The sequence below is a fragment of the Coloeus monedula genome, assembly GCF_965178545.1.
Source record: "Coloeus monedula genome assembly, chromosome: 3".
NCBI lineage: Eukaryota > Metazoa > Chordata > Aves > Passeriformes > Corvidae > Coloeus > Coloeus monedula.
Genome location: NC_138783.1, coordinates 17007070 through 17075527, shown reverse-complemented (window position 1 = coordinate 17075527; position 68458 = coordinate 17007070). Strand labels below are relative to the sequence as shown.

General features: G+C 57.0%; 3 protein-coding genes across 5 annotated transcripts in view; 2 read left to right on the top strand and 1 right to left on the bottom strand.

Annotated features, from left to right (window-relative positions):
• Positions 1-20856: 20856 nt before the first annotated feature.
• Positions 20857-43822, top strand: PDE2A (phosphodiesterase 2A). 2 transcript variants are annotated; one of them, XM_082277504.1, is made up of 30 exons: positions 20857-20976; positions 31843-31932; positions 32483-32571; positions 32976-33085; positions 33542-33597; positions 33679-33738; positions 33838-33997; positions 34085-34137; positions 34626-34700; positions 34811-34852; positions 34939-35007; positions 35127-35257; positions 35386-35497; positions 35582-35621; positions 36082-36145; positions 36238-36316; positions 36400-36577; positions 37398-37510; positions 37763-37840; positions 38043-38165; positions 38390-38460; positions 38852-38974; positions 39078-39165; positions 39283-39330; positions 39438-39512; positions 39670-39769; positions 40000-40112; positions 40376-40414; positions 40556-40662; positions 40872-43822. In XM_082277504.1, the coding sequence occupies exons 1-30, from the start codon at positions 20884-20886 to the stop codon at positions 41095-41097; spliced, it is 2805 nt and encodes a 934-aa protein (XP_082133630.1). In that variant the 5' UTR covers positions 20857-20883; the 3' UTR covers positions 41098-43822. The 2 variants fall into 2 exon arrangements, with proteins under 2 accessions (XP_082133630.1, XP_082133631.1); XM_082277505.1 differs by lacking the exon at positions 20857-20976 and adding an exon at positions 21811-21854.
• Positions 43823-45950: 2128 nt separating this feature from the next.
• Positions 45951-59217, top strand: ARRB1 (arrestin beta 1). Of its 2 annotated transcripts, XM_082277559.1 has the most exons (16): positions 45951-46259; positions 51327-51357; positions 51960-52020; positions 52501-52545; positions 52910-53106; positions 53697-53756; positions 53877-53944; positions 54397-54532; positions 54612-54696; positions 54794-54866; positions 55203-55340; positions 55536-55619; positions 55817-55840; positions 56706-56776; positions 57150-57201; positions 57829-59217. In XM_082277559.1, the coding sequence occupies exons 1-16, from the start codon at positions 46240-46242 to the stop codon at positions 57938-57940; spliced, it is 1257 nt and encodes a 418-aa protein (XP_082133685.1). In that variant the 5' UTR covers positions 45951-46239; the 3' UTR covers positions 57941-59217. The 2 variants fall into 2 exon arrangements, with proteins under 2 accessions (XP_082133685.1, XP_082133686.1); XM_082277560.1 differs by lacking the exon at positions 55817-55840.
• A 3644-nt stretch (positions 59218-62861) lies between these two features.
• Positions 62862-68458, bottom strand: part of WDR73 (WD repeat domain 73) — a gene marked incomplete at its 5' end in the record, with an annotated part of 5783 nt that continues 186 nt past the window's right edge. The window contains 6 exons of the mRNA XM_082277762.1: positions 62862-63171; positions 63739-64113; positions 65241-65405; positions 66086-66153; positions 67242-67330; positions 68006-68094. Of these exons, the coding sequence (XP_082133888.1) occupies positions 62933-63171; positions 63739-64113; positions 65241-65405; positions 66086-66153; positions 67242-67330; positions 68006-68094 (1025 nt within the window). The 3' untranslated portion in view covers positions 62862-62932. The remainder of the gene's footprint in view (positions 63172-63738; positions 64114-65240; positions 65406-66085; positions 66154-67241; positions 67331-68005; positions 68095-68458) is intronic.

Below are 68458 nucleotides of genomic sequence, written 5' to 3'. Positions count from 1 at the left end.
AAGGTCCATGGCTCCCTGTTGCCAGTGGCCCAGAGATGCCTAGGGTGAGGGCAAGAGCAGGGCGAAGACATGCATCTTTGTTAGCAGCACAGGCAGTGGGATTCAGGGTACTCCTGGCATGTTTACTGGCAACACCAAGCTCTGTGGTATGGTCACCATGCTGTAGGGAAGGGATGGCACTGAGGGGGACCTGGACAGGCCGAAGAGGGGGGACTGTGCCAGCCTCATGAAGTTCAACAAGATTAAGTGCAAGGTCTTGTACCTGGGTCAGGATAATCCCAAGCACAAACACAGGATGGGTGGAGAATGGATTGAGAGCAGCCCTCGGAAGAAACACTTGAGGGTGTTGATGGATGAAAAGTTCAGCATGCCCTGGCCATGTGCACTGACAGCCCAGATACCCACTGTGTCCTGGGCTGATCCCCAGGAGTATGGGCAGCAGGTAAGGAAGGGATTCTTCTGCTCTGCTCTGCTCTTCCCTGGTGAGACCTCTCCTGCAGTGCTGCTTCCAGGTCTGTGGCCCCAGCATCAGAAGGACATGGAGCTGCTGGAGGGAGTCCAGAGTAGACCATAGAGATGCTCTGAGGACTGGAGCACATCTGCTGTGGGCATCCCTGCTATGGCTGAGAGAGGTGGGGATGTTCAGCCTGGAGAAGAGAAGGCTTCGGGGAAACATTAAAGCCCCTTCCATTGCCTAAAGGAGCTCCAAGAGAGCTGGAGAGGGACGTTGGATAAGGGTCTGGAGTGACAGGACAACAGGGAATGGCTTTAGTCCGACAGACAGCAGGGTTAGATTGGATATTGGGCAGAAATTCTTGGCTGTGAGGGTAGTGAGGCCCTGGCACAGGTTGCCCAGAGAAGCTGTGGCTGCCCCATCCCTGGAAATGTTCAAGGCCAGGTTGGATGGAGCTTGGAGAACCCTGGTCTAGTGGAAAAATATCCCTGCCCATGGCAGTGGAGTGGAACTGGAGGATCTTCAAATGTCCCTTCCAAGCCAAAAAATTCCATGATTCTATGATCCTGAGCCAAGACCTTCATCAGCTGGATGACCTCCTCCCAGTCTTTGTCCAGGACCTGGTCCCTAGTAGCTTCACCTTTTGTCTCTAATGCTTGTGCTGGAAGAAGTTGAAATGCTTAAATATCTTTGAAAGTTCAAGTTGCTGTTGCTCCTTCTTTATTCGTTCCCCTTGTGCCAGGAGGTGTGAGGTTTGATAGAAACCTCTGACCTGGGTTCAGTGTAGGATGGATGTCCTTCCCCACGGTCCCTCTTGGAAGTGCAGCTCCAATGCATCGGGTCTTTGGCTGGAGAGCATAGGCAGCACTGGCGCTGCAGCAACTTTTACCCTTCTCCAGCTACTCTCTGACACTGTCCCACCCTGCCGACAGCTCAGTCTGCCAGACTCCAGACCATGTGGCCCAGGACAGGAGATCAGCAAGTTCAAGCTGGGGATCGCCCATGTAGCTGGGACCGTTTGCAGGGCCTCCATTCTCTGGCAGGAACCTGTTTGTGGGCCAGTGTTGTCCAATATTATAGAATCACAGAACCGTGATTTGGAAAAGCTGTCTGAGATCACTGAGTCCAACCATTCCCCCCAGCACTGCCAAGCCCACCACTAACCCACGTCCCCAAGTGCCACATTTACATGGCTTTTAAATTCCCCCAGGCATGGTGCCTGCAGCACTTGACAACTGTATTGGGGAAGAAATTGTCCCTTATATCCAATCTAAACCTCTTCTGACAAACTTGAGGCCATTTCCTCTTACAGAAGAGGAAATACATTACCAATGCTGCTCAGTGCCCTTGGGAAAGCAACCTGCCTGTGGATCGAGTGTTGCCTAGCGCAGCTCAGTACCCCTGGGACAGGAACCTGTGGGACCAGTGCTGCTCAGTACCCCTGGGACATGGACAAGTGGGAACAGTGCTGCCCAGTAGTGCTGTGTGCTGCCGACGCCACCAGGGCAGTAGCCGAGTAGACGGGGCTTGCGGTCCCAGCCAAAGGCGCCGGGTGGGACGGCTGCCCCCGCGGGGAGCACGGTGAGGGCAGAGCCCGTGGCCACTCTCTAGACAAAGGCGGCTGCTCCCCGGCGCGGCGCGGCGCACGAGCGAGGCCGGGCGCGGCCCGGGGTGGGCGGTGGCGGGCGGCAGGTGCGGCCCCTTCAGCCCCTCCGCTGAGCGGCTCGGCCCCCGCCCAGCCCCGCGGAGCCGCAGCAGCGCCGTCAATCAGCGTCGCCCCCCCTCCGTCCTCCCCTCCCGCACGCCTCGGCGCGCTGCATCGGGCTCGGTGACAGCAGCGAGCTGAGCGCGGCGGGAGTCTCCGCTCCCAGCCAGCACCGAGAGTCGGGCGCGGCGGCGGCGGGGCTGGGAGGGCTGCCGAAGCATGCGGAGCCATGGGCCAGGGCTGCGGACACTCCATCCTCTGCCGGACCCAGCCATACCAGGCGGCCGCATCTGACATGTGAGTTCCCTCCCGCCGGCGCCGGGGATGGGGGACCACGCCGGGAGGGAGGGATGCTCTGGGAGTGATGCTGGGCAAAGGAGCGAAGGAGACGTCAGGGACCCAGGAAAAAGTTCCTCCTGCCTGACAGCTGTCAGCGAGGGGGTGACAGGGAAATGACAAGAGGCTGCGACCCCTCCCTGTTTTCCACTTGCCACCTATGTTAGCCCTGGGGCAGGTCATCACTGGTGTTTCTGTGCCAGAGGGCTGGTGTGAAAAGAATCCCCCTGTTTCCCCATCACCCTCCTCCCATGATGATTTCCTGCAAGGGTGGAAGGCTCCTGGCCCAGTGGTGGGCTGCAGGGGGGGCCCGGGTGACTTTGTGAAATTCAGGTCAGGCCTCTGAATTGTGGTTTTGGCAGCTTCAAACAGGGCAAGAGAAGCCACCCCCTGCACCCACCCACTTACCAAACAGATTTGGGGGTCCCGGTGTCACAGTGCCTGTCTGTATATGGTGAGGTGGGAATGGGGCTCCATGGGTCATGGTGGTCTCATGCTGCAGCAGACACAAGGGACTTTGTGTAAGAGCATGGAGTGACCTTGCTGAGGGATGACAGTGCTCCCTGGAAGCAGGGAAGGGTGATGTTCTGAAGAGCCCACGTGGGAAGAGGGGCTGAGCTGGCTAACGGGAAGCTTGCAGTGTCTCAATTCCCATCACCCACAGGCTTAACTGGGGCTGGCGGAGACCCCCTTCTCTGTGTGCACGCATGTGCAGCACTCACGAGGCTCCACAGCTGCTGGGGAGCAGGCTATGCATGGGCGGTTCACAGTATGTGGGTGCTCTGACTCCTGGGTACCAAGAGATCTGGGGTGCTCCCAATCCCTTCTCCCCCTACTCCAGCGGGATCAGATCCCACATTGTCAAAGGGTGAGCTGAACCACAGGAAAGAGATACAGGTTTCAGGGCAAAAAGGCTTCTCAGTGCTTGTATTCCTTTGTCTGGCAGTGCCAGCTCCACATGCTCAGGCTCTGGCTGAGCTGCCTGGCTCAGCAGCCCACACCAAGACGACCAGAACCAGGGGGCACATCGCTGCACTGGGATGTGCCCAGAGCAGCCTTGGGTCTCCTGGAGCAGGTGCTTTAGGTGATGACAGGAGTATTGGGGTGCAGGGAATCTTCCATCCACTCCTGCCCCAGTGCTACACATTTCCCTCACCGGGTTTTCGCACCTTCATGAGTTGACCTTCGGATGAGGACTTTGTCCCTCTCCATAGAAAATACCCTCCAGCATCTCCATTGCCTACATGCAATGTGTGGCTTGGATCTGTCTTCTCAAGGCCCCAGTAGGTGCCGATCCTCCTACACTTCCGTGGGTGCTGGGTCTGTCTCTGCAGGCAGCATCCTTCCCTCAGTTCTCCTGTCTCACTCCCTGGTGCTGTGTGTGCTTTGTTTCCTGCAGAGATCCTTCCCTGGTGCTGCCTGAACATGTGCATGTGTCCTTTTCTTTAAGCAAAACACACAAAGGTCTTGAAATGCCATGCGATCCCCATGTTCCCTCCTGTCTCTGCTGCTGTTTAAAGGCTTTTAAAAGAAGTAGGTGACAGAAAAGATTGGTGTAGCTGTGTTGGCTGTGCCCCTCAAGCTGCCCCAGGCAGGCAAGGTAGGAACAGTGAGTCCAGCTGCTTTCCCCTTTTACCCAGGATACGTCCTTCATAGATATTTGTCCGTATTCCTGTAAACCCCAAGGGGTATATAGAAGTGGCAAAGCTTGCAAAGAGCTGTCAGAGAATGATGCCCTTAGCCCTGCAGTGCTCCCTGGAGGGGTTGCAGTAGTGAGATTAGTGCTGTGGGGAGGGCTGCTGCCTGCTCCCTGCCTCCACTCCAGCCCTGCGGTGTTTGATGCTGGCTGGCAATGATGCGTGAGACTGGGATCCAGTGGCCCAGCTCTCCCATGTGCATGGTGCATTTTTTGCAAGGGGATGCAGGTGCAGCATTATCCAGGTCACATTTTAACCCATTTCCTCCTTTTCTCCCACTGGGAAGTGTGTTCCTGGGCGGGTGGACGCTGACCTGGTTAGCGGTGGGTGGGATGTCAGGGTGCCTGGAGCTGCTGCTGTCACAGCATCTGACAGCAGCTGGGGCTGGGGAAGAAGCTACTGAGCTCTGGGGATGGAAAACACAGAGGAGGAGATGCTGCTCTGAGCACCCCTGTGGAAGGCCCCAGGTCAGGGCTTCCTTCAGGGCAGAACACTGGCTGGGATGCAGGGGGTGTGAGCTGGGCCTTGGCCTTGGAGCATCTGCAAAGGTGAGGGCAGGCTGTCAAACCACCTGGAGAACCCCCCAGACCCTTCATGGTTATAGCTGGTCCCCAGGCTGCATGTGTAAAGTGCCATGGAAAATACCCACTCCATTGTCCTGTCAGTTTGGCCAGGATGGCTCTGCTCCTCCCCAGGCCCTCACTTGCCAGGGAAAGGGGTTCAGTGGAATGAGCTTAACCTGGTCCCCCATTGTTTGGGTTCTTAGGTGATGTTCTCCAGGTTTTTTGAAGCCTGGGGCTCTTCCTACCCTTGTAACTGGGGCTCTTCAGGATCACCCACCTGTCTGGGCACCCAGCCCTGGAGCCTGGAGGTGCCTGGCAGGGAAAATGGAGGGGAAGCTCCTGGTCGCAAGCTTCCTGCATTCTGCATATGCCAGGAGCTTCCCAGCACCCTGCACCTGTCCATGGGAGATCTCCAGGGTGAGTGAGAAATTTCCCCTCCATCACCCCAGGGCATCTCCCTGAGCATCTTCAGCTTTAGAATAGGCAGTTGTTTGGAAGTGTTGGGAATTGGGCCAGATTCTGGCTCTGTTAGTGAGGACCCTCACCAAGTGTGCCCTGGCCATCATCTCCAGCAGAGCCCTGCACATTCCCTGTGAGCTGTGCTGCTTTGGGAGCTCTGGGAGGCTGAGCATCCATCTAGGGCTGAATTCAGGATTCCCTGGGGGCAACGGTGGATGCAGCAGCAGTTTCTGGGAATCCCTCTTTCCTCCTGCTCCCCTCTGACCCTGGTCCTTGCTTTTTGCTTTTGTCTCATTCCCTGCTCCCACGTGGCTCAGCGGGAGCTGCGCTGGGCTGCAGACAGAAATGCCAGCAGGGCCCGAAGCTGCGTGGGACTTTCGGCCTGTCCAGCTTTATCCTGTCCTCCTTAATGGATGGGCCTGTCTGGAGGGGGGAGTGAGTGGGATGGAGAGTGTTGGGAGATGCTTTGTCTGCTACCATGGCTTCATCTGCACAGCAGCAGCAGCAGCAGTGGGGTCAGGCAGTGGACAGGCTGCTGAGTGTGGGCAACAGGCAGCCTGGAGCTCAGATCCCCCGGCCAGGGTGCCAGGGGTGGGTGGAAAGTCTCATCCGCCTTGCAGCAATGGGCGATGACAGCAAGATTTGATGTTTGAGGAGTTGGAGCCTGAGCTGTGGGATGATTGATTTGGGTTGGACAGAACCTTAAAGCCCATCCAGTTCCAATGTCCCTGCCATGGGGAGGGACACCTTCTACTACACCAGGTTGTTCCCCATCCAATCCGGCCTTGTAGGAAGGTCTACAAAGGTGTAGGAAGATGTTTAGAAACACCTTGTAGGCTGTCCCCAAACCTTGTCATCCACACAGCATCCTCGGGGAATGGACCAGTATAGCAGCCTATGGGACTTGCTGTCAGGAATGTCCCCGAGGCTGGTTATTTGGCAGCAGCAGCCCTTGATCCGCTCCTGTCCCAGATCCTGCTCCCAGTACCAAATCCTGCTCCTGGACCCATGTTCTGAGCCCTGCCTGCATCACTGGTGTGTGGAGTCAGAGGGGAGGAAGGACTTCGGAGAATCTTGAGTGGGTTCAAGCCTTCTGGGTCTTTGTCAGTTTGTATTTTCTATGATAAATCAAATAGAACAAGGAGGGGCATTTGGAAGTGGGGTGGGGTGCATTTCCCACTGAAAATATTAAACCCTGACTTTTTTGGCTGGGGCTGGAGCTGGGTTAGGGCTTAGCCTGAGCATTGCGGCCATCGAGGACAGCTTCACTATGTGTCTCGGCATCCCCAGAACCCTCTGCTCTCCACCCAAGGAGGGAAAAGCAGCCAGCAGCTGCCAGTGCAGCCCTGGGACAAAGTGCTGACTTAGCCAAAAGCCTCCCCTGGCTCCCAGTTGCTTTTCAGCCCCTTCCCAGGCTGTTAGTAACTTGCACGTTTCAGCTGGGTGACTCAGAAGACAGCGAGAAGATATTTATAAGGAGCATTTGAAAGGCAGAGACTGGTGAAGGGTTTACTTCCTCCTCTTCTCTTGAGCTGTTGCCAGCTGAATGTGGCTGTGCTTTGCTCGGATGTGGAGTGGGGTCTGGTAGGTAACCTGTCCATGCTCCCTGAAGTTCAGTGTCTGCTTGCTATGGCGTGAGGATGCTGATGCTCCAATGAAAGCCTCCGTGCAAACCCCTTGTTGTTGACAGGCACACTAAATCTCACCCCATTGCAGCAGAGCCCTAATGCTCCTGCCTGCGAGGAGAGCCAGAATTTGGGAATACAGGGATTTTCAGCCCCAGCGTGTCTGATGGTCCCCAGGCTGGCTCTGAGGCATGGAGCCCTGCCAAGCGGGGGCATCGATCAGCCTGGTGAGAATGGTGGTGATGCTCTCGGATGTGTGTGCAGCTTCTTGGTGGTTTGGGGTTTCTCCTCACACCAGAACTGTCCTGTGTACCTACTCCTGCAGCGAGGATGTCTCCACAGCCCTGTCCTCAAGCCAATACTTGGCTTGAGCCTGGGTGGAAGGACACAGGCCATGTGTATTGCTGTGTTTTCCCTTGCTCTCCCCAAAATGGGGTCTTTCCCCACGTTTTTTACTAGTGTGATCACAGACGGCTGGATCTGTGAATGGAAAAAGCAGGTGGAAACCATGAAGGTTTTAAGTAAGAAATTGGGGTCGGGGAAGGTGGTGCTAGTGATGGGGAACAGTGCCAGTGCCAGAGTCCCTAATCTCCTGACTCAAGCAGGGTGATGGCAATTTTCAAGAATTTGATTGTCAGCTGCTCAAGCCAGGAACTCCTGCGGGTGCTGGGAGGAGGGTCTTGGATCCTGAGCATGAACATCCTGGGGAGCTGCAGGATGTGGGGACCCCCTTGGTCCTTCTGCAGCACCTCAGGGGTGGAGCTTGGCCTCCCTTTGGCTGATGAGGGGCTCGGACTGGGCCTGAGGTTAGGATTAGGGTTAGGGTCAGAGCTAAGGTTAGGGGTAGAGCTAAGATTAGGGTTAGGGTCAGAGCTAGTGCTAAAGTCAGGGCTAAATTTAGGTCTGGGTTTAGGGCTACAATCAAGTTTAGGGCGAGCGATTGGGTTAAGGATAGGTTTAATGTTAAGGCTAAGGCTAAGTTTAGCATTAAAGTTAGGTCTAGGGCTAAGATAAAAAATTTAGGGTCAGGTTAGATCAAAGATTAGTGTTAGAGCTGGGGTTAAGTCTAGGACTGGTGTTAGTTCTTTGGCCTGGTTTAAGGCTCAGGTTAGTATCAGGACTAGGACTAATTTTAGGTTTAAGTTTAGGTTTAAGCTTAAGTTTAGTGTTAATGTTAGCCTAGGGTTAGATTTAGGGCTGGGGTTAGACCTGTGCTGAAGGTTAGTGTTACCATTTGTGTTCGATTTAAGGCTTAGTTTAGTGTTAAGGTTATAGTTAGGTTTAGATTTAGAGCTAGGCTGGGTCTAAGTTTAGGGTTAGAGCTATGGCTAGGTGTAGGTTTATGGTTAGGTCTATGACTAGCGTTAGGGTTAATGCTAGACTAGACTTAGCGTTGAGTCTTCCAGGACAAAGGCATACAGTGCCCTCCATGCTCCCTCAGCAGAATATGCTCCATTTTCCCCATCAGCACAGCCTTGTGGCCTTCCCATCCATGTTTTTCCCCCTTCAGCTGAGCCAGAGCCTGTCTGGGACTGGTCATGTGGTTTGATTTTGTCTCCCAACTGTCCTGGTCTCACTGGGGAGTGGGACAGATGCTGAGTCAGCAACACTGCTGGATGAAACCCCCAAAACTGGAATGTTTTGCTAAAGCTCAAGCAAGGAAAAATGGTGCTGGGTGTGGACAGAGCAGGTCTTGAGGCTTGAGAAGTGTCTATGTGGAAATGCCAGCCAAACTGCTGAGGGCCAAACATTCCCCAAAATCAGCCTGAGGGCACTAAGGTGCCTTTTGGGTGCTGGTTTCCTTTGATCAGACCCGAGATGCAGGCAGATGCAGCAGCAGAGTTGGGTGAGCATTCACTCCAGAGGATGCCGCAGGAAATGAGTTGCTCATGGTGGGTGCTGGGTATAACGAACCCCGTGAGCCTTAGGAAGAGGTTGAGGGGGCCTGCTGTTGAGTCTGACTGTCTCCAGTCAGAAATTATGCTCCTGGGAATGGCCGTCGGCCCCTGTCAGGCACCTGTCTCTGATCCTGCACCTACCAGATCAACAAGACACACCTGGAACTTCTTGGGGTAGGATTTGTGCTGTGTTGTGCCATGCTGCAGACCAGGTGGAGGGGCCATGAGTGCCAGTAGCTCCACATGGTTTGGGAACTCAGGGTTCAGGGTAACGCCAGAGACATGTCCTTGGGGCCCCCCATGTCCAGCTGTGACCATCTCCCCCTCTTCAAGGACACAAAGCAACCTGTCCCACTGTGCTGCTCCTGTGAGAATGCATGGATGGAAAGAAGGTCTCATCCCCCCAGCAATACCGTGGGAGCTGGCTTCTGGGGTGTGTGGGTATGCTGTTTTGGTGAAGATGGAGGGCTTTGTGAAGGTGGGGGCTTGGCGCTGCTGGAGAACCCCCTCTCCCCTGCTGCGCAGGCAGGGGCAGGGACAGCAGGTCCGTGGGCTGGCGAGAAGTGCAGAGTCAGGCACGGTGTGCGCTGCCATGCACAGAGCCTGGAGGGAGCTTTGTGTGCCAGCCGAGAGTACAGAGAGCCGTAGCGTGGGCAGGGGGACCCCAGTTACGTTCCCCAATCCCCTTCCTCCTGAAACTCCAAATCTGCAGGCACTGCAGAGAGCCCAGGTGCTCCCAAGAGGGACCGTGTTGACACTCTGGGAACCCTGTTTCTGTCCTTACCTGTGCAGCTCAGTTGGATCCTGGCTCCTGAACCAGTCCCTGTCTGTCACCAGGGACTGTGACACAGGGAAGAGGACAAGGCTAGGGACTCTTCTCAGGTGGCACCTGGCTGCCAACCCTCCCGTCAGCACTCTGTCCAGGCACAGTGTGGCAGGGAAGCTGGAGCCAGCAGTTCAACCACAGAAAAGCCATTAATTAATGGAAAGCGTGGTCCAGGATTAAAAGCCCGACATGCTCCGGCGCTGGTCCCAGTACCAGTGGGATCTTGGCTGTGCCAGGGACCAACCCAGAAGGATGCACCAGGGGAGGCTTAGTTTGGATATTAGGGAAAATTCGTTCCCTGAAGGGGTGCAGTGCAGGCTGCACAGGGCAGTGGTGCAGGCCCCATCCCTGGAGAGATTTAAAAGCTGTGTGGATGGGTTAACATGGGTTAGTGGTGTCCTTGGCAGTGCTGGGGGAATGGTTGGACTTGATGGTCTCAGAGGTCTTTTCCAACCTAAACGATTCTGTTTCCATGCTTCCACATGGCATCTCCATGCCCATGCCAGGGCTGAGCTGCATCTCTCTGCCGGTTCCATCTCTCCCCCAGTACCCACACCAGCCCCATCATTGGAAGTCCTCACAGCCAATCCCCATCCCCAGTTGCCCCCTCCCCTCCTCTCAGGGAAAGCTGAGGCTTTGGAAGTTAAAAACTCAACTCAGCTCTGGGAAACAGGTTGAAGGTGTCAGACAGAGCCACTCTCACCCTGATGAGCCTCCAAGGCATGAGTGGCTTTGAGCTGTGTCCTCCTTTGTCTCTCCACAGATGGTCCCCACTCCCTGCACTAACTCTGGCTCATGGGAATATTGGGATCATTTGGGAGGAGGTTCTGGCCCAGTGAGTGGCTCCCACTTGTGCCATGTTCACAGATGGAGGATCCAGTGAGAAATCTGTGGTGTTGCTTGGGAGACCATCCCTGCTTCTGGGGGGCTGTACTTCCCAGAAAGCATGGGGCATGGAAAGCAGAGGCAGGATCCTGGCTCCTGCTCTATTAATACTATTTTAAAAGGAAAAAAAAGCAGGAAAAGAAAAAAAAAAAAAAAAAAAAAAAAAAAAAAAAAAAGCAAAGGGTAGATGATGAACACATGCTGAACCACCATCAACGGCAGCTTTTTTTCCCCCTCTAGTTATCAACTAAATGTACTAATTGAAAGATGAGTTGGCAGCATCTGTAGTGCTGCATTTATCCAAGGACAATTCCCCAGGGATTCAGGGTAACTGTGTGTTTTTTCTCTTGCCTTGCTGTGCTCCTGCCTGGTTGGCTCCCTTGGGGTGCTGGTGGCTTTGCTTGGAGGTCCCCATGGTGGTGGGATTTGCAGGGATGCCATGCAACAGGGATGAAGATTTGCAGGGCTGCCATGCAATGGGGACAGGGATTTGCAGGCTTGCAGGGCTGCCAGGCTTTCCAGCCCTATCACTGAGGCCAGCTGCATTCCTGTGGCTCCTGGCAGCCCTGGGAGCTGCTCTCCCAGCCTGGCAGCAGGGGCAGCTGGCTGCATAGGACCTGATGCTCCAGGGTGGAGCACCCGGAGCAGTGTGTTTGCCAAGTAAACAGGGCTCAGCCTTCTGCAGCCGGATCAACAGCCTTCACACGTTTGCTCAGCAAATAAATCCCACCCGGCAAAGCTTTGGTGCCACTGGTCCCCTTCCCGCCATGCTCCTGCCAGCTGGTCTGTCAGTGCCCAGCATCCTGCAGCACCTGCCCATTATTATGCAGGTCTGGAATTACGAAGGACTCATGATGGCTTCAAATTAAACATGGCAGCTCAGCAGCCATCCCTTGCCTGGAGATGCCAGGGTGATGCTTAACTGTGTGTGCCCATACTGGGATCTGTCCTGTGGATGTGCAGGGTGAAGTCCTTCAGCTCCAGTGAAATATTTTGGTTCTGGACTGAGCAATTGCAGGAAACAGGCAATTTTCTGTCACTTCTGGAGGCTGGGGAAGATGGAAACTGCATTGGCAGGTGTTGGTCTGGGAGGCTGGCTGCTCTGGTGATGGAAGAAAGATGTCTGGGTGTGTGGGGATCCTGGAGTGCCCTATCCATGCCAGAGCACCATACCCTGCCATTTCTGCTTCCCTTGCTCCAGGCTCTCCTGTGCCCCTCCTCTGCCCCAGACCATGTTCCCTCTGGGGTCCTTATCCCCCCATAACACACTGCCCACAATGAGGGTTCTATTGAGGTGGGGACAGATGCCACCTCCCCTCTTCCCTTTGCCTTGCGACTGTGGGATGTGATCCCAGCCATTTCATGGGCTGGTTGGCTGCTGCTCCACCTGTCATCTTTCTCTGCTTCCCATTTATTTTCCCCTCACAGATATACTCTCGAGCCCCTGCCACCTGCAGAACTGGGACAACCCCCTTTGCCCAGGCACTACTGTCCACCTCAGGGACCCATTTTCTTCCTGTTCCCTCATCCCTGAGGGGCTGGAGGCATATCCTTCCTTTTACCTTCACTCCCAGAGCAGCAGGACTGTGGCTTGGTCAGGATGTGCCTGTGGGTAGTGAGCATCCCGTCTCGCTGCGCCATCCCTGGCAGAATGGACAGGCACCGGGGTCACCACTGTCACCCCATGGGGACACTGCTACTTGCCCTGCCACAGAGCTCTCTGGTGCCGGGGCCAAGCCACCCTCCAGCCTTCCAGCTTCTCCAAAGTCACCAGAGTCACTTGTGCACTTCTAGGCCACTAAGTGCTGTAATTACAGATATGCTTTAATTAACATAATTGCGTTTCTACACAAATAAAACATTTGGCGCAGTTAATTCCAAGGCTGCAGCTCCAAACACGAGGTTTCCTGGCCCCCCTGTGGAGATGGCAGGGGGTCTAGCAGAGAGTGGGGTTCTTACCTCCCTGCCAGAAGATCATCCCAGTCCCAGCCAGGGCCTGAGCCAGAACCCCCCATACCCCACTGGAGTGCCCTGCCCTGGTTTGGTGGGGACAGCTGTGCTGGCAGACACTAGGATTGCTGGGATATGGCGCTGGGATTGCTGGGACACGCCACCAGGTTTGCTGGGATATGGCACTGGGATTGCTGGGGCACTGTACTGGCCTTGCTGGGACACAGTTCTGGGTTTAAACACAGCATTTGTTTTGTTGGGAAGTAGCAGTGGAATTGCTGGAGCATGGTACTGGACTTCCTGGGATGCAGCAAGGGGATTGCTGGGATGCAGTACTTGCTAGGCCATGCCACTGGACTTGCTGGGAGATGGCGCTGGGCTTGCTGGAACACCATATTGGGCTCAGTGGAACAGAGCACTGGGATTTCTGGGATGCAGCAAACCCAGTGGTTTGCTGGGACACAGAACTGGACTTGCTGGGATGCAGCCCCAGGATTGCTAAGACACAGCACTGGGTTTGCTGGGATATGACACTGGGATTGCTGGGCCATGGTGCTCAAATTGTTGCAGCACCATATTGGGCTTGCTGGGATGCAGCACTAGGGTTGCTAAAACATAGATCAGGGTTTGCTGGGACACAGCTGGAGCCCAGTGGGTGTTCACCCTGGCTGGGCAATGGGCATAATGGGTGGATCTGGCCCCTCCATCCCATCCCAGAACCTCCCACTGAACTGCCCCCAGGGTGCTCCCAGCACCCAGAGGCCCCTCACCCCCCATTCCCTCTTTAGTGGACCCCAGTGCCCACCACAGTCTTGGGAGTCTTTGGATGAAGGCTGGAGCCAGTGGCAGCATCCCAACCCTTTGCCAGGAAGATGCCAGGAAGAACTGAGAAAATGGCTGTTGCTCATGTGCTAAAATGCCCTTTTCATTTAAAAAAAAAAACAGAAGAAAAGGGAAAAAAAAATTCCATTTCTCTCTGGCTGAAAATGAAAGTGATTATGTAACGAGCAATAAATTACGGAAAGGAATGAGTCATTGGAGCAAATCCCAAGAAAGGCACAGTATTTTTAGCTCCAACACCCTGTGCTGTACTGTGCATTAACCCTTGCAGGACTTGGCCCCCCACTTCACCCTGCCCCCAGGCTGACCCCCCCCAGAGGCACCATATTGGTTTCTGTGAGGATTTTGTCCCTGTGACATTCCCAAGTGAAGATGGAAATGATGTAAGCTGTAGGTCCCTCATCCCATGGCCCTTCTTTGTATGGGATGCTTATGGGTAGTCCAGGGAATACTGCTCACCCCAGATCCATGTCCCCATCCTGGGCTAAGCCCCTGCTTTGCTTCCCCTCTGCTCATTCCCACTGGGATAATTAATCCTGATCCCTTCCTGAGACCCTGGGCACCACTGTTGTTTCCTTGCCAAAGAGCCTGAAGAATTAATTAGGAAATAAAAGCAAGGAACAAATTAATTGGAAGAGAAGTAGCGAGGGAGCGAGTGAGCAATCCTGCTTTAATCCAGGTTAAATTGGGGAGTGATTGCTTTGTTAACAGAAGAGATGATGAGAGAGAATTGGAGCAGGCAGGTGCCAGGAGAGACAGTGGCAGCAAGCATCCAGATGCCAAGGGATGCCCATGGAGAGCTGTCCTGAGTGCGGAGGAAAATCCTGGCGACACGAGTGGGAAGCTGGAAGAGGAATTTGGAAGAGAGGCTCAGAGCATCTTGGGGTCAGGGCTCAGAGTGTCCCAGGATCAGCACTCAGACCATCCTCGGGGACCCAGAGCTTGGAGCACCCCTAAGAAGAGGGCTCAGAACATCCTTGGGATTGAGGCATGGAGCACCCCTGGGATCAGGGCTCAGAGCACCCCTGGGCTTTGGGCTTGGAGCACCCATTGGAACAGGGCTTAGAACATCCCTGGAGTCAGGGCTTGGAATATCCCTTTCTTGAGTGACATTATCATTCATGCCCACTTTTGGGAATCCTGTGGGATTCTCAAAATCCCCAGCGCAGGGACAGGGACCCTCTTCCTTGTGTGCCACACTTCTTTGGGGTCTCCAAGCTGGTGGGAACCAGGCCTGCTTCTCTGTCCCTGAACAGATCCCTGGGTGCTCATGGTGGCACTACACTCCATTGTCACCTGGCAGCAACCCCACCCCTAAACAAGGGGCCAAGGAGAGTGGCAAGGATGAGTGAGAGCTGGTGGCCAAGTCCTCGTGTCCTGCAGCTGGAGTGGGGTCAGCTCAGAGCGACACAGCCAGTGCCAGAGGATAACATCTCCTCATCTTTTATTTAATCTGGCAGTAAATTCCTGTCTTCCATATGCTTGGGCTGGGCTGGGATTTTCCTTAATGCTGCTGGGCCACCTGGAATAGTGGTGTGGCACTGTATGTCCAGGGGCTGCTGTACCCCCCAGCACATGCTGTCCCACAGGCACCTGCTGTCCCTTCTCCTGCTGCATGCTCTCACGCTGGCACGTGCTTTCCCCAAAATCCATGTGTCCCTCCAGAGACATTCTATCCCTCCAGGCAATCCTTGTCCTTATGGACAAGTGCTGTCCCTTGTCAAGCATGCTGTCCCTCTGCGCACGTGCTGTCCTTTCAGGCACCTGCTCTCCCTCAAGACACATGCTGTCCCCAGGTGTGCAGTGTCCTTCCAGACACAGGGTGTCCCCCAGATGCACGCTGTCCTCTTGGATGTCACCTGTATGGACACATGCTGGTCCCATGAATGCAGGCTGTCCCTATGGATACATGCTGTCACCCTGGATGTGGGTTGTCCCTCTGGACACATGCTGTCCCTCTGGGTTCAGGCTGTCTCGCACGGACATATGCCGTCCTCTGGGATTCAGGCTGTTTCCATGGACACACTTGTCCCTGTGGATGCAGGCTGTCCCCATGGATACATGCTGTCCCTTTGGACACACGCTGTCCCCATGGATACACTCTCTCCTCCTGGATTCAGTTTGTCCCCATGGACACATGCTGTCCCTCTGGGTACACACTGTCCCCCTGGATGCATGCTCTCGCCATGGCATATGCTAATCCCCCGGATGCAGGCTGTCCCCATGGATGTCCCCTCTCCCTCACCCCTCTAAGGGCACAGTGGGGATGTGTTCGGTCCCTACCCACACAGGATGCTCTCATGAGACAGGCTGTGTGTGACTCAGGAGATGAAATCCCACTAGCCAGGGCTGGTGAAGATGCTGGTGGCCACCATGGCTAAAGCTTGTCCATGAGGACTGTCTGAGCCAGCTGGGAAAGCAGCCAAAGAATGGGGAGAGAGGTATGGAAACAGAGCCAAGAGCCATCTCAGCCCCACAGGGACCCGACCACCATAGTGGGACCAGCAGGGCTCTGCCATCATATTCATCCCCCTAATTAGCCCTGTGGTGTGTGTGGGCTGCTGGTGGCCCCCCAGCCCCTGCCATGCTCTGAACTGTCTCCATAGAGACCCTCTAAGGGCTCCATCCTTTACTCATCAGCGGTATCACTTAATCAGCTGGGCCCTTCCTTATCCCTTTGTCATCCCTCCACAGAATCTGCTTGGAAGGAACCTACGAGGAGCATCAACTCCTGGCCCTGCACAGCACCATCCCCAAGAGTCACACCCTGTGCCCAAAAGTACTGTCCAAATGCTGCTTGAACTCTGTCAGGCTGGTGCTGTGACCACTTCCCTGGGGAGCCTGTTCCAGTGTCCAGTCACCCTCTGGGTAAAGAATCTTTTCCTAATATCCAACTTAAACCTCTCCTGACACAACTTCAGACCATTCCCTCAGGTCCTGTCACTAGTCACCACAGAGGAGAGATCAGTGCCTGCCCCTTCTCTTCCCCTCACAAGGAAGTTGTAACTGCAATGAGGTCTCCCCTCAGTCTCCTCCAGGCTGAACAGACCAAGTAACCTCAGCCACTCCTCACACAGCTTCCCCTCAAGGCCCTTCACCACCCTCATTGTCCTCCTTCAGACGCTCTCTAGTGGCTTAATGTCTTTTTTATCTCATGATGCCCAAAACTGCCCCAAGCACTCGAGGTGAAGCTGTCCCCGTGCAGAGCAGAGCAGGACAATCCCCTCCCTCGCTCAGCTGGCAATGCAGGGCCTGATGCCCCCCAGGGACACGGGTGTGACTCATGTGACTCATGTTCAACTTACTGTCGACCAGCACCCCCAGGTCTGTTTCCACGACACTGCTTTCCAGCATCTCATTCCCCAGTCTGTACATACATTGGGGTTGCCCCATCCTAGGTGCAGGATCTTTGATGAACTTCACACACTTGGTGATTGTCCAACTCTCCAATTTGTCAACAGCCCTGCCCCATTTTTTATTGTCTGTGAACTTGCTTAGTCTGAACTTCCAGTCCTGTGTCCAAGTCATTTATAAAGATGTTGAAGAGCACAGGACTTCCTCATCCCTTCCTCATCCCTTTGTTATCCCGCTTTGAACCCAATAATAGCCCAAGCCCCAGACCTGATGTATCCAGGTCCCTGCAGTTGGCACCTCTGGGGGCCATCCCCACAGAAGGGCTGGTGCCAGGGCACCCCCTTCCTTGCCCAGCCTGAGATCATTCTGGGCTGTGGCTCCTGTGGTAGATCAAGGATCCACCTGGATCCTGGATCCCACCCTGCCAGGGTGCTGGAGATTTCTGGGGGTGACAGTGGTGCACACACACACACACACACACATGCACACCTATCAACAGCTGCAGGCACAGCTCTTCTTTGCTTCCACACATTCCCAACTCTCCTGCTGCTCCCAGCAGGTCCATGCCATGAACCCACCTGGTACCTCCGAGCACCCCCAGCATTATGCCTGGCATTGCTCAGGCAGTGGATGCCCCAGCATTCTCTGTCCCACTGCATTCCCTGCCCTGCAGCATTCCCTGCCCCGCTTGGGCACTGCAGCTGCGTTCTGGGCACTGGGTGGGATTTATCCATGGGGAAACCACAGAGCAGTAAATGGGATATCGATCAGGTGCCATTGTGGGGACTAGTGCAGAGTGGAAGAGCAGATGAATTGATTTCTGATGGGATTTAGAGCTGTCAGTGTACCTTGGACTAGCAGCTCCAGAGTAATAACACCCCAGTTCATTCACAGATCAGCAGGTCCATTAGTGGCCTTGTCAGTTCAGCCTCAGTCGTCTCTGTTCCATGGGCAGGACCCCAGCCCCATGTGCCACCTGCATTGGCCACTGTGTGTCCCCTCCTTCCCCGGAGGACAGGGATGCTGCAGCCTGTGCCTCCCCAGAGCCAGGATCTGGCCCTGGGTCCATCCTGGTGCCACAGTTTAATGGAGCACTGCTGATCCTACATGACTCACAGCAGTGCTGGCACAGCTGGGAACAACCTGCCATGCTGCCTCCTGTCCCACTCTCCTCCCATCCCAGTGCTCCCAGTATATCCAGCATCCCCACAGATGCTGCTCTGGGGGCAGGTTGCTGCAGTTGCTAGGGATGGGGAGAAACAGGATTTCAGGGTTACACAGAGTGTGAAGGCTCATCTTGGTGCCTTAACCCCCCAAAATCCTTCAACTTTGGACATTTGATGCAATTTGCTGCCAGCACCTCCCAGGGGAAAGCTGGAGTGGGGTTTATCTCAGTGTCTTTGGTGTGGAACATTCCATTACCATGGAATAAGGGTTAATATTTACTCGCCTGCATGAACTTTGCTCCCATTGATATAATCAGACACCCTCCAGATGGGATGCGGGGTGTCTGCTCCCCAAGTTCCCAGGAAGAGACAGGATGCACAGCACCAATTGATCCACCCCAGGTTGGGAACAAGGGAAAACTACAGAGTGGATGGAAATATGGGAAGCCTGTCTGGGAAGCCCACACTGCTGCCTCTCCTCAGCACCTACAGTTATTCCCCAGCAGCTCCAGGGCCTGGTTCTGAGGCTGTGTGTGTCCATCTGACTGCTGCGATGTTCCCATCCAAGGGATGCCATTCCTGGGGTGCACAGAAGAGCCAGGGAGCAGCTCATAATTACCCCGGGTCATTAACAACCTGACTGGGAGATGAGCAGTGATGCATGGATGCAATGGCAGTACTGCAGCTCAAGTCCCTGCACCCGTGTGTCCCTGCACCCGTGTCCCACTCCCCTGTCTCCACGTGCTCCTGTGTCCCTGCACCCGTGTCCCACTCCCCTTTCTCCATGTGCTCCTGTGTCCCTGCTCCCTTGTCCCTCCACCCCCATGTCCCTGCACCCGTGTCCCTTTTCCCTGTGTCCCTGTACCTGTGTCTCACTGTCTGTCACCAGGCCTTTGTGCCTATACCCCTGTGTGCCACCACCTGCTCCCAGCCCCCTCCATGTCCCTGCAGCTCTTGTATCCCTGCACCCCTTTGTCCCACTCCCTGCCCCCAGGCACCCCTGGGGCGAGCACTGGGGACAGCTCCGTGCTGTGTCCTTGTGCCCAGCAATGGCTTTGTGTTCCCTGGGCAGCTGTGCTGGCTGTGAGCTGCTCCGTGGGTGGCTCTGGTGACAGGAATGTGCCAGGTTTGTCATGGATCCTGCCAACACTCGGCTCCTTGGGGTCTTCCCACTGCCGGCCCCACTGGGAATCTGCTATTCCTACCGGGCATCTACTTTATTCATGGACCCCCGGACCTGCATCCGTGCCAGCAGGACCTGTCCAGGCTGGGGTGACACTTGGTCCCTGCAGCAGGGTGAACCCATAGCGGGGGATTCCATGCCCTGATCTTGGGGATCTGGCTGCTCTGGTGGTGTTCTAGTCAGGACGATGGGCACTGTGAGACGCTGCCCTGGGGGGGCTGCATTGGTTTGAGGTATTCATGATCCTGTGCCACGCCGGGGAGAGATGCCCGTCGCCCTATGTCACCCCCAGGGGCAGGACCACCCTGACGCCGGGGCTGCTGTGGCAGGGTGCCCGGCACAAGCCACCGGGGGGCCCCGGTGGCTCTGGCCACTAGATGGCCCCGCGGCTCCACTGGCCACCGTGACCTCCGAGACGCCCGGTCCAGCATCCGGGGGGTTGGGATTCAGGGAGCGAGATGGAGGGCGCAGCATGCAGAGTGTCTCTAAACCCTCCCCTGCTTGGCCCCCGCCTCGAGGTGGCATTTCCTTGTCACGACTTGTCCTAACGAGGGTTTCGAGACAATGCAAGAAGGTCGAGTCCTTACGAGCCACCAGCCAAACCCTAGAGCATCCTGTCCCTGAAGAGCACCCTGAGGACAGGGACACAGAGGTACAGGGACACGGTAGTGCCTGGGTACAGGGGAGTGGGACACAGGGACATGGAGGAGCAAGGATACAGGGGTGCAGGGACACAGGAGTGCCTGGGGACAGGCGAGTCCTGGGATATGGAGGAAGAGCAGGCCATCTTCCCCCAGACCAGAATTTCCTCCTCTGCCCAGAGGAGGAGGAGGAGGGGGAGGGATGGAGATTGTCGCGCTGCCGGTGTCCCTCTCACCGCGTGACATGTGGCCATCGTGTGACGGCTGAGCACGTCGATCCTCCATGCGGATTCCCTGGGGCCTCTGGGGTATGGGCAGCATCCCCAAATCCTGGTACTTGCCTCTGGTGGGGGGGAAGGGGGGAGAAGGGGGGGAAAGGGAGGAGGTGTCACTCCTCACTGAGGGCAGTGGGGGCTTATAGGAGGGTAGGGGCGAACAGACCCTGTCAGGGGTCCCCGAGATGGGCGTCCCTCGCTATTCAAGAGGGGAATGTTGGGTAGGACCCCTTCAGTATCCTACGGGATGGGGGCAGGGAAGAGTTTCTGTACTGAGCCCTGCATCAGAATTACCCACGGGCAAGGGACGGGGTGAGATTTCGGCCCCCCCCATCAGGGAGGATGAGGGGAAGACCGTCCCAACCCAAACGTGAGGCGCAGCCTTTAAGGGGGCAGACGTCGCTTTATCTGGAGACTGCACGGGGTGGGAGAGCGGACTGGGAGGTGAGACACGCCCCAGAAGGGAGAAGGGGCAAGGGGGCAACTCCTGGCCCGATCCCCACGAGGGGAGGGTTTAACAAGGAGGGGGATTGTTGTCCCCCAGATGCCAGACCCGTGAGGGCACACCCGGTACCTGCCCCATAGGAGAGCACTGCCAGCCCCGCGCCCCAGAGCGAGGCCACCCAAACTGGGGAGCGATGCCCTGATCCTTTCCCCACATGGGCACCCCCTCCCCACCCCGGGTTCCCCCTTCACCACCCCACACTGGGACTCCCACCCCGACCCCATACCGGGGAGTGATATCCCAACTCACTTCCCACATCGAGACCACCCTCTCGACCCCTGCCCCACGCCGGGGACCCCCACCTCATATTGGAGAGTGATGTCCGACCCCCTCGCCACCCCACACTCCCCCGCCCATCCTCGCTTCTTAGAACCCCGCGGAGCCGCTGCCCCGCACAGCAGGTGCGGGGCGTGTCATGATCGGACGTATCGTGACGGGGCGTGTCGCGACGGGGGCGTGCACGCAGCCCGCGGGCGGTGCGGGGGTGCGCGGGACCGGGATGGTGCCGGGATGGTGCCGGGATGGTGCCACGGCTCCTCATCGCGCTCCTTCGCTTTTTCAGCCGCGGGTTCCTGCGGGCGGGGGACGCCGCTCCCGGCCCCGAGGCGCTACAGGTAGGGACGTCGGGACCTCCACCCCGAGGGGTCCCCCGCACCCCCCTCTCACTCGGGACCCTTCTCTTCTCAACCCGGATTTCCAGCCCCAACCGCGTCCCCTCCCATTCGGGACCCCCATCCCAGCTATATCCCGTTCCACCTGGGACCCTCAACCCACCTCCCCTCCCTCCCGGGAACTCAGGCTCGCCTCCGCTCCTACCCGGGACCCCCGACCTACGTCCGCTGCACCTGGGACACCCGATTCACGTGCCCTGCTTCTGGGGACCCCCACCCCAAGCCATCTCCTCCCACCCGGGACCCTCAACCCTCCTCCCCTCCCAAACCACGACACGCGACCCACCTCCTCTCCCACGCGGGACCCCCATTCCCACGGCCTCCCTTCCCACTCGGTCCCGGGGGTGGTGGGGGTCCCCGTGTTTATGCTGTGGGGCAGGGTTGGGAGCCGGCGCTCCCGACTCGCCGTGCTCGGCGCTGTAAGGGGTAGGGGGCGATGGGACCGGGGGTTGCTGGACTCCCCATCCCTTCCCGCACCAGGGGTGGAGGGGGCTTTCCCGAGCACGTTTGCACCCGCTTGTCTCCCCCTTTTCGGTGGGGGGCTCTGAACCTCACGGGGAGAACCCGACAGGGAAACTGAGGCACGAATGGGGCTCCCGGGGTGGCGACGACGGTGCCCCCCCACCCGAGGCTTGAGGACACGCTGGGTTTCACGTAGGAAGGAGGCAGCGGGTTGGGGGCGTGCAGATCCCGGCGGGATCCCGGGAGGAAATGGGCTGGACCGGGAGGGAGGGGGGTCGGCCCGGTCCCGGGGGGACCCCCACGCCCTCCCGCAGCCGCCCCAGGAGCCGGGCCGCGCTATGGGGACTCTCCAGGACACTGTGAGCGACCCCGGGGAAAGGGGTACCCAGGGGGTCCCGGGGGACCGGTGGCCTCGGGCTGGGGGTCCATTCTGTCCTGGGGTGTTTGGGGGTGCGGTGTGCTTGGGAGTGTCTGGGGTTCTGTTTGTCTGGGGCGGTTGGAGTTCCCCCTTCCCTGTGTCCCCTTGCCCCGCTGGCAGTGGGACCCCCAAGAGCTCGGCTGTGTATTCCATCCTGAGGCCAGACCTCGGGGTGGGGGTGCTGGGAAGGAGGGAGCCCCCAGCAGGACCCAGCTCTGAGCCCCCCACCCTCCTTGCACCAACTGCACATTTTAGGGAGATGGAAGCTGCATCCCAGTATGTGGGTGGGAAAACACTTGGTCCTTCCTGCTCCTGCGCCTTCGAGCACACCCAAATTTGGGGAGGGGACGACTTGAGGGGGGTTCTTCCCCTCTTGCGACTGTCTGTTCGCCTGGATGGATCTCTGACTGGTGTGCTGATGGTTCTGGGTGTGAGAAGCGTGGCCTTGGTCCCCCTGGGGGTACAGCTACTTGGGGGGCTTGGGGAGCTCCAGGGGGCGGCGGCTTCAAGACAGGAGCGAGGACCCGGAGATTCAAGCTGGGAAATGAAGGGAAGGAAACGCTGTCTGGGAAATTGCCGAAAGCTGCTGACGGAGAGAAAGGAGCTGAGCAGGGCCAGCGTGCCCCGGGTGGGGGGGGGGGGGGAAATGAGCCCCCCCTCCCCTTCCGGATGGGAAGGTGGTGGCTTGAGGACATCAGAACTATCATTCAGCTTGGGGCTGGGATGTGAGACTCCTCACTGCCCAATGCAGTGATATGGGGCTCCCTGTGATCCCTCTCAGTCCCAGCCCCCAGAACCCAGCTGGGCCTGACCTAGGTGCTGGCAGCTGGGCAAGCTCTGAACCCTGGACACAACCCCCCGAGGGGATCTGGGGGTGTGGGGGCAAGGGAGCCGCAACTTCCAGCCTGGGGAGTACAAAACCCACACAGATGGGGTGGTGGTGGGCAGACTGGTTTTAACCCAGTGGCACCGAGGAGGAGGAATGGATCACAGGGTGGGGCAGAGATGCATTCCTAGCTGTCCCTGGTGTGTGAGGCCACAGTGGCAGTGAGATATGACCCAGGATGTATGAGAAGTGAGTGGTGGGTATGGATCCTGTCCCTTCTCCAGCACAGGGTGAGTGAGGAACAGCTTATCCCCCACAAAATACCACTGGACCCCAGTCCCCATTGGTGTCCTGAGCGCTGACTGCATCTGGAACTCCCATCCCTGAGCCTGGGAGGGCATATAGGATATATACAGGGCTTGGGGCATTATTACCTCCCAACACCCCGTAGTGGGGTGAGACTGAGAATGTCTGTTCCTCCTCTCCCTCCCTGCCACCAGCTCCAATGCAATTACCTGCAGACTGGATCATGAATCAAACCCTAATTGATACATGTTCACAGCCTGGAGAAGCAGGAGGGGTTGGGGGCCGCCGCTGTCCCTAGGGGTTGCGAGGGGGCTGTGAGGGACTACACTCGGACACCTTTAGTGACCTGCCATGGATCAGGGAGCCTCAGCCAGCATCGTGGGGCTGCTCCTGCTTCAGTTTCCCCCCGTGTGGGACCGGCCATGTTCAGTGGGCCGAGGACCCGTTGAGGGCAGTGAGGGGACATGCGTATGCGGGCGTTTGTCCTTGTGTTTCCTCTGGCGGACACAAACATATCAGCAGGGCAATAAAGGGGAGGAAAGGGCTGTGGCGGCTTCTTTCCATTACATGCGGCAGGGCTGGCTTCCTCCCACCCTCAGCAGGGCTGGGGGGTAGAGCAAGACCCCCAAACTGGGATGGGTGGGAGGAAAACACCCCAGTGTTTCCCAGCCAGGTGGTCCCCACAGGCCATAGGTGTGGGTGTCTCAAGGAGTGACTGCTTGCGGGTGTGGAATCAGCCTGTGCTGGCACTGCAGTGCTCTGGTGCTGATTTTTGAGGGGCAGTGGGGTTTGGGATATAGGTTCCAGAGCTCTCATGCCCCATGACATCACCCAGGAAGGGACGTCTGAGGTGGAAGTGCCCTGCTGCACCCCAGGCAGGGGAGCTGGGATAGAGGTGTTCCTGCTGCACCCCAAGCAGAAGGAATTGGAGGGGGTTAGTCCTGCTGCACCCTGGGCAGTGAAAAGCTGGGATCAGGATGCTCCTGTTACAGGATGACATGGTGGCATCTTCCCTCTGACTGGGATAGGCCCCTTGGGTGACCTTGGCTTTTTGGAGTCGAGCTGTGATATTTGGCAGGGAGGTGATGGACTGGGATCCCCTGCAAGCCTGGGTCTGAAGGGTGACCCTCTGGGAGCTGAGTCCATGGATCTGGGGACTGGCCTGGGACCTTTGCAGCTAAATCCCACTGCATCCCCACCTTGGCCACTCCATGGATGTGGGGGGGAGGATGGTGGGGACCTGCCCAAGGGAGCTGTGGGGTGGAAAATGCCAGGGAGCAGAGCTAGCTCCCGGGTCTCCCTCCTCGTGGTGCAGGAGAGATCACTGCTCCTGGCCCGGCTCTGGCAGATGCAGGTTGTTCGGCACCTTTGGATGCCCTGGCCACAGCTTTGGGACCCCTGATAGACAAGGGGGGGTTGGAGGCCAGACCCCTGGCTGGGTGCTGACCCATTAAACACCAGCACTGTGATCCTTTCCTACATGTCATGGGCTTTGGGCTTTTCCTGGCTGTGCCTCAATTTCCCCATCTGAGTAGCGAGACCCCCACAATTCCTAGACCCCTTCACAGCAATTAAGAGCTGCATCCCACCACCGAACCCTCTTAGACATGGAAAATAAAAGCAGTCCCTGAATAGACAGAGTGGAACCCCCTGGGGAGTGGGGGGGGGCAGCTCTGCCAGCCTTCAGCCCCCCACACCCTGCTCCGGAGCTCTGCCCCAAATCGAATTCCTCCCCAGCTGCAGATGGCCAGGAATTCAATTTTCCCAGATCCCATCAGAGGCTGATAAATGAGGTCCCTAATCACTGTGCAGATCCCATTAGTGCCAGCCATACCAGGAGGGGATGCAGGAATGGATGTGGGAACGCTGCATCTCCCTTCCCATCCCACTGATTCCTATCTCCCCATGGAACCTAGATGTCCCCGAGACCCTCTCTGGCTCCATCCCCAGAGCTTTGACATGATGCTCCCAAGTAGAGCCAGGCACGGAGACTCCTGCATGGCTAATCCACCAGAAAACATCTAGGAAAGTCCTGGAAACCCAGCCAGGTGGCCAGTGTGGATGGGAAGGGGCCTGTGTGCCAGGGAAATTTTTGCGCCAATGCCATGTCCCAGGAATGCACATCATACCAGCTCCCTCCCAGCACTGCCAGTGTCAGCACCCAAGGCTTAGTGCCAGCTGGGTGCCAGGATGTCTCTGTCCTTTGGGGTGAAGGCACCCACATACCAGGGATTCTCCTAAACATTGAGCAGTTTCCCTGCAGCTGCTGTAGGAGGGTCCATATGTCCCCTCTCTGACATGGGTTAGAGACAAGTGACAGTGAGACGCCCAGTCCTCACCATCTTCTTTCTTAGAACAGTGAACTAATTAGTGACAAATTAGTGACAGATCATTAGGCTAGTGGCCGAGCCGGCTGTTCCAAGAAGGCCACGATGTTCTGGGGACGGAAATCCTTGAGGAGTGTGGCTGCTGTCCCGATTTGTCCTGCCCAACAAAGGGACATCAACAGGAAGCAACCTTGACTCTGGCCCTGTTCTCTTGGCCCCAGGAGGCCAGGCCAGGATGTGGGGGGACAGACAAGGAGCACCCCAAGGGCTTGTGAGCTGCCAGAGTTTGGGAAATTTGCTTGGTGCAGCAAAACATCCCACTCAGAATGTGCGGGGTCCTCAGGGAGTGGCATCTGCCTGGTTCCGGGCTGTAGAAACTCCACGTGCAAAGGGTCTGTGCAAATGCCCTGTGCAGTGTGAGCATGCCAGGCTCCAGTGAGGCTGATGTATGGGTGAGGAGGAGGAGGATGGGGTGAGGGATGCACAGAGCTCTGGGGAGACACTGGGCTCAGCATGGCTCTTTCTACCTGGACTAAACTCTAGTGCCATCCTAAGCAGATCTTGCACAACCATGTCCCTTTGCAGGTGGGAAAACTGAGGTAAGGAACCTCCACAGAAAGGGAAACTGAGGTAGGCACAGGCATACAGGGCTCCTTGCGTGCTTTTTTGGGATGGCTGATTCCACAGACTTGCATCCTCCAGCCCTTGGAAGCCTCAGCCTGGATCGCTGGGTGCCAGGGTGTCTCCATGACGGAGTCCTGCACCCCAGCCCTTGCTTCCCATCCATACGTTGCAACAGAACCCCAGGCAAACGACCATGAGGAGACAAGAAATATCCCAGAAGTGTTTCCTTCCCGTTTGCCCTCATTATCCCCCTGGAAAAGATGAGGTAATTAAGGAGCTACCGTGTTACAGGTTGTTGCTGCCTGATTAGATTAAAGCAATGTAATTTGGGACTGAGAGCGGTGCTGGGAGGAAATGGATGGATGGCTTCCCGGCTGGAGTTGGGCAGAGCTGCCAGCTCTACCCTCCATCTATCCCTCCATCCTCTGTTGCCCTGGACCTTGCTCCAGGGACACTGCTGGAGGGTTATCAGGGGTGCTGCTTTGGGGGATTAGGGATACTTCCTCTGTTTTCTCACCCCTACGGAGAGGATTCCCTGGGGAATTGTGGCTGCGGGGCAGAGGGAAGGAGCTGGGAGCAGTGTGAGGGGCAACAAGGACAGGGTGACGGGGTGTCAGTGTCACTCAGCCCATGGCAGAGCTGAAGGGTATCAGGGATCTCCTGCGGGGGTGGGAACAGGGGTGCTGCCTCTATTTCCCCAGCTCTAGGGAGAGGATTCCCTGCGAAATGGTGGCTTTGGGCCTGGGGGAAGGAGCAGTGCCAGGGACAGGGACAGGGTGACAGGGCTTTAGCAGTGTCACTCTGCCCATAGTACAGCTGGTGACAGCAAAGCTGTAACCTGCTGCCTTCAGGAGTCACTTCCCTGCTCTGTAACTCAGTTTCCCCCCTCACACCCCAGTGTCAGAAGCTGGTGATCTCCTGCCTGGCCCTGCCTGGTCCTGCCTGGCCCTGCCCGCTTGTTGTCAGCCCTGCGTTGCCAACACACCGCCAGAGCTTGGCTATATTTAACCACCACGGCCGGAGCATGAGGCCGAGCTGCCGGGGGGAGCAGCCCCCCAGGAGGGGAGTGGGGCTGGGGGGGGCTCGGCTTTGCCGGAGGTGGGAGAGGAGGATGAATCACGGCTCAGGGATATTTTGGGATATTTTTAACGCTGCCAGATTGCTCGGCAAATGCTTGGGCAGGGCGGTGCGGGCGCAGGCTGGGTGTTTGCTGGCAGCTGTGGCTCAGCTTGGGGGGCCTAGGGGGATCAGCTGCTCCCCGTGGTGCTGTCACCCTGCAGCCATGCATTGGAGAGGTGACAAAGGCAGGGACATCTGTCCCCATGCACTTGGAAACAACTCTGGGTGCGATGGGTGGGGGCAAAAGGGGGTCCGGGAGCAGCATCTTCCACCTTGAAGGGGAGGCCAGAGGGGAGAAAGTTACCCCATCACCTCCCCTGGAAAGGGGAAAGGGCTAGGAAAAGGCAGAGCTGGGGCATGGGAGAGGGGGTGGGTGTCTCTGCCTGCAGGGTTGGGGCAGGCAGGGAACCCTTGGACAGTGACACATACCCAGGCACCCCTGTGGGTGGGACACAGGGAGTGGTGAGGGGCTGTGAGGTAGGCTGCCTCCCAGGAATCCAAATGGGATTTTGCTTTTCGCCCGTCAGATGTAACAAGATCCAGAGGCTAGTGGCTAAAAATGCATCCTATCTGAAGAGTCCACAGTGGGAGGGAGCCCTAAGCCCCCAGCCCTGGCTCTCAGCCTTGCAATGAGGTGACCACATGGTCACCCTCCTCATCCAGGGCTCTGCTCCGTAGGGAATTCCCTGGGGAGCAGCTCCTCTGTCCTTGAAGTCTGTAAACCCCCTGTGAGAGATATAGGGGCTGGTGAGATGGGCTGCAGGGGGGTCCTTTGCTCTGCTCCAGACCCCTCCTTGATGTGTTCTGCACTCCCAAGCATCCCAATCCCTTTGCAACCTGAGCCTGGAAAATCCATTGGGAAGGATCTGCATGGGATTTGGGTACTGGGATGTGCTGCCCACAGGCACCGAGACCTGCGCACTCAGCATCTCAAATGCTCTAATTTGATTTGGGGCCCACAACTGGGGGTGAAGTTGTCCAGACGGAGCGATGTCCAGCTCCATCCTAAAGGTGATTGCTCAGGCAGGGGCTAATAGACTAATCCACTGCCGAAATTAATTGGGCTCATTTTCCTTGCATTCCCAGATGGATAAAGTCCCATTGGAGGGCAAGAGCCGAGTGAGCTCTGAGGGCTCACTGCATCATGGATGCCTCAAGCTCAAGGGGTCACCTCTGGCAGATCATTTACTTGGAATTTTTACAGCAAAGCTGGGATGGAAGCTCGGCAGGGAGATGATTCATTTCCTCGAGGTTCCTTGGGGAGGGTTGTGGCAGGAGTCTGCCACAGAAGCCTGGGCTGCTGCCAGCATCCCTCTGCAGAATCAGCACCCATGGGTGCTCTGGCAGCACCGGCAAGATCCATCTGGGGCCTCCCCAGCCCAGCATCCCCTTGCAAGGCAGGGTGACGGTCCTGCAGCCCTGCTCAGCGCTCCTCCGGGAGCAGGATGCTCCCAGGCACCAGGTATTGCTGCCTGGCTCTCTGTGCCTGTTTTCCCATGGTTAAAGAGGAATCCAGTGGGTGGCAGGTCCTGATTTTGAGCTCTGCCTAATGCAAACTCTACTTGCCAAGTGCCTAGGTGTGTCCCCACCCAGAGAGAGACCCCAAGTTCCAGGTACCCTCAACAGGGCTGAGCATCCCAGTGGGTGCTTCACTGCACTGGATCCAGCCTCTGCCTTCTGCCAGGGCCTCCTCCTCACCCTTGGGGGGCCTCCATTCATCTCCCAGGAGCAAGGCCAGGAGAAGGGGTGCAAGCTCAGAGACCTGAGACCCTGTGAGGTCAGTGTCCTCCCCCTCCAGGCCCCCACCCTCCACATGGCAGGTGTAAAATGAACCTTTCTGGAGAGGAAGCTGGCCAGGATGGGATTTCTCTATTTCATAAACATCCAGAGAACTGAGGGTGCCAAGGGGGACAAACCAAGCTTCCACAGCTGGTGAGGGGGAGGCAGGGGACAGATGTGGCTGATCCTCTTGAAAAAAGTCATGTTTTCACTGCTGGTCAATTTCCTCTGGTAGAAAAAGCTGCTTTTACATCCCAGCAGGATCTGTGGAAGCCTGGGATGGGGGCTGGGGAGCCTGTGCTGGGGGTCCTCACCACCACATGTCTGGGGACAGGATGCTGCTGCAGCTATCCAAAGGAGAAATGAGGGGAAAAAATAGCAGGGAAAAATAAAAGGGCCATTTTCCATGAGGGAGAGAGCAGGCAGTACTCTGGAGGCTGGCCTGTGGCAGGATTTGGCTTTGCTAGAGTGGGGGGGTCCATGTTGGAGCAGAGACAAATCCTTACTCTGAGAAGATGAATGGCGTCATTAATCTTCCACCAGCTTCAGTGGGAATATTGTGGCAGATACGGCTCTGGTGTTGCACTGCACCGTGGGGTGCTGGCCAGCATTGAGGTCCCATGAGTCACCCTGTCAGCTCAGGAGTCTGGCAGGGTGAGACCAGTATCCCTGTCCTCTCAGGCCAGAGAAAAGGTGACAACAGTCCCCGGGTGGGAGTCCCACAGGGCCATGTGTGCGCACCATGGGGACAGGACAGGGACAGGGTGCTGTTCACCTGCTCTGCAGGAGCAGCATCCTCAGCTCCTGGGGCTGTCAGTGATGCCATGCTGTATCCCCTGCCCACACCCTGTCCTTGGATCTGTCCCCAAAGCCTTCTCTCCATGCCCATCTCCAGGCAGCATTTCCCTCCAGAGCTGCTGGGTGTGCAGCACCTGGGATGAGGGTGTTGGACTTTGCTCCAGGAGCTGGGAATTGCAATCCCTCAGTGTTTCCTCCTGTTTCAGCGAAGTTAATTAACCCGCTGTGCCCACTTGGGAAGTGTTACCATAGCTCTGCCCTCCATGGAAGCTGGGATGCAGAGCAGGTGGCTGATTGTTTCATCTCTCCGCTGGTGCTGGGGATGCATGTGCCAATGCAGCCTCATCCAAACACCCCAACATCTGCGGAGTAGAGATGGATCTGGAGGAGCCCCCACCCAAACTGAGGTAGTGCCTGGATGGTGTGGATTGCTGGGAGTAGGACACTGGTGACTCCACAGAAAAGGGAAAGGCTGTTTATGGCAATAACTGGGATATAGCTATGGTGGTGGCTCTGGCTGTGCTGGCTCTGGGCCCTGGCTGTGTCCCAGCAGAGCCCCTAGAGTGGGTCTGCAGCATCCCCAGGGCTGAGGGACAGAGGGTGACAGGGAGTGAGGGTGTTGGGGTAAACCTCTGCTCTGGGCTGGAGGATCTGGACTGTGTGTGGGACGAGTGAGACAAATGGAATTAGTGGGATGAGCAAGTGGGCTATGCAGCATGGGTGGGACAAGTGGAAGGAGTGGGACAAGCCATTGAATGGGATGAGCCATTGAGTGGGATGAGTGGGCTGAGCTGGATGAATGGAACAAGCAAGGTGAGTGGGATGAGTGGGATGTGCAGGATGAGTGGGACAAGCAGCTGAGTGGAATGAGCCATCAAATGGGATGAGTTGGATGAACTGGATTAATATAGTGAATAGGCTGAGTGGGATGAGCAGGATGAGTGGGAGAAGCAGTTTAGTGGGATGAGCGGGACAAGTGGAATGAGTGTGATGTCCTTCCCAGCCCACCCTCACTCTCCCTACCTTCTTCCTAGGCTGCAAACCATCCTGCCAGCTTCTGCTGCTGTGTCCTTGTCTTGGGAATGTCTTCTTTTAGCTCCTGCAGATTTCCCCTCACTGTGTCAGGGATGGAGCCGTATTCCCAGCCCTATTAAAGCCTCCACCCATGTCCAGCTGCCACCTGACTGTCCCCACACCAAGAATGCCACTGGCATTTGATGCCCCAAGCAGACCCAAGTGACCCGTTCAGGCTCTGCCCCATCTTCCCCTACCCCAGGGGGGCCACTGTGGAGGATCTGGTGGGACAGAGGGATGGCAGGACAGCCACCTGGCTGAGGCCTGGCTGTATTCTACAGTGCATGTGTCTCCAGTGTGAGTAAGTGACTGGAGATGCGGCCCTGTTGGAATAACATTCAGTGCCGATGTCTTCAGCTGGAAGCACCCTCACCGCCAGCCACACTCCCAGTGCCACTTGGATCTGGCCCCATGGCTGAGTATGCTCCCTGGGTGGGTAGGTGGCATGGCCCTGCATGGGGCTGCTGTCCTGGATGGGGTCTTGGGGTGCATGACAGCCCCCAGGTCTGGTTATCAGGAATGGAGCCTGGAGCCACCTGGCAAAGCTGGGACCAGAAGAAGAGCAAATCCCAACGCCATTATGCAGTGTCTGATTCGGAGCATCTACTATTTCTGTCATAACATCATCCTTATCCCACTCTCCCAGACAAGGGCTGGAGGCAGGAGCAGAGCTGGGAGAGTTGCACCACAGAGCCCACTGTGCCCCCGGATTTTCCATGTGTCCATCCCAACACCTCTGTCCCACCATGGGGCTGTAATCCTCAGATAAGCTTTTATCCATCTCCTTGCCTCATTTCTCTTCCCACTGGTGCTTTATGGCATGAGGGCAGTGTGGCACAGTGCCAAAGCCTCCTCTCCCTTTCTGGGGGCCTTCCACCTCCCCACATGATGGATGCTGACCAAAACAGGAGGGTTTGGCCCCAAAAAAGGCACCAGGCAGTCTGGAGGCCACTGCAAGGGGTCTGGTGGCAGGAGGACCTGTGCTGTGGCAGGGGTAAGGGAGAGTGGTGCCACAGTGCCCCTCCACATGGTATTGGCCCCCAGAGACCTCCTGTTCTGCTCTTCTCACTCTGCAGGATGCTCTGCTGAGCCTGGGTGCTGCGCTTGATGCCACCACCCTGCGTGATGCCCTCCGCCATGCCCTTGTCACCCTGCTGCCTGCTGTGGTAGGTGGGGGTGCATCTGCATCCCCCAGGGGGCTGGGAGGAATGGGGAGCAGAACATCCTCCTGGGCGGGTGGGAGTTGTGGGGTTGCTGAGACCCCCTGGGTTGGGGGGAACTGGAGGGGTGGATTCTCTGCTGGTTGATGCTGGGGTTCTGTCTGGGGTGGGGTCTCCTTATCCCCAACCCACTGCAGAATTCTCCCCCTATATGGGCCACCTGTCACCACCAGGGTGCTGTGGTGGCCCTGGTGCTCATGGTGGCCCCAGGGTGCTGGTGGCCCTGGGGGTGCTGGTGGCCCTGATCCTGGTGACCCTGGTGCTGGTGGTGGCTGGACATTGTGCCAGTGCCATTCCATGGGGCCCCTGGCCATGGCTGGGTGTGAGTGGCGCACACTTGTGTAGGTGAGCGTGCACATCTGTGCGTGACTCTGTGTGTGCGCAGGGGTGTATTTGTGAATGTGTGCATGTGCAAATGTGGGTGTGCAGGTGTTTATGCACATGTGTGGCTGTGCACGCATGTCTGCACACACGCATGTGCTGCCCCCTCCTCCAGGAGCACGTCTATATCTACCTGCTGGATGGGGACACACGGCTGCTCTGCGATGACCCCCCCCATGAGCTGCCGTCCAACGGGAAGCTCAGGTGAGCTTGGCCACCTCCCCAGCCCTGGGCGTGGGCACATGCGTGTGGCTTGGCTGGTGTGCGTGAACAGACATGTACATGGAAGGCAGGAGGCTTCCCATCCCTCTCCACATCTCCATCCTCATTCCATGTCCATCCATGTGCCAGTCCCCTTTCCCTTCCCATCCTCATCTTCATCCTGGATGTGCACACAATGTGCACAGGGGCTGTGTGTATGTACAGGGACACACATGTGAATAGGGGCTCTGCCTGTGCAGGGACACAAGTATGCACATGTGCTGCACAGTCCTTGAGCCTGTCCTCATCCCGTGGGTGTCTCCGCCGAGGGGGCTGCCCCTTCCTGGGGGTTTTCCTTCCCAGGTGCCCTCCCCAACGGATGCTCAAAAGTATCCCTGTCCCCACAGGGATGCTGTGCAGAAGCAGAAGCGGCTGGAATGTGGGGGGCTGCTCCCTGCTGAGCTCCCTGGCCAGCACCTGGGACCCCTGGCAGCGCCCCTGGCCCCTGGCACACAAGGTGGGAGCTGTGGGAAGGGTGGTCTTGGGGGACTTATATGGGGGTATGGGCATAGGGCTGGGTGGTAGGTAGGTGGAGGGATAGAGGTGGGAATGGAGGTGTGAGAAGATGGATGAGTGGAAGGATGGATGGATGGATGGATGGATGGTTCATGGGTGGTCAGAGGCAGTGGCTGAGACAACAGCATGTAGGTGAGTGATGGATGCACATACAGGTGGGTGGAAGCAGGATGGAGGCATGAGGGACAGGTGGGCACTGGGACTGAGGGTTGTTCTCAGGAACAAGTAAGCATGGAGGTGGGCAGGTGGATAATGGATGGATGGGAAGATGGATAGATGGCTGGGTGGGTGGGTCATGACACGTCAGGACATAATAGACATGCACCCCAAGAGCTGAGTTCCACAGCTCCGGGCTGCCCCTGGGGCCCACCTGGGACTGACACTCTCTCGCTTGCAGTGCTCATCATCCCGCTGGTGGACAAGAACAGTGGGGCCGTGGTATGCGTCATCCTGGTGAGTGCAGGAACATGGGCAAGGCTCTGGGGCCAGGGAGAGGGCCTGGACTTGGGGGTCCTAACATCACTCCTGCTCCAGGTACACTGTGGCCAGCTGAGCGACTCTGACGAGCAGAGCCTGCGTGCATTAGAGAGACATGTGAGTGAGTCCTTCTGAACTGTGGGACCTGCCACCTGGGGACCTACCACCCTTTCCCCAAGCCCTGCTGTTCCTTGTCCCTTCTGCTCCATCTTGCAGGCCCTGGTGGCATTCCGACGCCTGCAAGCCCTGCAGAAGTTGCAGCCTTGGCCCCAGGTCAGCCTCTCCACCAGCTCCTCCCAGACCTCCCTGGCCAAGCCCGAGAAGGCACCTGACAGCAGCTATAGTGACCTGGACTGCAAGATCCTACAGCTCTGTGGTGAGTGGAGGGACACTGGGAAGGGTGGGGGGTGTGGACAGGGTGAAACCATGCTCAGCCCCTCACAGCACTGCCACCCTTGTACAGGTGAGCTGTATGACCTGGATGCCGCCTCGCTGCAGCTCAAGGTCATCAACTATGTGAGTAGTTGCTCCACCAGCCCCCTGCCCCCATCTGCCCCCAGCCCCAGGACACACCAGAGAGCCCCATTTTATTTCAAAACAAGAAAATCCCCCAAAACTGAGTAAAGCCTCAAGCATCGGCTGTGCAGTCATCTGTAGTGACCAGAGTGAGCAGCCTTGTAACAACCATCAATAGTCTCCAGAGTTAACCCTCACCCTCACCACAAAAACTCTGTGAGAGAATGTACAGGTTTCTCTCCTGCTCTCTATCATTCTGTACCTCAGTACGACCCTCAGTAGTGTCCAGAGTGAACAGCCTTGCCCTTGCCATCAGTAGCCTCCAGACTGAACCTGCTCGGTCACAGGAAGGAGGTTCTGGGGAGGGGCGCCTGGTTCCCTGTGGCATGTGTGGGTGCCCTGGACACAGGGAAGCAGAGGAGGGGCTGGATCCTACCTGGGGAGTGCTTGGGGCAGGCTGTGGTGCTGACCATCCCCTTACTCCTCAGCTGAAGCAGGAAACTCAGTCTCTGTGCTGCTGCCTCCTGCTCGTCTCTGAGGACAACCACCAGCTCTTCTGCCAGGTAGGTGCCACCAGGCTAGTCCCCCAAGCCTGACCCCCACAGAGGATTACATGACACCCCCTGACATGGCGTCATCCTCATGGGCACCCCCTTCTCCCCATCTCTTCCAGGTGGTGGGGGACCGTGTCCTGGATGAGGAAATCAGCTTTTCCGTGAGCAGGGGGGAATGGCGAGGGGTTGGGATGTCAGGGGGGTGGGCAATGGGTGCCACACGCTAACATGTCCCCTCTCCCCACAGCTCACCTTTGGGCGCCTGGGGCAGGTGGTGGAGGATAAGAAGCCCATCACCTTGAAGGACATCAGTGAGGTGGGTACCAGCTGTGTCCCTCCCACAACTGGGGACATGGGTGTCACCCCAATGTCCCATGGGGCTTCCTGGGGAGGCCAGGCGTGCTGGTTCCAGCCCCATCTCACCTCTCCCTGCAGGAGGAGCACAAGCAGCTGAGCAGCATGTTGGGCTGCGAGGTCACCTCCATGCTCTGTGTCCCTGTCATTAGCCGGGCCACCTCCCAGGTGGTGGCACTGGCCTGCGCCTTCAACAAACTGAGTGGGGAGAGGTGAGCAGCATTTTGGCTGGGACTCTCTGTGGGGCTGCACTTCCTCACTTTTGGGGTGCTGGAGCATTGTCGCTGTGGAGAAAGGGGGGGACCAATAGGGACAGAGAACTGAGGTGTGCCCCCGCCAGCTACACAGACACGGATGAGCACAAGATCCAGCACTGCTTCTGCTACACCTCCACGGTGCTCACTAGCACCCTGGCCTTCCAGAAGGAGCAGAAGCTCAAGTGTGAGTGCCAGGTGAGCATGTGTAGGGCTGTGTCACATGCATGTGTGTGCCCCATCTTGCACCAGTCACTGATGACATCCTCTCTGTCCCCTCAGGCCCTGCTGCAGGTGGCCAAGAACCTCTTCACGCACTTGGGTAGGTGCATGGGAGAGCACCCATGGTGAGGGAGTGGAATGGGGAATGGATGACCAACCCCTGCCCCAGCCCCAGAGGGTGGTGGCACTGGGGTCTCTGTCCCCAGCCAGGGAGAACCTTGTCCCTTTGTTGGGGAATGGTCACAGAAGGGTGATATGAGCTGGCACAGAACCTGGCACACACTGATGCTGCATGGCTGCATGCAGGCATGCATGTGGCATGACCACAGAGCTCTTAGAAACGTGTGTGCACACGTGCAGCTGCGTGTGTGCACTGCTGAACGCACGTATGTGCTGCTCACACGTGCACATGCCCCACACAGCCCCCATCCCTCTGTGCCACCCAGACCTCCTGCCAGGGCCCTGAGCTAAAGCTCCCCCCCTTTCGTTGCATGAGTGGGGGATGAGGGAGCAGTGCTGCCCGGCTGGGGGTCCCTGACCCTTCACTGCTTCCCCTGCAGATGATGTCTCCGTTCTGCTGCAGGAGATCATTACGGAGGCCCGGAACCTCAGCAATGCTGAGATGTGAGTGGTGGTGGTGGGGCACACAGGTGAGGGGGCACGGGGGGGACACTGAGCTGGCCTGTGGGTGTGAATGGCAGTGGTGTGTCTTGCAGATGCTCTGTGTTCCTGCTGGACCGGCTCAGCCATGAGCTGGTGGCCAAGGTGTTCGATGGTGGAGTGGTGGATGACGAGGTGAGCACAGGATGGAGTTGGGGGGCCTGGGGTTGTGTCCCTCCCCCCAGGCCTTGCTGGTGATCTTCTTCCCCTGCCCGCAGAGCTATGAGATCCGCATTCCGGCAGACCAGGGCATTGCCGGGCACGTGGCCACCACCGGCAAGATCCTGAACATCAAGGATGCCTACTCACACCCGCTCTTCTACCGTGGGGTGGATGACAGCACCGGCTTCCGCACCCGCAACATCCTTTGCTTCCCCATCAAGAATGAGAGCCAGGGTGAGGGGGTGAGGGAGGCACACTGGGAAGAGGGGGGCACAGGTCTGGCCCAGGAGGTGCCTCAGTCAGCATGTGGTGGTTTGGTCACTCATCATGTGGACATGACACTGTCCCCAGCATGCAGTCACAGGCACAGCATCATCCCTCACCCGTGGGCACGAATCCTGTTCAAGGAGCACAGTCCTGGCTCAGTCTGTGGGCACAACACTGTCCCCAGCATGTGAACACCATTCTGTCCCCAGCCCGCAGGCACTGTTCTGTCCCCAGCCCATGGGCACCATTCTGTCCCCAGCCTGTAGGCAGAACACTGCTGCAGCACATGGGAATGACCCTGACCCAATCCCATGGTCACAGTCCTGTCCCCAGCATCAGGGCACCATTCTGTCCCATGAATGTGGGCATGGTCCTGTCCTAGCCCTTGGGCTCAGTGCTGTCTCCTGGCACAAGGGCACAGTTCCTGGGTGTGATCATATCCCCCCGCAGACACTCAGCACTGTCTCCCAGCCCATGGCCATGATTCTGTCCCAGCCCATGCGCACATGGGCATGATCATGTACCCTGCATCTGGGCATGATCCTGTCTGCCAACACCTGAGCACAATACTGTCCCTGGGCATGAGCCTGTCCCAGCCCCTGGGCACAACACTGCCCCCAGAATGTGGCTGTCATCCTGTCCCCAGCCCACAGGAACAGCACTGTCCCTGCTACTTGGGCACAACCCTGCCCTAAGCCCATGGACACTGTGCTGTCCTCAGCACACAGACATGACCCTGTACCCAAAACAAGGGCCTGATACCCCTGCTGTCCCTCTTCTGCTCCAGAGGTCATTGGGGTGGCGGAGCTGGTCAACAAGATCAATGGCCCTTGGTTCAGCAAGTTTGACGAGGACCTGGCCACTGCCTTCTCCATCTACTGCGGCATCAGCATCGCCCATGTATGTGCTGGGGGATCCTCTACTTGGAGGGGGTCACACACAAGGTGGGGTCCCAACTCTGCCACAGCACAGAGGAATGGGGATGGGGGGATGTGTGTGTGGGGTCCCCATTCCTTGGGGACAAGTGGTGGCCATAGGATGGGAAGGGAATTCATGGGCATAAGAATGTGCTGTGGTGCCAGGGTGAGCTTGGGGCTGCTGGAGAGTGTCTGCCCACCCCCAGCACTTCCATAACCTGATCCTGCCCCACAGTCCCTGCTGTACAAGAAGGTGAATGAGGCACAGTACCGAAGCCACCTGGCCAACGAGATGATGATGTACCACATGAAGGTGAGGTAGCGTGAGGACAGGGATGGGGACAGGGGTGGGACCCTCACTGCCAGCATGGTGCACCCACACTTTACCCTGAGGTGGTTGCACAGTTGGGTGGTGGTGATACCCCAGGGCTCTTTGCTCTCACTGTGGTTCATGTGGCCTTTGGAACACCTGGGGACCTGGTCACAGTGTGGGCCACTGGCTACGGCTCCTGCAGGTGTCAGATGATGAGTACACCAAACTGCTGAGTGAGGGCATCCAGCCCGTGTCCACCATTGACCCCAACTTTGCCAGCTTCACCTACACGCCACGCTCGCTGCCCGAGGATGACACCTCTATGGTGAGGACCATGGGGACAACTGTCAACAGCAGTGGGCAACTGCCACCATCCCCTGCCTGGCCTTGGTCAGGTCATATACCCCAGTGCTGGGGTGCTGGGGTGTTGGGGTGAAGGGATGTGGCTGCACCCCTGAGCATCGTCCTGCTGGGCAGGGGCAGGGGTGTCTCGCGGAGAAACTTACTGGGCATTGTCACTCCCTGCCACCCACTCTGTCCCCTCTGCAGGCCATCCTGAGCATGCTGCAGGACATGAATTTCATCAACAACTACAAGATGGACCGTCAGACGCTCACTAGGTGAGTTCCCATCCCTGTCCACTATCCCTGTCCCCATCTTTATCTCCATCCCCTTCCACATCACTATCCACCTTCCCCATTTCCTTCTTCTTCCCCATTTCCTTCTTCTTCCCCATCCCCTCCGTCTCCTTCCCTGTCCCCATCCACATCCTCATCACTATCCACCTTCTCTGTCCCCTGTCCATATCCTCATCCCTGTCTCTATCCTCATCCCCATCCAGATGACTGTCCACCTTCCGTGTCCCCATCCCTCTCCCCTAGCTCATTCCCAACCCTTCCCCATCCCACCCTCATCTTCATCTCCATCCCCGTGGCTGCCTGGTGGACACCTGGCCAGGTGGAGGTCCCTGTGGGGTGAGACCTCCCTGCATGGCTTTGCCCCTCTGTCCAGGTTCTGCCTGATGGTGAAGAAGGGGTACCGTGACCCTCCCTACCACAACTGGATGCACGCCTTCTCTGTCTCCCACTTCTGCTACCTGCTCTACAAGAACCTGGAGCTCGTTAACTACCTGGAGTAAGGCCAGGCACTATCCCTGTCCCTGTTCTCCATCCTCTGTCCTGGCTGGGGTGCTCCCTGCTCTCCTGCCTGCCTCAGTTTCCCTCCTCCCCCTCCGCAGAGACATCGAGATCTTTGCCCTCTTCATCTCCTGCATGTGCCACGACCTGGACCACAGAGGCACCAATAACTCCTTTCAGGTGGCCTCGGTGAGCCGAGCCCAGAGCTGGGATGGGCAAGGGGGAAGGGGGGGTATGGGGACAGGGACAGAGCTGTGGGGGTCTTCACCCCCACAGCTCCATCATTCCGGCTTCTCTACCTTGCAGAAATCGGTCCTGGCTGCACTCTACAGTTCAGAGGGCTCTGTCATGGAGGTAAGATCCCCCAGATCTCTCACTGCCCATCTCTCCTGGGTTCTGGCTGCATGGCAGCATCCCTGCCTGCTCCCTGCCTGCTTTCATGGTCCTGGCTTCTCCCACAGAGGCATCACTTTGCCCAAGCCATTGCTATCCTCAACAGCCAAGGCTGCAACATCTTTGACCACTTCTCCCGAAAGGTGAGCCCCCCACCTTTAACACCCCTCTCAGGCTACCCCCTGCCCATGCTGAGCCCCTGCATTCTTCCCAGACCCCCTGCTCCCCATCCCTGGATCCTAGGGGATGTGGGAGCTGGCAGGGGCACAGAGCTGGTCATGGCAGCTGACTTGCCCACAGGACTACCAGCGCATGCTGGACTTGATGAGGGACATCATCTTGGCCACTGACCTGGCCCACCACCTCCGCATCTTCAAGGATCTCCAGAAGATGGCAGAAGGTGAAGCTCCTGGGATGGAGATGGGGATTGGGATTTGAGGGGTGGTAGGAACTCATCCCACCAAGGCTGGGAGGTGGCACAGGTGGTTCCAATGTTGGGGGTGATAAGGGCTGGGACATGACACAGCAGGTCCTGGCTGTCCCCAGAGTCCTCATGTGTGGCATGATGGGGGCTATGGAGCTCTGTCCTGAGCTCCCCATCCCAACCTCTGCCCCACACTCTGCCCACAGTGGGATATGACCCCAAGAACAAACAGCACCGCAGCCTGCTGCTCTGTCTGCTCATGACCTCCTGTGACCTCTCTGACCAGACCAAGGGCTGGAAGACCACCAGGAAGATTGCAGTGAGTGCCACACCATGGAGCTAAACCCCCTGAATGCCATCTCACAACCTGCCCAGGCTACCTGCATGTCCCCAGGCACTAGGGACACACCAGATCCTCATGGAGGAGGTCCCTCCATGCAGGACCCTGGACCATGCAGCAGTCCCTCCATGCCAGGACCATGTCCCTGCTTGACTCAGAGCCATAGGGAGGGGTCTGGAGGGCAGGAGGGAGGGGGGGTCATCCCAGGCTGCACTGCCCTTGCTGATGCCTGTCTCTTGCAGGAGCTGATCTACAAAGAATTCTTCTCCCAGGGTGACCTGGTAGGTACCAGCTGGCAGGGTTGGGCTTGGCCAATGCTCAAGGCACCAATGGAATGGGGGGCATGGGCAGTGAGCAGAGAGGTCTTGCCTGGGAATGGGAGGAAGTGCTACTGGCAGTGACCCCCCTCACCATCCATACAGGAGAAAGCCATGGGGAACAGCCCGCTGGAGATGATGGACCGGGAGAAAGCCTACATCCCTGAGCTGCAGATCAGCTTCATGGAGCACATTGCCATGCCCATCTACAAGTGAGCCCCAGTGCTGGTGCTGGGGTGGGGAGGACCCCCTGCCACCCCCACCTCTGTTAGGGTGGGATGGGGGTGCTGTGTGTGGGGGGGTCTTGCAGGTGTTGGGAGGATTCCAAGCAGTGGGGATGGGGTTGCACTCAACTAAGGGGGTTGCACTGAAGTAAGGGTGTGCAGCCCTGTGCTGATGGAGTGCATCCCCCACTCCCCAGATTGCTGCAGGACCTCTTCCCCAAGGCGGCGGAGCTCTACGAGCGGGTGGCCAGCAACCGGGAGCAGTGGACCAAGGTCTCCCACAAATTCACCATCCGGGGGTTGCCCAGTAACAACTCCCTGGACTTTCTGGATGAGGAATATGACCCACAGGCCCCTGACCCCCAGCTCAATGGCTGCCTGGAACCTGAGGCAGGGCAGCCCCCTGAGGCTGAGGCCGAGTGACGGAGGCGATGGGGGGGGCCACAGCCATGGCTGGGCCGGGAGCATCCCCAAGCCTCATCCCCCAGCCAATGGGAGGAGGTTTGGGGGAATATCAGTGACTCTGGACTACCACGGCAAGGGCTGTGTGCTGCCAGCACCCACCACCAGTCCTTCCCCACCACTGGGTGACTGTCTCCGCCCTCCGGGGCAGGTGTTCAGGTGTCCTGTCCACCCAGTGGGACACTGCCTTCGTGGCTGGGAGCACCAAGGGACATAGTGGGGCTGGGGGATGGATGTGCTTTAAGCTGCCTTAAGACTGCAGGTCCTGTCCCCATGGGGTGACAATAGGAATGATGTCCTTGGTGGAAGCACCCCTAGAGGGGTCGGTCACCATGACATGGGTGTGCGTGGGTGGGCAGGACAGAGGGGGATGGTGTGGGCAGTGGATGGCGAGGGTCAGTGGGAGAACTGGGGGGTGGCTGTAGAGCATATGGGGGGTGTTGCCATGGGCCATGGATCGGGTCCATGGAAGAAGGTTGGCTCCAGCTGGAGGAGGGAAGAGACACCAGAGTGGGATGGCCATGGCCTGCATCCCCTGCTAGGTTCCACATTAGAGAACCAGCTCCAGCCTCTTCCCAGCAGCTGCTGAGCATCTGTTGGCTAAAAGCCCCACCTCCCTAGGACCCCTGGACCCACTCACCCATGGAAGGGCTCATATCTCTCACACAGCCCAGTCTCATGCAACCACACAACCACGACCCCTGCAAGGGCTACACATGCCAAGGCTGTGGGGTCCTGCTGGTGGTTTGCATGCACAGGGGAGGCTGTGCTCCAGAGGGGGTCCATCTGGTCCCATTTGTGTCCTTGCTGTGTCCTCACTATGTAGGTGTTCCTCTGACGTGTCCACCTGGGAGCCTCCTCACTGCAAACAGCTTCCCTGGTGACCGTGTTGTGAACATTCCTAGCTCACAGTGGCTTCACAACTCCTGCCACACCAACTTCTGTGCATGGATCCTGCCAACATTTTGGGATCCCTCTGGTCCTGCAGACCACCATGCATGGACCCTGCCATTTTCCCGTGGTCCCTCCGGTCCTACTTGGCACCATGCATGGATGCTGTTGGTCTACCATGGTTGATCTGGTCATGCATGGATCCTGGTGGTCTTCCACCACTCCCTTCTTGTCCTGACTGCCACGCATGCACCCCACCATCTCCTGTGGTTTTTCTGGTCATGCAGACCACCATGCATGGACCCCGATGCTCTCCTCTGGTTCCTCCTGTCCTACAGACCACTGTGCATGGACCCTGCTGGCCTTCCTGTGGTCTCTCCAGTCCCACAACCCAACCCATATGGACCCCCTCAGTCCCAGGGGCTCCACCAGCCTCCAGGGTCCGACCACCTGTGTGTAACCCAGGGCTCTGTCACCCCAACCAAAGCCACTTGAAACACCCATGAGCAGGGGAACTGCGGTGAGCAGCTCACCCTGCTGGGGCAGAGCTGAAGAGGGAGCTGGGGCTGAGGGTGGATGCTCAGCCTTGAGGGATTAGGGTGCACTGAGCCCCCAGGCTGCATCATCCAGCTTATGGGAGCTGAATGAGTCCACCACCACAGCAGGAAAAGGCGATGGGAGCAGCATGGGAAAATTCTGGCACTGCTGGCATTGGTGTTGGTCACATTGGGATCAAGAGTGGACATGGGGCCATTTGCTGCCCCATCCCCACTCCTCTGCAGTATCCCATGGCACTATCCCAAATGGTGCCACAGCAGGTCCCTCCTGGATTTGGGCTACACAGTGGCTGCTTCACTCCTTGGCTAGTCTGTTAGCATGACTTGCCTATGTTCTTAGGATACCTGGAGCATGTCTCAGCAGGAGCAATGGGAGACCCCAATGCTGAGCTGCTCCACGTGGATGAAGTGACCTGAATTCCTTCTGCCTTACCTACTCGGAGATGCCTTTAGTGAGATGCTTTGCCTGAACCCTGGTGGGACCCACCTGGTGACCGAGTCTGTCTGCTGGCCCATGGCTTTTCCTCCAAGACCCCCTTAAGCCTTTTTCCCCCTCCCCACACTGCCATAGGGGGTAGGGATGGTCCCAGAAGGCAGCAAACCCCCAAGCTGCAAGAGGACAGCAGCTCCATCCCTGTTGTGATGCTGGCACAGCGCTGGCACCAACATGCCAGTAGGTACAACTGTTCAAAGAGAGTCCCTGCATCCCAGGGATGCCTGACAATGCAGGGATCTCTCCATCTGATAGATGCGGGGGTGTCCTGCACTTGGGTTCTGCATCCTGGGTACTACACCATGATGGGGGCACACAGGGATGCCCATTTCCCAGCCGTATCCCACTTTTCCAGCCCCTGCTGCTGGTGTGTGTAGGTAGTCAATGCTTTCCTAGCTCCTGCCCCTGTATATACCCCTCTGGATACTGGGGAGTGCAGCTGGCACCCAGCCCAGCTCACCCACAAGTGTGCACAGGCGTGTGTGGGTGTCCAAACCTCCTCCAGCTTTTCTGTCCTTCTGTCTTGCGGCACTGGTTGTTCTGGACTCCAATGGAGCCTGAGGAGGAGATGACTTCTCTTTCTTCCTTTCCTCCTCCAGCTTTTCTTATTCTCCTTCTCCTCTTCCTCCTCCTTCTCCTCTTCCTCTTCCTCCTCCTTCCCCTACTGTTTCTCCTCCTCCTCCTTTATTATTATTTCTCTTTTTTTGGTGGGTTTTGGTTTTCCTAAATAAATTTCATATGTCAACCTCCCTGTGACAGGTTGGTGGGTGGCCTTGTTGGGGACTGGGGAGATCCAATTAAGACTTAGGAACCCACAAATCACCCTCGGGGAGGGGGGGGGGGTGGAATCCAGCTTGGGCTGTGTAGCTGTGACCCCTCAGGAAGTTCCAGCCTCTCCCTGGATGTTCCACTCCCATGGAATGCTCCAATGCCCCAGGATTCACTGATCCCCTCTGAGTGCTCCAGCTCCTCCAGCTGCTCTGGTCCCCTCCCTGTGCCCTGTTCCATCCTGAAGTGGTCCAGAATCCCAGGATGCTCCAATACCCTGGGATGCTCTTTCCATCCCCATCTGCCAAGTTGGGACCCCCCATGCCTGGACAGGAACCATGCTGGGACCCATCCAGCCTGGCAGCAGGGGGAGCTAGGCCTGGGGCAGGATCCAGCTTGGGCTGGGACTGCAGCGGGGTCCTGGGCTGGGATGCAGGATGAGGCCTGTGTTGGGACCCCTCTGTGCCTGCGCTGGGACTGGGGAAGAATCCAGCTGCTCCTCTGGCTCCCATGGCCATCCTTGCGCAGCCCCAGAGGGTACCCTGTAGTCTGCCCATCATCCTTGCATCAGGGCCGTGGTTTTTCATTCCTGCCGTCCTGCTAGGGAGCAATTTATTATCCGAGATCAATGCAGCACTTTTATCCCAGCCCAATCTGACAGCTTCATCCTGGGCTGTGGTGTTTGATACCCAGAGGAAGAGTCCCCAGAGGCTTTGGTGCTGGCACATGCTGGAGCTCCACGAGCTGCCAAAATTGGGGTGAAAAACTGCCCAAACTACCAAATGTCCCTATCCTGCTCCAAGCGCCAGTTCAAATCCTGGGATTAAATCCTTTAATCCTCTGAAGTAGTCCCAGAGCAGGGTTTATGGTCCCCAGCCAGGAGCTGCCCCCCTTCTGCCTCTGCCACCGATGGCTCCATGCCCTTGGGTGACATCCCTTCCCGGATACGTTAGGGTATCACAGCCACCCCTCCAGACCCTCACCGCAGCCTCTGCCCATTATTGCTTTCTTTCCTTTTGTCCCAGTTCATCCCTAAGGTGGGGTGCAGGTGTTCCCAAGGATGGGATAAAGATGCCCCGTGGGTGAGGTGCAGGTGTCCCCACGCTGGGGTAGACGTGTCCACCCTTGGTCCCCTCCATCTGCCCCACAGTGGCCGTGGGGGCGGGATAGGGAGGAGATGTTTCAGCTGGGGATGGAGGTACCAGTGGAACCACCTGAAGCCCGTTAATGATGGGCTGCTCTGTAGCAGGAGGCGGGCGGGAGGGGGACGCAGCCAACTGGGGTGGGTGGGAGGGGTACCGACGTATTCCTGCAGGGAGTGCTTGATTCCATTGGAGGAGCGGATGGACACCCCGGGGGCGGCGTGCGCGCAAGTGTGTGTGTATACCTGGGGTGTGTGCGCACACGTGTACGGATGTGTATGCACATGGGGTGTGTGTGTGCACAGATGTGCACGTATGTGTGTGCATGTGTGTTTGTGTGCGCACACGGATGCGTGCACACACGTCTGTGCATGCATGTATGTGCACGTGTGCGTGTGCACATCTGTGTGTGTGCCTGTGTGAGTTCACGTGTGTGCGCACGTGTGTGCGCATGTATGTGCAAGTTACGTCTCTGTGTTCACAGACACCTATCTCTGTATTCACACTGGTGTGTCTGTGTCCACACACGTGTCTCCGTGTGCACACACGCGTGTCTCCGCTCACACGCAGGTCTCTCTTCACACACACGTGTCTCTGTATGATCACACACGGGGCTCCCCCCGCCCCTGTATGTCCACATGCAGCCGCTGGGGGGCGCCCTGAGCCGCGCGCGTGCTCCCGCCTCTGTGTGTGGGCGCGTGCTCGTGTGTCCCCGCGCGCGCACTGCCCCACACTCTCCTATCCCTCCCCGCCTTCCCACCTTCCCACCTCGCCGCCTCCCCCGCCGCCGCACCCCCTGTCCGCCCCGTGCCCCCTCCCCGTATTCTTTCCCCGTGTCTTCTCCCCGCCCGTGCGGCCCGCGCGCCCCGCCGCCCCCCCGGGCCGCGCCGCTCAGAGGCGGGCGGAGGCGGCGGCGGCGGCGGCGGCGGCGGCAGCGTCCGCACCGGAACCGGGCCCTGCCGAGCACCTCCGAGCGTGTCCGAACGACTCCGAGCGGCTCCGAGCGGTTCCGAACCTGCCCGAGCGGTTCCGAGCGGCCCCGAACCGGCCGGCGTGGCGTCCGCCCGGGCCAAGCCGAGCGGTTCCGAGTGTTTCCGAGCCTGCTCGAGCGTTTCGAGCGGTTCCGAGCGGGCCCGAGCAGGGCCGCACCGGGCCCCGCGCCCGCCCCGCCACTGCTGCCTCCACCATCCAGCCAGTAATTTTCCAAGCCCAGCCGGCGCTTCCCGGCTGAGCCCGCAGGATCGGCGGGGCCATGGGAGACAAAGGCACCCGGTGAGTGAGGACCGGGACAGAGCGGAGCATCCCGGGGGGTTCCCCGGGCATGGGGGGTGGGTGGGACAGGCGCTGCCCGTGCTCTCCGCTGGAGCTGCCGGGGGTCCCCTGGGGTCGCCCCGCTGCTGGGATACGGTGCTACCCCGGGGGGTAGTGAGGATCCGGCGACTGGGAGTGGTAGGGGGGTGTTTGGCGGGTCCCACCGAAGGTCCGTGGAGTTATCGGGGGCGTCGCTGCTCCCTCCCCATGAGATTTGGAGCCTGGATGGATTTGGTTTGGGGGAGGCTGTTGTCACCCCGGTGACCCCAGGGGACCCAGGCCCTGATGTCACTCCCGGCATGCGGCACATCTGGGGGTGTCAGGGAGCACGTGCCAGTCCTGGAGCTCGGGCGTGCGACGCCTTCATCCCATGGGAATGCTGCCATGGGGATGCTGTCTTTTGGGGACCCCCCCTGTGCTCCCCAGGGCTCCAGGTGCAGAACGTGGCAGGACCCGCTGGGCTGCACATCCTGCAAGGTGCTGTTGGGATTTGAGGGAGAGGCTAGTGACTCCTGCCAGCCCTTGCAGGGAGGCCTGGGGGGGTCTCCTCGCCGGCTGGCTCTGGCTGTGGCAGTGGAGTGGTCAAGGGGTTGACACTCCCATTCTTCACCCCACTCCCTTTCTGTCCTCTTGGCCATTAATAGTGGCCATTAATCAGGGATTACAGGGTGCTCCTGCTCACCTCACAACACCACCGCCCTCCCCTTGCTCATCTCCATGTCCCCTGGGCATCAGGGTGAGAGGCCCTCGGTGCAGCCGCTGTGCCCGCCATGGCCACAGCAGGAGAGAAGGATGAGGGGGTCTGGCCCTGCCTGGGCAGAACCTTCCAGAAACATTGCAGTGTTTTGGGGTGGCAGGATGGGAGTTGTGGGTTCATGTTGGACTCACCCAGCATTTTGGGAAGGGGATGTTGCTGCTGCCAGCCTGCCCAGGTGTTGGTGCCCCAGCTGTGGCTGACAGCATCCGCTTCCCCCCGACTCAATGTCCTGCATTCTTCAGAATTCATGTTGCACTCCTGGAGCAGGTGGACAGCCCCACAGATCAGGGGGCTGGGGCACCCACTGAGTTTCCCCCAACTGCTGGGTGCAGTCCTTGGGATGCAGCTGATTTGGCCTCCAGAGGTTTTCGGGTGCTGGGGGGAGCTTGGTGAGCGGCATTCCCATCAGCAGGCATGCTGACAGGAGAGGCATGAGCTGATCTCCCTGCCTACGCAGCGTGTACGGAGGGAGCCAGGAGGGAGAAGAATTAGGCTGACAAATCCCTCTTCCTCTCCAGTTTGGATCTCCAAACCCAAATCTACTTGGTTTGATCAGGAGGTTCAGCTGTGGGAGCTGATTTACTATCTGATACCCCAAAAGCCCATTTCTGCTGATTCCTGCAGTGGCACCCCACTTTTCTTGGGAGTCACCAAGCCCTGCAGTGGGAAGAGCTGGAATAAACAGCTGAGTTGATGGCTACTGGCACCATCGATCACCTTTCCCTGCTCTTCCCACTCAGCACCTAGCTAGGGCAGCTGCAACCCCCACACAGGATGCACAGCTACTGGAATTCCTGGCTGCTGGGATTCCTAGCCTGTGGCTTGAGGGTGGTTTCCTGGTGTCTGGGAAGTGCTGCAGTGGTCCTGGTACACCAGAGCCTACACCTTGGCATTAAGCTCCCCTTGCACCCTTCCTCTGACCCCATAGTCCCATCCAGCCCCTCTGTAGCATTCCACCATAGCATCTTGCTGCCAGGGGGGTGACCTTCACCTACCACCGGATCTGCTGCTCAGTCCCTCTACCATCCCATTCATCCTTCTGGATGAAGCCATAGGATCTGGGAGCAGGACAGGGATCTCCACTGGGAAGAGAAAGAGCCCTGGAAGGTGGCCCAGGAGAGAGACTCCTGCTTCCTGGATGTTGTTTGAAGAGCAAACTCTGGTAATAACAGCAGGATCCAGACACATCCCAGATCCCACAGCTGAGGTATTTCCTTGCCAAGAAAGTCTGTGGAGTTCTGACCTGGCTGGGGGATGCTGCTGCTGAGCCTGGCAGGGGTAGATGGATGGATGCAGCAGGAATGCAAGATGCAGCACTGGGCCTGTGGGATGCTCTTGCTTTGGGATCAGCTGGCATGGTGCTCCAGGCTCATCCCGGCACAGCTGGCAGGGAGCCTCTGGCCGCCACCACGGGGTTGTGTTGAAGTGTATGATGTGGTTGCTGGCGGTTCCATTATCCCCGGAGGTCCCTTCTAACGTGGCTCTAGCTAATTAGATCCGCCATCCAGCCTTGTTAGTGTGAGAGCTGGCAAAACCCCTGGATTCTCTGCCCTGGGTTCAAAGGCAATCAATGGCATTGCTGTCAGATCCTGTTCCAATGCCCAGAGGAATCAAATCCTCATAAATCTTCCCAACCAAGATCCAGTGGACCCCATTCAATTATTGGCCACCCAATAAAGCCATCATTAGCCCTGGCTGGGTGCCTAACAAGTTCATTAAGGGATAGGATCCCTGGCAGGGAGAGGGCAGGAGAAATGGGATCCGGCTGTGCAGCAGCATGACAGGGGCTCGGGGGGCACTGGGGCTGCCAGCCCACGGCATGAGGCCCCAAGCTCCTGATGGGCAGCAGCGGAGGCCACTTCCTGCCTTGTGTCTCCTGTGTTTCGACACCAGGAAGGGCTGGAGGGGGAGGGAAGGCTTCACACTTCCTCCTTTCCTCCCTCTAGATCCGGTGGCGGGCGAGGGTCACCCCACTGGCAGCAACAGGCTACCGTGTCCCCATGTGCCCCTTCCCTTCCCCCACTGGTGCTTCCGGAGAGAGCTGGCCCCCAGCACGTACATCTGGGGAGATGTGAGCTCCTGCACCCATGGTGTGGGGCCAGGCAGGGCTGCTGCACCCACAGGATGAGGGGGCACCCTGTGCTCATGCATACACAGTGTGGAGCCAGCCTGGGCTCCTGCATGCACAGTGTGGGGATGTGTGGGTCTCGAATTCTGTGGAGCTTCTGCACCCATAACGTCGGGCTTCTGCACCTGCAGTGTGGGGCTGGGCAGGTCTCAGGCCCTGTGGGGCTCCTGCCCCAGTGTGGGGCCAGCATGAGTGTGTGCCAGGCAGAGTGGTGAGAAATGGCTTCCCACAGTGCCTGCCATTGCCTGCCATCGATCTCGCTTGCACTGGGTTCATTAACGGCTCTGTTAGTGTCCCCAGGGCTGGGCAGGAACATCACCGCCTTGGCTGCCTTGCCTGAGGCGTGCTGGGGCTTCCCAGCCCGCCTCAGGTTGTGATCCAGCATGCTGGACCCTCTTTGGGGTCTCCCTTGGGAGCTGGTCTGTGGGATGAGGGGTGACAAGGGGGTGACAGGCTGGCAGGGGATGCTCCTCATCCTGCTTTTATGTAACACTTCAATAATTACCCATGAAAATCCTGCTGTTAGTTGCTCTGGGCTCTCAGGAGGATGCATCCATTGCCTCTCCATTCCTGACTCTGGAGACTGATCCTGCCATGGCTTTCAAACCCCAAAAATTGTGGCATGCTGATGCCCTTCCATGGCACGTTGAGGCCTTTATTTCCCCCAGTTATTTAATTGGAGCAGCATTCCCATTAATTCCATCTTTCCTTGCACCAGTGCAGGATCACACCCTCACCAGCAAACCCTCATGACAAACATCCACCTGCAGAAGTGCTTTCCCATTTTGACTGGGAAAAATCAATCCCGCAACCCCCACAGGGAAAAGCCACCCAGGAAGGGTCAGCAGGATGTTCCTGATGTTCCCAGTGGCTTGGGACACCCAGAAGGATGTCCCAAATATTTTATGTGCCTGGCAGAGGGTTCCTGGGGCTTGTCTGGGGACGAGGGAATGAGGGGCTTCAGCCCCTTATCCAGACTATATCCTGCTTCCTGGGCAGAGCTTGGCCAGGCTGTGCTGGTCCCCATGGCTTGCAAGAGAGTGGGATGTGGAGACTTCGGGGTGCAGGAACACACATATGCAGGGATATGGAGATGCAGGGACACAGGGAGGTGGGGACACAGGATTTCAGGGATATGGGAATGAGGGGTGTGCCCACACATCTCCTGATGCATCTTACCCCATTGCCAGGGTGGTGGTCACCCCCAAGCTGGCACTCACTGGCTGCTGCCTTCCCTGCCTGCCCCTTGGCTGGGTGTGGGCAGCTGCAGGCACCAAGGTGGCTGAGGGCTACTCCTAGTGTGGCTGAGGGTCCATCACCCTGTAGCAGCCCGGGGCATTTTGGCAGAGCCAAGCAGCTGCCCTGGGAAATTGTTTTTTTTTTTTCCAGCTGAAACCACTACTAATCTTCCCGGATGGTTTTAATGGAATTTAAAGGCAAGGAGGGATTATCTGAGGAGAACCCATTATGGGTGGCTTTGTGCCAGGGCAGGCTCCAAAAAATCTGGCAGCGCCAGGCACCCTACTTGCCTCTGCTTGCTCCCTGCCTGCAGCAGACATGCATTTCCCAGCAGTGGCATGTTGGACCCACACCCTTTCTCCCATTCTTCTGTGGAGTCTTCCAGAGGGATTTTGGGAGCTGAGAGTGGTGTCTGGGGGCTAGTCCCATGTTTTGGAATGGGAATGAAAAGCTCTGGGGACAGGAGCACCCCAGACTTTTCTTGCCTCTCCAGTGGCTTTGGGATGCATCAATGTGAGGTGATGTTAAGGTGGGTTCACCCCAGGGGATGCTCCCATCCTGTGTGCCTTGACCCCATGGTCCCACACTCTGGTCCCCAGGGCAAGCTGGGTGCTGGGGTGCTGCTGCCCTTCACAGTAGTCTCTGGGCACCATCCTCATGTGAAGGGGTGGGCTGGGGTCCCGATGCCTCCCTTATCCAAAGCTGGGTCCTGGCACTGGGTGCTGAGGGTTGGATGCACCTGTCACCCAACAGGACTGTGCCAGTGGGTGCTTCTTCCCCCAGGGATCCTTCCTGGGGGGAAGCTGGACAGCTCCATGGGCAGGGAGCCAGGAGTGGAGTGGGGGGTTCAGGAGTGGAGGGTGCCCCCTGCTCCAGCACTCACCCCCCCTTTGCTGTTTTGCAGGGTGTTTAAGAAAGCCAGTCCTAATGGGAAGGTAAGGGGGACATGGTGGTGGAAACCATGGGGTCACAAGCATGGCCGGGAGTGGGGGATGGGCATGTCCCTGAACCCCAGATCCACCCTGTGCACTGCTGCCTGCCTCAGCATCCTGCCACAGCAGCGGGAAGGGAAACTGAGGCACAGTGGGGCTGGGTGGGGCTTTCCCAAGGTCAGGGGTCAAGCAGACAGGTTTTGGAGTGCTGGGGTGCAGGTGACCCTGCCTGGGGGGGTTTTGGGTCTGGCAGCAGGAGCTGAGGCAGAAAACCTTCTGCCAGGCAGCTGCCTGCCCCGTGCCTCAGTTTCCCCATCAGGAGAGAGATGAGAGGGTGACACTGGGGGGCTCATCCCTGCTCCACAGTGGGGTACAAACCCCTGGGGCGACACCCAAGGGTCCCCAGATGTTAAGTGCCTCCAGGTCTGGGGACATCTGAAAAGGTTCCAGGCTTTGCCTGGAATGGGGTGGGGTTGACTTTTGGGTACCACAGGTACAGGGTGACACTGGGGATGATGAGGAATATGGACCTCACTGGGTGGTGACAACATGGGGGCCCTGGGGTTCTGCTCTGTGCACCCCTGACACACTGTTCCTCCCTGCAGCTCACTGTCTACCTTGGGAAGAGGGATTTCGTGGACCACATCGATGTAGTGGACCCCGTGGGTATGTGGTGGCAGGAGGGGGACGCAGGGAGACGCATGCCAGGGTGGGCTGGGCTGTCTGGGAAGAAAGATTTTGGGGAGCAGAAAACTGCCAATTTGGGATAATATTCATGTCTCACTGTGGCTTTGCATATGCCCTGGGTGTGGTAGGTGCAGACTGTCCCCTGCTGGCAGTGTGTTCCTGCTAGGCCCTGGCTGGCAGCTTGGAGGTGATGACTCTCACTGTAAAGGGGGAACATGTCCCCCCCTCAGCTGTGCTGGTGTCACCCCAAACCCTGCCTGTACATTCCCCCCTAACCCTACCAGCACATCCTCTGACCCTGACAGTGTGTGTCCCCCTGCCAGTGGTGTCCCCCCATCCCAGTAGCATGTCCCCTGACCCTGCCATTGTGTCCCCTAACCTTGCCATTGCATTCCCTGATCCTGCCAGTGCGTCACCCTATCCCTGTGACGCATTTCTGTCCCGGCCATTCCCTTGCAGATGGAGTAGTGCTGGTGGATCCTGAATACCTGAAGGAGAGAAAAGGTAATGTCTACCTTTGGGATCCCTGGGGCCACAGAAGTGGCACTGCCACAGGGCGATGCTGGCATCTCCATGTAGTCCTACCCAGGCATTGGCATCTCTGGGCCCTTTGGTGACATTTTCCAGCCCCCCTGTCCCCACGGCAGGTTCCCTGTCCTGTGGAGAATGGGGGTGCTGTGATGGGCATCCCAAGGCACAGCTGGCTGCTGAATCCCCATATTCTCAACATGGCATGTCCTCAAGCCACCACTACTTCCCAGTGCTGGTGGGACTGGCATGAGCCAGAATGCCACCTTGCCTTTGTGTCCCCATGGTCCCTTCCATGACCCACAGCCTGCTACCAACTTCCCCTTGTTACCCTCTCCAGTCTTTGTGACATTGACCTGCGCCTTCCGCTATGGCCGTGAGGACTTGGATGTTCTGGGGCTGACCTTCCGCAAGGACCTGTTTGTGGCCAACTCCCAGGCCTTCCCCCCGGTCCCCGAGGACAAAAAGCCCCTGACGCGGCTGCAGGAGCGGCTTATCAAGAAGCTGGGCGAGCACGCCTACCCCTTCACCTTTGAGGTAGGGTGACAGCAGGTGCTCTGGCGTGCTTGAAGGGACAGTGAACCCTGCGATGGGGACATCAGGGTCCCATCTAGCCCTGTGGGGTTGTGGTTGGGGGTGAGATGCTGCTATCTGTGATCAAGACACAACTTTTGGTGGTGGATCTTCAAACTGGTGAGCAGAGAGCAGCCATCAGTAGGGAAGCTGCCAGTCCATGTCAGCACTGGGGGGTTCATGCTGGCACTGGGGATCCATGCCAGCACTGGACAGCTCTGGCAGGGAATGGCTGGGGGGTAGACCCCCTGCTTCATGCACCTGCTCCTTCGATTTCCCCGGCGCAGCTTTGGCAGTAGTGACCACCCACTCTGGAGCTCTATGACATTTTACAGGGCTCAATCCTATGGCCTCAAAAATGGCCCTGATTTCTCAAAATTCCCCTGATTAATTAAAGCCCTCTAAAATAAGGTATTTTTGTAACACTTTGGGATTTGGGAAATGCAATAGTAAAATGAGGAAATCCTTCCTGGATTTACTTGTTTTCGTTGTGGACAGGAAAGGGAAGTGCTGGTAGCCTCTCAAAAAGCTCCTCACCCCCCTTTCCCCTCCAGATCCCCCCCAACTTGCCTTGCTCCGTCACACTGCAGCCAGGCCCAGAGGACACGGGGAAGGTAAGATCCCTCCATGTTCCCGTGCCACCAGGCTGTGATGAGTGGGCACTGCTGGGGTCACCTCTATGGGGAGTGCAAAGAGGTTTCCCTGCCTCCTTCTCCTCCCTTCCTGGTTTTCAGGCCTGTGGGGTGGACTACGAGGTCAAAGCTTTCTGTGCCGAGAACCTGGAGGAGAAGATCCACAAGAGGTAAGCAGAGAGGATCCATCCAGCCTGGATGGAACCGGCATGCTCCTGGGGCTGGCAGCAGGAAAGGGGCACCCCAGTTTGCTACCCAGCTTGGATGAGAATGTTTTCCAGGATGAGATAGAGTTGTCTTCCAGGTTGGGGCTGGAATGGGGGTGCTCTCCAGGATGGGGCTGGGATGGAAGTGTTCTTCAGGGTAGGGATGGGTCAGAGAACATCTTGGGGCTGGGATGGAGATAAACACCACTGTGCAAGGAGCCCAACACTTGCTGTGGGCAACCTGGCCCAGCCATTGGGCTTCCCACTTGTAGCCCTGGTGGACATCCAGACGAGACCTTCCATGGCATCCTTCTGACCCAGCAGACCAGAAAAAAAGAAGGATTTGACCCAGAATGGGCCAAGAAAGAGGGTAGCCTGTGGGCAGCCTGAGTTCTCCTCTCACTGTCTTCCCCCAGGAACTCAGTGCGCCTGGTGATCCGTAAGGTCCAGTACGCACCAGAGAGACCCGGCCCCCAGCCCATGGCAGAGACCACCCGGCAGTTCCTCATGTCAGATAAGCCACTGCACCTTGAGGCATCCCTGGACAAGGAGGTGGGCAAGGACTGGGGGGGGCACACTGGTGGGGTGACCCTGGGGATCTCACCATCCCCCCTGCCCTGCTCCCCTGCAGATCTACTACCATGGGGAGCCCATCAGTGTCAACGTGCATGTCACCAACAACACCAACAAGACCGTGAAGAAGATCAAGATCTCAGGTGAGGAGCAGGGCCATGTCCCCCACTCCATTGGTGTCCCTGTCCCCATCCCTGTGGGGGCCCACCCTGATCCCTATCTCTCTGTGTCTCACCCCAGTGCGCCAGTATGCCGACATCTGCCTCTTCAACACTGCCCAGTACAAGTGCCCTGTGGCTGTGGAGGATGCTGAGTGAGTACTCCTTGGGGACATCATGAGGAGCCCTGGAGACCTCGGGGGGGGTGGTCTTGGAGGAACCTTGGAGGTCTCCTGCCCCGGTGCAGCCCCAGTGGGATATTGCACTTGGCAAGCAGGGAATGGTGGGAGGAACAGGGAGATGGAGACCTTTTTTCTGGTGGCATCTTGGGGATGCCACCCTCTGCGTCCCCTGGGAAGGAGATGTTCATCAGGTTGGGGCAGGGATGGGAATACGTGGAGAAGTTCACCAGGCTAAGATCGAGATGTCTGGGGTGACCTGTGGGGCTGTGGGTAGCTGGGGCTCTGGCTGATGGTGGCTGTCATCTCTAGTGACATGGTGGCCCCGAGCTCGACATTCTGCAAAGTCTACACCCTGACCCCCTTCCTTGCCAACAACCGGGAGAAGCGGGGGCTGGCGCTGGATGGGAAGCTCAAGCACGAGGACACCAACCTGGCCTCCAGCACGCTGTGAGCCCCTCCACCCCCCAGGGCTCCTGTCCCCCCTGCAGCGGGGGGGCAGGACCTGGCCCTGGTGGGCATCCAGCCCCTGCTCCAGGGGTGATGCTTGGGGTGGAGGAGACCCCGGGGGGGGACCTTCAGGAGGACAGGGGGCTGGTCCCCATGGCCAGTCCCTCACTGATGCCCACCTGCCCCTTCCTCCAGGTTAAGAGATGGAGCCAACAAGGAGATCCTGGGCATCATTGTCTCCTACAAGGTGAAGGTGAAGCTGGTGGTGTCACGAGGAGGGTGAGTGTTGGGCACCCCCCACACCATGCTGCACCTTCTCTCTAACCTTGGGACTGGTCTGTGCTGCAGGTGGGGCCCCATCACCCTTAAAGCTCCCCTGGGACTAAGCAGCACAGGCGGGACAAAATGTGTGTGGGGGCTGTGTGTCCTTGGGAGGGGACAGTGACTAATGTGTTGTATCCTTTGACTCATGCCAGCCTGCTGGGAGACCTCGCCTCCAGGTAACACTCCACTCCCCCCAGCACCCCCCAATCCTCACTGCAGCCCCGCATTGCACCCCTCAGCCCTTCAGGGTGCTACCACTCTGACCCCATGCCTGTCCTTGGGATTCCACTGTGTTGGGGATGCTGTCTCACCCAAAGCGAAAAGCCTGGCAGAGGTGGGGCTGGGCTAGTGAGGCTGGGAATGTTGGCAGGGTTTGAATCCTGCATCCTCCTCCTTGTACTGGAGTGAGAGGCCTGTGGGTGCTGCTGGGGAGAGTGAGCAGGGCACAGAGGTGGCTTCATAGGGCTGAGCATCTCTGGATGTGGTTACATGAGTCTCTGGGGCTTTCCAGGTCTTCATCCTCACGTCACTCCCCTCCCACAGGGTCCTATGGGGACCACAGGACCACTCGTCCTCCCTTGGGGCACTTCTTTGTCTGAGTTCTGTCCTACCTGCCCCGGGGCAGCTCGGGGCTGTGCTCAGGCTGTCGCGTCCTGATGTCACCATGCCCACCGAGCACTGGGAAACTTGGTGCACCTCCTGCCATTCCCATGGCACTGCTGGCTGCAGCCTAAGGACAAGGGATTTGGATCCCTTCCATAGCTTCTAAAGACAAGATTTTTGCCATGCTGCTCTCCCTCCTGATGCCCCTCTACTTTCCAGGGGGCCCGTGCTGATCCCCCACCCTGGGGTCCAAGCTCAGCCAAGAGCCATGAGAGCTGCTGAGCAGCTCCATGGAGGATAACACAGGGGTTTGCCCAGCTTTATGGTCTCTACAGCAGCTGTAATGAGGGGTGTTGCTCTGCTCCTCCCCTGCAAATTTGCCTTGCTCTGCATGTAAAGTGCAGGCAGGCCCATGCTTTACCCTGGTGTCTCTTGCAGCGACGTTGCAGTGGAGCTGCCCTTCACGCTGATGCATCCCAAACCCAGGGAGGAACCAGTACACCGGGACAGTGAGTGTCCAGGCCTGGGTAACAGGGCCAGCATCCCTGGGGGTGGGTGGGGGCAAAAGGGGCCAGTGAGGCTGTGGGGAGGGAGATTCTTGGTTTCCGTTGACCCTGTTCACAGGGCCTCAGTGTTAAAACCATGGGGGTGCCCCTATCACCCTAATGCAGCCAAACTCTGGGGGGTTGCATCCACACACTGGAACAGAGGTGACAACCCCAGGGGAATCTCAGCCACCCCAATGGGATGGCAGTGATGACTGCAGGGGGGTCTCACCCACCCTGCTAGGAGGGCAGAGATGATCCTGGGGAAGGTGTCACCCACCTCGGTGGGATGGCAGTCACCACCCTGTGACTAACCCTGTGTCATCCCTTTGTTCAGTTCCAGAGAATGAAGTGCCCATAGATACAAATCTGATAGAACTCGATACAAAGTAAGAGACTAAAATACACTCCTCCCCCAATTCCCACATTCCATGTGGGAATGGGAAGCGTGGCGGTTGCATGGCACCCCCCCAACCTGCTAACACCCGCTGTGCCATGGGATTGACACGTGTGATTAACCCCACACATGTCACCTGTAATGCATGACGCGTGCTGTTCCCCTCTCTCTTCTCTCCTCCTTTGCCCTTCCCTGCATGGCTTTCCAAAAAACAGGAGAAACTGCAGTAAGAGCCTGCTGGGATCGTGTTGGGGGTGGGGGAGGTTGTCACCACAGTGTTCCCCAGGCTGGTGATATGTTTGGGAGGTTTTTTATCCACCCAGCTACTCCCTGCAGGTCTGCGGTTCCCCCGGAGTGGGGCAAATGCCAATGGCCCTGGTAATGCTGCACCTGCTGGAGAGCTTGAGGGCTCTTTTTTGGGTGCATTGGGCAAGTATTAATAAGGCTGTGAAAACTGAGGCTGCTTGCTGAGGGGTGCAGGGTTTTGGGGCCCCCTGAGCTGCTGGAATGTCGTGGCGGTGCAGGTTGAATTCACCAGGCAAGCTGGGACAGCTTTGCGGGGCAGGGGGTGTTTCACCTTGCACCCCACCTAAACCCCTCTCCCTTGTGTCCCCACTAGTGATGATGACATTGTGTTTGAAGACTTCGCCCGCCAGCGACTCAAAGGCATGAAGGATGACAAGGAGGATGAGGAGGAGCGGACAAATTCCCCGCAGCTCAATGACAGATAAGCGAGCCCCACCCTGCTCGCTGCCCCGGCCCAGGGACACCCCTACATTAGGCTGCTTCTCTTTTCTATAATTAATTGATTTTGTTTTCTACCTGTACTGGGAGCCTACGGATCACCCGATGGCCACAGGACCTATAACCGTCCAGCTGTGCCGTGTTGTCTCTTCATCCAGCTGCCAGAGCTGCTGTTTCCCGTGCAGGGCACAGCCAGGGGGGCACTGGAGGCAGTGGGGCTCACTATAACCCCGTCCCTGTCCAGCCCCCTGCCACTTACCAGAGCCCTTTCCTATGAGCTGCCTCTTATGTGTTTTATATAAGCCCAGTCTCAACACCAGTTTGCTATGGGGAGGGGGGCTGCAGCAGAATAGGGGGGAGGTGTCTTTTTTAGGCAGCCTTCTCATGGGAAAAGGCACCTGTGCACCTCGGTGTCCCCTCCTTTCACCCACGGCCAGTCCCCCTCTGTCCGGCCCTGCTGCATGTGTTCCCTCCCTGGGATGCACGAGCCTGGCTTTGACTTTGGCCCCTGCCCCAGCTGCTCCAAAGTGGGTGGGCAGCACCCACCCTTCTCTTCCCCCAAGTACCCCCAAAGTGGCCACCCCAGGGGTCCTCCCAGCTGCATTCATTTTCACACCAGTGTAATCATCCTGGAGGAAACCAGCTCAGAGCTGAGAGCTGCTGGGGCCAGGTTAAGGTGGCAGAGGGGATTCTGTGGGTCTGTGCCATTGGCCACACACTGCTTGCTCTGGGAGAGGCCTCAAATGCCTCTTCGCAGCCATGGCAGGGTCATGATGGAATAGCCTTCTCCCCACCAGGATGTTGCCAGGGATACTTCTGTCCTGCCAAGCTGCAAAGCCCTCCTGGTTAATGTTTCTCTCTGCCTGCATGGGATCTAGCACCTGTTTGGGGGTGGGGGAGAAGCAGGGCATTTGCCACCCTAATCAGTGTTTGAACAGATGCTTGTACCTCCCAGGTTGGTGGTGCTTGGACTCCCTCCCCTCCTCCAAGGGTCTCTGGTCCCTCACCACCCACTGAGAGGCCATTCCCACTATTTATTGTGCTGTTGCAGTCAGCGTTGTCATCTGAGAGCATTTTGTGGGGATAGCTCCATCCCCCACACCCAGTTTGTGGGGTGCTAAGCTGAGCCCACCCCCCTCCCCCGTAATTTTTGGGTAAAGCTGATGGGCAGCGTGGTACTTCTTTTTGTAAAGTGGTTCCTTTGTACTGATCATTGATACCTGCTGCTTTGGTTTCTCCACCCTGTCTGTGATGTTTCTGTGTTCTGTCAAATAAATTATTCTAGTTTATTAAACTCAGAAAAAAAAAAAAAAGAAAAAAAGAAAAAATAGTAAAATACAGTCCCAATGCCTGGACACTTCTGCTGGCTAAGGACAGGGGAGCTGGCACAGGCAGAAAGTCACAGAACCATGGAATGGTTTGAGGTGGAAGGGACCTTGAAGCTTATCCAGTTCCAACCTCCCTGCCATGGGCAGGGACACCTTCCACTAGACCAGGTAGCTCCAAGCCCCATCCAACCTGACCTTGAACACTTCCAGGGATGGGACAGCCACAGCTTCTCAGCTGTGCCAGGGCCTCACCACCCTCACAGGGGAATTTTTTCCCTCCTGCACAAGGACCAGGGAGCAGCAGCACCTGTCCCGCTCATGCCACCCCATCCCTCCCACTGATGACAGCTTCCCTGGCATGCAGAGACATGTAGAGAGGAGCCTAGGAGGAGATGAAGGATTCTGTAGTCTGCAGCAGGGACTGGGCATTATTTTGGAAATGAAAATGCATGGCCATGCAGTACCTGATGAGCACAGGGCACTAATGAGCTGCTTGTTAAACAAGCCATGTCAGCGTGTGTCTTGCTGAGGAACTGCTCAGGGCTGATTGTTTTAAGGATCACAGAATCATGGAGGTTGGAAAAACCCCCTAAGACCATGGAGTCCAATGGTTCCCCCAGCTCTGCCACGGCCACTAAGCCATGTCTCCAAGAGCCACATCCAAACATCTGTTAATGCTGCTCTCATCCTCTTTGAGTGCAGCAGGAGCCAGGACTGGGGGATGAACCAAATAACACCTCCATTTATTTATGGGCCTGAATTCGGAGACCTTCACGGAAGGGCTTTGGCTTGTTCCGTCACAGGCAAGGAAGGAGAAGCCCTGCCTCAAGTTGTGCCAGGGGAGGTTTAGATTGGGTATTAGGGAGAATTCCTTCCTTGAAAGGATTGTCCAGCCTTGGGACAGGCTGCCCAGGGCAGTGGTGGAGTCCCTATCCCTGAAGGGATTTTAAGAGATGTGTAGATGTGGCAATTGAGGACATACATGGTTTAGTGGTGGGCTTGGCTGTGTGTGGGTAAAGATTGGTCTCTATGATCTTTAAGAGCTTTTCCAACATGAATGATTCCATGAGTCTATGTCCCCAGCTGTGTTACCTTGCCCAGGGGTTAAAACTCTGTGACCTCAGCGAAGACAGGCCTTCTAGAGGACCTTTCTGTGGTCCCAGGGAGAGCAGAGGTTGGCCACATTTGTGTCCCATGCAGCTTGAGCTCCCCTTGCTATGCTGATGCTGTGGGGAGGGAGAGACTGTCCTTAAGTTGGTCCACTTCATGGGTGTCAGCATTTGTGCCACAGGCTGTCCCAACCTTCCCCACCAAAGACAAACCTGGCTCCAGCAAAGCCAAAGTCCCTACAGTCATACAACCAGACTGATCCCACACGGGCATTGACAGAGGCTCCATGCGGTGCATTCCTGGGAGCAATGTCCCTATTGCCTGCTGCAACTTTTCTGATCCCTCCTGTGTGCATAATCCCTTCCCACAGCATCTGTGAGTTCTTAATATTTTTGATATCTCCAGTCCCCTGTCAAATCTGGTTCAAGCTGAACAAGAAGGCTTAAGTTATTTCAGGAAAAAAAAGGGAAGTTCAGATGGATACAAACTGAGCTATTGCTTAAGCCCTGTTTTGAAAGCCAAGCAAATTCAGTACCCTGTCCTGGTTACACTATCTGCATCACTGTGATGTGGGAGGGGGTCAGCTTCTCCACATGTCCCAGCGAAGGAGGCAGTGAGGAAGAGGTAGCTGGGGTACTGGGAAGGCTCCAGTGGTCTTCTCTCCTCCTCAGAGCCCACCTCCTCCAAGGTGAGACCTTCCCTCTGGGGGGTGTTTCCCCCAGGAAGGAGAAGCCGCACAATCTGAGTCTGCACCAGATTGCCAAATTGCCTGCTCCCAGGGTGCTTGAAAACTCACTGAGCTCTAGGATCCCTCCCTAGGAACCCTTCATGTCTGTGTACTACATACTGCCCTTCCTGGGGCTGTTACAGGTCCCAGTCATGGGGCAGAAAGGCCACCTCCTAAATGCAATAACCTGCAGGTCCTGGTGCAGGGGAAGGGCACACTCAGCTTTACCACAACCGGAAGGAACTGACTCAATAACAGATGGAGAGACTAGAGAGCCAGGAGCCCTCCCTGCTGCCTGCACTGGGGCAGAAATGCTCCCAGGCTCTTGGTAAGAACCCATTTCCCCCAGTTCGGCTCTGGCTCAGCTGGATTGGTTTGGCTGTGGGCCCTGGGCAGTGGAAAGGATGCTCAGGCACTCCCGCAGGAGAGCTCAGCTCCTCCAGGACTCAAACAGGCTTTTGCCTTAACTGATGGTGGTGACACAGACCCATGGCTTTAGTAAGTGACAAAGCATCAACATCCCCAGTCTTGGGCAGGACATACTGCCCCTGCTTCATCTGCTGCTGGGCAGTTTTGGGATGAGTGGAAGCACTCACATGGCTTGTCCTGGGAGAAGAATGGAGCAGGTTCCAGGCTCAGCTGCCAGGCAGAAAGCTGTTGCCATGGCACAGAGTGAGTCAGTACAGCACATTCCCAGTGTAAAGTTTCCCCAGGTACTCTTGAAGTACAGCCTTCACCCCACCTCACCTGTCTTCAACCCCTCCTCACCTCAGCTGACACCCAGAGCAGAAGGGAACCCTTTGCAGGCAGGTTTTTACTTCTCAACACCTTGGTGACAGCATGGGTGTTGCAGGAGTCATCGCTTCCTTCCTCAGCCCAGGAAATCACATCAGTTCTATCAAATCTAAACTTGCAGTAGGTGGGAAAAGAGCCAAAGGACACCAATGCCTTGTCTCAGAACAGGTGCTCTCAGGATCTAGAGGGGGAGGGGCAGAGCTTGGAGCAGGCTGGGGCTGGAAAAGTTGTTCCTGTTCCTTTCGAAGGCTGCAAGCAGGAACACAAGTGGTTACACTGAAACTTCCTGAGTAGCGGCCAGGCTGCTGCTTGTGACACACGTGCATGTGATAAATGTCAACAACCCGCGGGGGGTGCAGCTTCCCCTTCGTGCTCTGGGCCTGGAATACAGTGGGTATCCCACAGAAGAGCCTGTTTCCTCAAACTCCTGGTTTTTTCATGAAATCAGAGAATGGTTTGGTTTTGAAGGGACCGCAAAGCTCATCCAGTTCCAACTCCATGCCATGGGCAGGGACACCTTCCACTAGATCAGGTTGCTGAAAGATCCATCCAACCTGGCCTTGGACACATCCAGGGATGAGGCAGCAGCAGCTTCTCTGGGCAGCCTGTGCCAGGGCCTCACCACCCTCACAGGGAAGAATTTCTTCCCAATATTCCATCTAACTCTGCCCTCCGTCAGTGTGACGCCATTCCTTGTCCTGTCACTCCCGGCCCTTGTCAAGTCTCCTTTTTGACCCTCTCCCTTTCTGCAGACATGACACAAGCCTATGATCAAACAACAGCAGGATGTTCTCTGCCAGCAGCCACAGTCAGAACCACAGGCACAGCTCTCGTCTGAAGGCTGGCACACAGGAGAACAAGTAACAGCCAAAATTTTTACTATTATTAAAATAGAAACTTTACAATTGGTTCTGCTCACTGCAACAGTCTCCAAACAGTATCTGCAGGCAAACAGACACCCTGCAGCCAACACAAACTAGAGCAGAGGCAGGAAATGCCTCATCTCACCAAAACACCATCTACCCACCCTTCCCACAGGGCTGAACCCAGTCCCAGACATGCAGGGAACCATCACTTGCTGCTGACAACAAAGTTCTGGGTTTCTGCAGATGCCACGTATGCACAGTGACCAGGGGAGGGTCCCCGCTGCCACCTGCTCCGCCAAATGCATGGCCTTTGTGAACGAAGATGGGCTCTGCTTCCCTGCCAGAGCTGTCCCAGCTCTGTGTGTCATACACATGCACGGTGCCATCAAAACCTTGGATAAAATGGAATTAGAGAGTGCAGAAATTAATTGCTTTGCTCTAGTTCAGCTGGGCTCAGGATCATCTCCCAGCAGGAACAGGGAGAAATGGCCCCACTAGAAGCCTGTGAGAAGAGAGCACATCTGCCTCTGAGGAGCATGTCTCAAGGAAACAGCTGCTGGGGAGAGCCCGGACCAAATCCCTAAAGTTTGTGGATTTATGAGTGTTAACATGCAAGGCTCTGGTCAAGAGGCAGCCTAGCTGCCCAGCTGGTGTTATCAATGCTGTAGCCTGCAGCCATGCTGTCACTGGCACTATCATGGCAGTGCTTATGGTCAGCCTGGGGCCTTTGATCTCACAGAAGGGCAGCAGGCATCTCCCAGAACCCACCCGCAGGCCCCTTCCGGAGCTGTTGGAAAGAGGCAGCTGCAGAGGACGATTAGCTGGCATTTCCATTGGCTCCAGGGGCAGCTCTGAAAAGCCACCCTGTCATGGGGGTTTTAGGTGGAGTGAACTGGGCCTTGACAAAAATATAAATCAAAAAGCACCCAGAAAAGGAGATCTCTGCCCTAAGCACCTACCTGAAATGGCAAGGCAGCCTTCCAGAACAGGAGCCCAGGAGACGCACAGGAACTCTGCACCTGAGCCAGGAGAGGGGACTCTGGCCTTTGCCAAGGCCAAGAACTCAGATGTTTTCCTGAGGTCTGTCAGGGTTAGGAGCCCCCTGTTCGAGAGGCAAGCTACAGGCTGGGAGCTTGGCTCCAAGCCCTGAGCTCCATGCCTGGTGCCCATGCACCACTGCTCGCTGCATGGCACTGAGGGCACTGACACGGCCTCCACGAGACTCTGAGGCTGCCGGACGTCGGCCAGGCACAGCCGGCCTGTGGTGCAGCACAGAAGCAGTGTGTTACAGTCCAGGAAGGCCAGGCTGCTGAGCTCCTCGCTGCCTCCGAAAGCTGGAAAAGAGAGGCAGGTCACAGGTCAAATGAGGAGCATTTTCAGGATTTCTGTGCTGCAGTATTGCCTGAGAAAGAAAGCAGGATGTATGCTCAGGAGTAATACGTCCAGCTCCAGGGCCCCCAGCATCAGAAGGACATGGAGCTGCTGGAATGAGTTCAGAGGAGGCCATGGAGAAGCTCTGAGGGCTACAGCCCCTCTGCCCTGGTCACAGACTGGGAGAGCTTGGGGTGTTCAGCCTAGAGAAGAGAAGGCTCCAGAGAGAAGAGAAGCAGCCCCTTCCAGTGCCTAACAGGGCTCCAAGAGAGCTGGAGAGGGACTTTGGGCAAGGGCCTGGAGTGACAGGACGTGGGAGTATGGGTTCACACTGACAGAGGGCAGGGTTAAATGGGATATTGGGCAGAAATTCTTGGCTGTGAGGATGGTGAGGCCCTGACACAGGTTGTCCAGAGAAGCTGTGGCTGCCCCATGCCTGCAAGTTGGTTGGGGCTTAGAGCAACCTCGTCTAGTGGAAGATGTCTCTGCTCATGGCAGGGGGTTGGAATGAGATGAGCTTTAAATGTCTCTTCCAAGCCAAACCACTCCCAAGATTCTGTGAGTCCCTGTGGCACAGGGACAATGACAAACAGACATTATTTTTCCTCAGCACTGTGATACTGCCACTGGACACACACATCCCCTCTTCCCTCCCCAGGGATGAGCTCTGTGGGGACTGAGTTTCACTGTGTAGATGAAGACAGAGAGTCCTCAGATCCCCAAGGAAACCAGACCTGCACCCACCACCTGTCATAACCAGGCTGTCACCCCCCTTGTTTGGGATAGCACACACAGCAGCCCTCTGTGAACACAGTTCTCCATACTGAAACTATCTGCAGCACTCTGGTAGTGCCAATATTTGGGGCAGAATCATGATAAATCAGTGTAATGCAAGTGGTAAGCAGCTGGAGATGGACGTGACCATTGTCACCTCTTTCCTCAAGACAATATACTTGTGGCAAATATCTTTATAACCACTTGCACATCTGAAAGTACCTGCTCAGTGAAATGTTTGCTACCCAAGCAATTAGCATTGCTTTACCCAAACCCCACCTTTCCAAAAATCAGACATTAGGCTTGCCTCAAATACCTGCTGTGTAGACATTTTTCCTTGATTCAACCTCTGTAATCTGGACTCTGTCAAGTCTTGAGCCGTGAAGGACCCATGGGGCTCTGGCTGAAATGGTGGCAATTTTAGCCCAGGATTGCCCAGTGTCATTTTCTGTTTCTATGGGGCTTACAGATTTGATAATATCTATTAGGAAGAGACAGAAACAGCTGTAAAACACACTGAGAGCCAAGCAATCCATCAGATTAAGCCATTTCACAACAATGCCTCACAAAGCTAAAACTGACCTACAAAACCAGTAAGAAATCTAATTATGCCTAACCCCCTCTCCAGGATAAAACCCCTTTCCAACCCATTCAACAAGGACTGACAAAAAGCCCAGCAAAATACATGAAAATTTGTGAATCAAGATGTTTATGTTCAATGAAGAAGTTTTTTTCTTCTAATGACTTCCTTTCTGGTGGTTTACAAGTATTTCCCAGTAGCAGCCTCAACAATGGTGATCCTTTTTGAAAGAAGTAAGGTGGATCACAGTCTATCACAAAAAGCAATGGATGGAGCTCCTTTATTTCTAACCATTGGTGTTACTAGGGGGACACTGTGCCAACTACCTGCAGTACAAGGCTGCTGTGACAGGCCTAAACATACTGATTTCCTGACGAGGTTTGTGCTCGTAAGTCCAAACCACCAAAACTGGTGTAGATCCTTGTCTTGTACCCTTCTTCAGCCTGTGCCACACAAGGGTGGTCACTCAGGACATGGAAGTGGCACTCCTCGCCCCATTTGAAACAAAGGTAGAAGGGGAAGCTAGAAATGTGTGATGCAACAACTACATTGAGAAACCACTTGAGCTCAGAAACCCTTACCAGAGTCTTCTGCTGACACCTGCCAGACCTGGAGGGAGCTGTCAGGTGGGCCACTCGTTACCAGCAAGCTGAGGAAACAGAAGAGTCTCACAGAACTTCTCAGGAACAGAGAACATTCTTGTTTTCCCCAGCCTGGGACAAACTGCTCTGCTGCTTCTGTAAGCAGAGCTCCTGCCTCTGCTTGGAGCAGAGTGGTGGCTGGAAGGACCATAATCCCAGAACTCCTTGTGCAGGGATGCTCCGCACAGCCGATACAAACACAGTCCCAGGCAACGGCATTTATGACGATATTTTATGAGGATCTGATGAGGAGTGGCTGAGGGAGTTGGGGGGCTCAGCTTGAAGAAAAGAAGGCTCAGGGGGCGCCTTTTTGCTCTCTATGACTGCCTAACAGGAGAGTGCAGCCAGGTGGGGACTGGGCTCCGCTCCCAAAGAACAAGGGAACAGGATAAGAGGTTGGATATTGGAAAATTCCTTCCCTGAAAGTGTTGTCCAGCCTTGGCACAGGCTACCCAGGGCAGGAGTGGAGTCACCATCCCTGGAGGGATTTAGAAGTCATGTGTGGTACTTGGGGACATAGGTTAGTGGTGGGCTTGGCAGTGCTGGGGGAATGGCTAGAATCAGTGGTCTCAGAGGGCTTTTCCAACCTAAATGATTCCGTGATTCTGTGATTTAGTTATCACATTTTCCAGAAGGACTAGATTAAGAATGATGCAGACAGCCCCAAAAGTAGTCAATGGGGACTTGTGTAGGAGAGACTGAACAAGGGATATAAATCAGCCAGAGGTGTTTGTTTGGTCTAAATCCAGAGCAGGAAAAAAACCTTCTGAACCTGCATACATAGAGTCTTGCAGAGCAGTGGCACCAGCCACCAGTGTCCTACTCTGCTGGAGAGCACTTCCACACAGTGCCAAATGCAGAAGGGTAGAGCAGGAAAACTCTACCAGCCCCTGCTGCTCAGAAGTGGGGTAGGGAGGGATCACTGGTGAGGCAGCAGCAGTTCTTGGTGTGTCACTGGCCCAGACTCACACCGGTCTCAGAGCTGGCAGCATTGACCAGCTGGGTTGGGAAGCAGGTATGGAAAAGGAGTTTTCTCTCAGTGGGTAAGTCCTCTCTCCATCTCCAATACACCCTGGGAAGGGCCTTGTGGTCATACCTGGTGTCCGGCACATATTTCAGGCTGTATACTGGGCGCTCTGAAAATCCACCACATTCTACCTTGAAATCTCTCTCTGGACACAGGCCCTAGAAATCAGAGGCAAAGTAATTTCTTCACACAATGGTGCACAACTTGTGCACAGTTAGCACAAAAAAATGACAGAGACACAAGGCACAGTCTTGCTTGGTATAGCTCTTCCCCATCCAGTGTTGCCTTTTGCAACAGGAGACAGAGGACTGAAGGATCCCAAAATAGTCAGAACAAAAATCTGGAGAAAGCTGCTGCCAAGAGCTCTGCCTGTGATTGTTTGCCATCTGTGCACATCTGGCTCAGGAGCTTTCTGCTTACCCAGTGACCAAACACCACCTTCTACTCTAGTGCAGGGGTCACCCACCCGAGGGCCAGCCTTGGTGCTCTGCAGGGTGGTCCCCCAGGCCTGGGTTGCTCAGCAAGTCCCTTCTTCACTTGCCTTACTGTTCTCATGTGTCCTCTTTCCCCATGAAATGCTTTCATTCACACACCTGGAAATGAATTGTCCACAACCCAAACTGTCTGCAGAGCAGCTGCAAGATAACATGACTGGACAACAACCAGGTGACTTATGTGCTTTACCTTTCAACCAAAGCTGCTCAGTCCCTGGCCATGTCCTTGTCACAGCAACAGGTAACACCGCATGAAGGCAACCAAGCCCTGACCTGGTCTCTGAAAATATCAGGCCAAGGAGGTCAGAGGTAGGGTGCCACCATGGCTGCAACACCCACCTGGGTCTCCTTTGTCAGCAGCGTTGGTGGTGGGATCAGCTGCAGGATCTCGTTCCTGTCAGACTGTCCATAGCCAGCTACACAGACACCTTGGGGGGAGAGCGTGAAGAGCCAGAAACACGGTGAGGGCTACCCCCCTGCCCAGCCCACCGTCCCTGGGGCAAACCCGAGTTACCGCATGGACTCCCAGACCCAGAACTCGAGCCCGGGCTGAAACCGGTACAGCTCCAGCCACTTAGCCCCATTTTTGGGGTCCTGGCCCTGCACCTTGGCCTCCCTTCCGGGACCCAGCCTGGCCCAACCCTACATCCTCCTTTCCCCCTTCTCCCTCTACACGCGCCCCAGGCCGGCCCCAGGGCCTCTTTCTTTCCTCCGACCAGGCCCAGCCACCCCTCCCCGACAGACCCCAGCCCAGTCCCTCTCCTCCCCTAAGCACTCCCCTCCTCGCACTCA

What these genes read in the sequence shown, in the direction of transcription:
- PDE2A (XM_082277504.1), top strand. Translation starts at nt 20,884, where the DNA reads ATGGTGCCACGGCTCCTCATCGCGCTCCTTCGCTTTTTCAGCCGCGGG. An exon ending in CAGAGGGCTCTGTCATGGAG is followed by an intron (nt 39,331 to 39,437) that starts GTAAGATCCCCC and finishes CTTCTCCCACAG; the next exon opens with AGGCATCACTTTGCCCAAGC. An exon ending in ATTGCCATGCCCATCTACAA is followed by an intron (nt 40,663 to 40,871) that starts GTGAGCCCCAGT and finishes CCCACTCCCCAG; the next exon opens with ATTGCTGCAGGACCTCTTCC.
- ARRB1 (XM_082277559.1), top strand. Translation starts at nt 46,240, where the DNA reads ATGGGAGACAAAGGCACCCG. An exon ending in AGGCATCCCTGGACAAGGAG is followed by an intron (nt 54,533 to 54,611) that starts GTGGGCAAGGAC and finishes GCTCCCCTGCAG; the next exon opens with ATCTACTACCATGGGGAGCC. An exon ending in GGAACCAGTACACCGGGACA is followed by an intron (nt 56,777 to 57,149) that starts GTGAGTGTCCAG and finishes CCCTTTGTTCAG; the next exon opens with TTCCAGAGAATGAAGTGCCC.